At 45.2% G+C, this 72,089-nt stretch overlaps 1 protein-coding gene and 4 pseudogenes across 1 annotated transcript; 3 read left to right on the top strand and 2 right to left on the bottom strand.

Moving 5' to 3' along the window:
* Positions 1–9,539: 9,539 nt before the first annotated feature.
* Positions 9,540–10,550, top strand: LOC123486843 (cocaine- and amphetamine-regulated transcript protein-like). Its single transcript, XM_045218052.1, has 3 exons — positions 9,540–9,785; positions 9,933–10,016; positions 10,303–10,550. Exons 1-3 carry the CDS (start codon positions 9,651–9,653, stop codon positions 10,408–10,410), a joined length of 327 nt encoding a protein of 108 aa, XP_045073987.1. The 5' UTR covers positions 9,540–9,650; the 3' UTR covers positions 10,411–10,550.
* Positions 10,551–12,668: 2,118 nt separating this feature from the next.
* Positions 12,669–20,045, bottom strand: LOC123486839 (annotated as a pseudogene).
* Positions 20,046–20,160: 115 nt separating this feature from the next.
* Positions 20,161–43,468, top strand: LOC123486838 (annotated as a pseudogene).
* A 367-nt stretch (positions 43,469–43,835) lies between these two features.
* LOC123486837 lies at positions 43,836–57,020 on the bottom strand (annotated as a pseudogene).
* Positions 57,021–70,470: 13,450 nt separating this feature from the next.
* Positions 70,471–72,089, top strand: part of LOC123486836 — a 16,168-nt pseudogene continuing 14,549 nt past the window's right edge.

The following is a 72,089-nucleotide window of genomic DNA, read 5'->3' as shown; positions in this document are numbered from 1 at the left end:
TAATTCTTCTTCCGGTGTTCTCTGCAGTGCGACGCATAAAGAGTAAAAACAAAAGTAAAAAATATTTGTAAAAAAATGTATACATAATAGTTAATAAGGTTATCCAAACAGTAATTACAGTTGAAGTCGGAGGTTTACATACACTTAGGTTGGAGTCATTAAAACTCGCTTTTTCAACCACTCCACACATTTCTTGTTAACAAACTATAGTTTTGGCAAGTCGGTTAGGACATCTACTTTGTGCATGACACAAGTACTTTTTTCCAACAATTGTTTACAGACAGATTATTTCACTTATATCACAATTCCAGTGGGTCAGAAGTTTACATACACTAAGTTGACTGTGCCTTTAAAAAACTTGGAAAATTTCAGAAAATGATGTCATGGCTTTAGAAGCTTCTGACAGGCTAATTGCCATCATTTTAGTCAATTGGAGGTGTACCTGTGGATGTATTTCAAGGCCTACCTTCAAACGCAGTGCCTCTTTGCTTGACATCATGGGAAAATCAAAAGAAATCAGCCAAGACCTCAGAGAAAAATGCAGACCTCCACAAGTCTGGTTCATCCTTGGGAGCAATTTCCAAACGCCTGAAGGTACACATTCATATGTACAAACAAGAGTACGAAATTATAAACACCATGGGACCACGCAGAGCCATCATACCGCCAGGAAGGAGACGCTGCTCTGTCTCCTAGAGATTAACGTATTTTGGCGCGAAAAGTGCTAATCAATCCCAGAACTACAGCGAAGGACCTTTTTGAAGATGCTGGAGGAAACAGGCACAAAAGTATCTATATCCACAGTAAAACAAGTCCTATATCGACATAACCTGGAAAGGCCGCTCAGCAAGGGAAGAAACCACTGCTCCAAACCCCATAAAAAGACAGACTACAGTTTGCAACTGCACATGGGGACAAAGGTCTTACTTTTTGGAGAAATGTCTCTGGTCTGATGAAACAAAAATAGAACTGTTTGGCCATAATGACCATCGTATGTTTAGGAAAAAGGGGGTGTTAGCCGAAGAACACCATCCCAACCGTGAAGCCCGTGGCAGCATCATGCTGTGGGGGTGCTTTGCTGCAGGAGGGACTGGTGCACTTCACAAAACAGATGGCATCATGAGGAAGGAAAATTATGTGGAAATATTGAAGCAACATCTCAATACATCAGTCAGGGGAAGTTAAAGCTTGGTCGCAAATGGGTCCAAGCATGCTTCCAAAGTTGTGGCAAAATGGCTTAAGGACAACAAAGTCAAGGTATTGGAGTGACCATGACAAAGCCCTGACCTCAATCCTATAGAAAATTTGGGGGCAGAACTGAAAAAGCGGCCTACAAACCTACAAACCTACAAACCTACAAACCTGACTCAGTTACACCAGCTCTGTCAGGAGGAATGGGCCAAAAATTCACCCAACTTATTGTGGGAAGCTAGGGGAAGGCTACCTGGAACGCTTGACCCAAGTTAAACAATTTAAAGGCAATGCTACCAAATACTAATTGAGTGTATGTAAACTTCTGACCCACTGGGAATGTGATGAAATAAATAAAAGCTGAAATAAATCATTCTCTCTACTATTATTCTGACATTTCACATTCTTAAAATAAAGTGGTGATCCTAACTGACCTAAGACAGGGAATATTTACTAGGATTAAATGTAAAAAACTGAGTTTAAATGTATTTGGCTAAGGTGTATGTAAACTTCCGACTTCAACTGTATGTCTCCCTTATTTTGGTTTTCTTACAGATGTTCAAAGTCAGACTGTTGGAAAAGTCAACATCTTTTGTATGTATAGTGGCCCAATTCTAACCTTTATGCCTACTGTCAAGAATGCTGTAGGTGGGTGTAGTGGTGGAATCAAGCGCAGGACACCGAAGTATAGTCCAAAAGACTTTAGTTCAAATTCCAAAAAGGAAAATACGAACAAAACTTGCCCGAAGGCGAAACTACGCACGAAGGCGACACAAACAAAAGGCGCACTAAACATGTGCGTAAACGCTCCAACAAAGTGGAGTGAAGCTCAACCGAGCGAATAAGCAAATACAAGCACAACACACGACAGAAATAAATCTATCACACACAACACTAGACAAACACAACGAGAAACTTATAGGACACTAATTACGCTAAACGAGAACAGGTGTCACAACAAACAGACCAAAGCAAACGAACATGAAACATACAACGGTGGCAGCTAGTATTCCGAGACAACAAACGCCGAAGCCTGCCCGAACAAGGAAGAGAAGCAGCCTCGGCCGAAACCGTGACAGTACCCCCCTTGACGCGCGGCTCCAGACGTGCGCCGACTCCGGCCTCGGGGACGACCCGGAGGACGCGGAGCAGGGTGCGGCCGGGTGCCCACGATGGAATTCCGCCAGGAGACGGGTCCAAAATGTCTCTCTCGGCACTCCAGCACCGCTCCTCCCGGACCGCACTCCCTCCCACTCCACTAGATATTGGAGACCCCCATCCGACGCCTCGAATCCAAGATGGACCCACGGAGTACGCCGGTGCCCCCGATGTCCAAGGGGGCGGAGGAGTCTCCCTGATCTCACTTTCTTGGAGTGGGCCAGCTACCACCGGCCGAGAAGGGACACATGGAACGAGGGGTTAATACTTTTATATTCAACAGGTAGTTGTAATTTGTAACACACCTCGCTCAACCTTCTCAGACTTTAAATGGCTCTACAAACCGCCGACCCAAGCTTCCGACAGGGCAGGCGGAGGGGCAGGTTTCTGGTAGAGAGCCAGACTCGATCACCAGGTGCGTACACCGGTCCTCACTGCGGTGGAGATCGGCGCCGCCTTATGACGCCGGAGGGCCCGCTGCAGGTGGACGTGTGCAGCGCTCCATGTCTCCTCCGAGCGCCGCGCCCACTCATCCACCGCAGGAGCCTCGATCTGGCTCTGCTGCCAAGGTGCCAGAACCGCTGGTAACCTAACACACATTGGAAAGGGGTTAGGTTAGTGGAGGAATGGCGTAGGGGAATTCTGGGCCAGTCTCGGCCCAGGGAACGTACCTTGCCCACTCCTCCGGCCGGTCCTGGCAGCATGTTCTAAGAAACCTACCCACATCCTGGTTCACGCGCTCCACCTGCCCATTACTTCCGGGTGGTAACCCGAGGTGAGGCTCACCGAGACCCCCAACTGCTCCATAAAGGCTCTCCAGACCCTGGAGGTAAATTGGGGGTCCCCGATCAGACACAATATCCTCGGTACCCCGTAGTGCCGGAACACATGGGTGAATAGTGCTTCGGCAGTTTGCAGGGCGGTAGGAAGGCCCGGCATGGGGAGAAAACGACAGGCCTTTAGAAAACCGGTCCACAACGCACCAGTATAGTGTTATTCCCCTGTGAAGACGAAGGTCAGTAAGAAATCCACCGAGAGGTGAGACCATGGTCGCTAGGAACGGGCAGGGGTAGTAACTTACCCCTAGGCAGATGTCTAGGCGCCTTACACTGGGCGCACACCGAGCAGGAGGAAACATAAACCCTCACATCCCTTGCCAACGTGGGCCACCAGTACTTGGCACTAAGACAGTGCACTGTCCGGCCGATACCAGGGTGTCCAGAGGAGGGTGACGTGTAAGCCCAATAGATCAATCGATCCCGAACCTCGAGCGAACGCACTCCCGACCCTCCGGGCATTGGGCGGTGGATAGGGTCGGGTGCGCAACGCCCGCCGAGCTCAGCATCGACCTCCCACACTACCGGTGCCACCAGACACGACCCGGCAGTATGGGGAGTGGGCTCCACGGACCTCTCCTCCGTGTCATACCGCCGAGACAGCGCATCTGCCTTACTGCTCTGTGACCCAGGGATGTACGTGATCTTAAATGTAAACCGGTCAAAAACATATTCCATCTAGCCTGACGAGGGTTCAGCCTCCTCGCTGCCCGGATGTACCCAGGTTACGGTGGTCCGTCAAAATGAGGAAAGGGTGTTGAGCCCCCTCAAGCCAGTGCCTCCACACCTTTAGGGCCTGTACCACGGCTAACAGCTCCCTGTCCCCACGTCATAGATTCGCTCTGCCGGACTGAGCTTCTTGGAATAAAAAGCACAGGGGCGGAGTTTAGGTGGCGCGCCTGACCGTAGAAAGCACGGCTCCTATACCGGCCTCAGACGCGGCCCACCTCTACCTGAAATGGCAAAGAGGGATCCGGATGCGCCAGCACCGGGGCCGAGGTAAACAGGTCCTTCAGCCTCCCAAACGCCCTGTCCGCCTCGGCAGACCACTGCAGATGCACCAGACCCCCTTCAAAAGAGACGTGATGGGAGCTGCCACCTGTCCAAAACCCCCCGGATAAACCTCCGGTAGTAATTTGCAAACCCCAAAAACTGCTGCACCTCCTTCACAGTGGTTGGTGTTTGCCAATTACGCACGGCTGACACCCGGCCCACCTCCATCTTCACCCCCTGACGGACAACTGATACCCCCAAAAAGGAGACCGACTCTGGAAAAACAGACACTTCTCTGCCTTAACATACAGGTCGCGCTCCACCAGCCTCCGCAACACCTGCGCACCAGGGCCACATGCTCGACACGGGTAGGCGAGTACACGAGAATGTCATCTATGTACACAACCACCCCCTGCCCCTGCATGTCCCTGAAGATCTCATCCACGAATGATTGGAAAACTGACGGAGCGCTCATCAACCCGTATGGCATGACAAGATACTCGTAATGGCCCGAGGTGTTACAAAGGCTGTCTTCCATTCATCGCCCCCCTGATGCGCACTAGTTGTACGCGCTCCTGAGATCTAATTTAGTGAAGAAACGCGCCCATGCAATGACTCAGTCATGGTCGCAATCAAGCGTGGAGTGGATAATCTGTACTTCACCGTGATCTGATTGAGACCACGGTAATCGATGCACGGGCGAAACCACCATCTTTTTTCTTCACAAAAAGAAACTCGAGGACGCAGGGGAAGTGGAAGGCCGTATTATCCTTGTCTCAGAGATTCGCTATGTAAGTCTCCATAGCTTTCTTCTCCTCCTGAGACAGAGGATACACATGGCTCCGTGGGAGCGCAGCTCCTGCCTGGAGGTCTATCGCACAATCTCCTGCCTATGGGGCGGCAACCGCGCCGCCCTCGACTTACTAAACGCAACAGCCAAATCCCCATACTCAGGGGGAACGTGCAAGCGGGCACCTGGTTTGGACTCTCCACCGAGGTAGCCCCCTACGAAACGCCCAAACATCGACTCCACACACTGGGCAGACCACTCCATCAGAGCCCTCTCCTGCCACGAAATAGATGGGTTATGGGTACTCAACCAGGGCATGCCCAGCACCACCGGATACGCAGGCGAGCCAATCAGAAATAGCTGAATCATCTCCCGATGACCCCCCCGCGCACACATCCTAAGTGGCGCAGTGACCTCCCCTGATCAAGCCCGCACCCAACGGACGGCTATCTAGGGCATGAACGGGAAAGGGACATCAACAGGAAGAAGGGGAATCCCTAAGGCTAAACAAAACTTCTTATCAACAAAATTCCCAGCCGCGCCTGAATCTACCAGCGCCTATGCTGGGAATGAGGTGCTACCTGTGGAAAACGCACAGGTATACAGAAATGTGCAACAGAGAGCTCTGGGTGAGTGGGGGCGCCTACTCACCTGGAAGGAATCCCCAGTGCGGGACCTGTCGTCCCTCTCCTAGGAGGCCATCCCCAGCACCCAGCCGCGGTGTGTCCTCCCCGACCACAGTTGGTGCAGGAGATGGACCCCCCGTAAGCTTCGACCCCCCCCTCTAGCCAGCGCCCGAGCTCCATGGGGCACGGCTCGGAGGCGCTGGAGGGTGAAATGGACGACCCCTCGGAACGTCCGGCGGGTAGCTAGCAGGTTATCCAGCCTGATGGACATGTCGACCAACTGGTCGAACGAGAGGCTGGTGTCCCTACAGGCCAGCTCCCGACGGACGCCCCCGCCGAAGACTACATCTGTAGTGACCGACGAGAGCCCGCTCATTCCACCCTGCATCTGCCGCTAGAGTACGGAATTCTAGGGCGAACTCCTGGGCACTCCTCCTCCCCTGCCGGAGGAAGACCAGACGCTCCCCGCCGCGTCCGGGGATGGTCAAACACCGCCCTGAAGCGGCGGGAGAACTCGCCGTAGGTGATGGTATCCGCGCCGATCCCCTCCACTCCGCGCTGGCCCATTCCAACGCCTTCCCGGAAAGGCAGGAGATCAGGGCGGACACGCTCTCATGTCCCGAGGGCGCCGGGTGTCACGGTGGCCAGGTACAGCTCCACCTGGAGAAGGAATCTGACACCCGGCCGCGGTCCCACCGTAGGCCCCTCGGGAGCGAGAGCCGAACTCCTCGGGTTCCCGGAACGGGAATGGGCTGACTGGCCGATGGTGCTGGCAGGGGAGGATGGCGGTGGAGGAGTCCCCAGCCTCGGATGGTGGTGATCACCTCCTGCAGTCGGACCCCATCTGCAGGATCTGGTCACTTTGTTCACGGATCTTGTCCTCCAGCCCGCCTCGGCTGCTGCGGCTCCTGCTGATTCCATTCTTGATGGTGTGTGATTCTGTCAAGAATGCTGTAGGTGGGTGTAGTGGTGGAACAAGCGCAGGGACACCGAAGTATAGTCCAAAAGACTTTAGTTCAAATTCCAACAAGGAAAATAAACAAAACTTGCCCGAGCGAAACTACGCACGAAGGCGACACAAACAAAAGGCGCACTAAACATGTGCGTAAACGCTCCAACAAAGTGGAGTGAAGCTCAACCGAGCGAATAAGCAAATACAAGCACAACACACGACAGAAATAAATCAATCACACACAACACTAGACAAACACAACGAGAAACTTATAGGACACTAATTACGCTAAACGAGAACAGGTGTCACAACAAACAGACCAAAGCAAACGAACATGAAACATACAACGGTGGCAGCTAGTATTCCGAGACAACGAATGCCGAAGCCTGCCCGAACAAGGAAGAGAGGCAGCCTCGGGCCGAAACCGGTGACACCTACTAGTTAAATAGGCTTCTAGATGTTTAATCCAGGCAAAAATGACTAACTGTAAAGAAAAACCACTAGCCTACAGTAACAGAAATGACTAACTGTAAAGAAAAACCACTAGCCTACAGTAACAGAAATGACTAACTGTAAAGAAAAACCACTAGCCTACAGTAACAGAAATGACTAACTGTAAAGAAAACCACTAGCCTACAGTAACGGGAATTGGAAACTGACACACCTGTAAGACTGCAACTGATGTGCTGTGTCTTTACTCCGCCGAGGCAAACAACAACAGTGTCAAGTAAATCATTCACTTCAGGTCATAAACTAATATATTTAATCAATAATTGTCTTCAAAATATTAGGCATGAAGTCCACCAGCAACCAATGAACAGCAACCAATGCTACTTTGATATCAGAACATTCTCAAGCGTCTTTTTTTCGTGAAAGGTAAAATCTTTGTTCAACCACAGGATTTCAAAGTTCAGTAGTGTGGGATTCCATCTAGTTATGGTATAATGTCAGCATTGGCATGGCTTGTCGCCTCTTTGACCAATCAGAATGCTTGGTCTAAACGATACATTTTATTACATTCAACAAAAGATAACAACGAACGGTCCTCCTTAACCGGTTGTCTGCATTGTGCCTCTACATACCTGGTATCTGTCCTGAACTATGGTATGAAAGACACCTGGTAGGAAAGACAAGCATTAAAAGCATACTAAGGCTACATTCTACTGGTTTTCCACATACCTCAGAGAGAGAAACTCCTGCTTTGAAATAGACTAGAGGAAAACTCTGGGCCCTAGTTCTGAGACAGAAAAGACAGAAAGAAATACTCTGGGCCCCCAGCTGGGACAGAAAAAGACAGAAAGAAAAACTCTGGGCCCCAGTTCTGGGACAGAAAAGACTGAAAGCCAAAGCTGGAACATACAGTACCTCAAGCTTGCCATGAGGCCGAAATGGCCCAATTCTAACCTTTGTGCCTAGTACTGTAGTTAAATAGGCTTCTAGATGTGGATTTATAGGCTAAAATGACTAAATGAGTCAAATACTATCCCACAGTAACGGGAATTGGAAACTGAGTCACCTGCAAGGTTGCAACTGATGTGCTGTGTCTTTACACTGGTCGAGGCAAACAACAACACTGTCAGCATAAATTAGGATAGGCTACATGCCAGTGACTGTCAACAAATCTTGGCAGTATGGATTTATGACATCAAGCAAATAAGTCACTTCAGGTCATAAGCTAATATAGTTCACCAATAATTATGTATTCAAAGTATTAGGCATGAAATCCACCAACAACCAACGAACATCAGTAAATATTAGATTAGTTCCAATGATATTAGCAGGTGCTGATATCTGAAAAGCATCCTGTTCAGACAAATAGAACACACACACACACACAAAAGTACACATGCACAAATGCCCACACAACACAGCTGTCTTCATATCTGACTAATCTTTATTTTCTAGTGTTGACTACTTTGGTTCAGCTGGGTTGCACTGGATCAATAGGTTAACTTTAAAGGCCCAGTGCAGTCAACATTCAGTTTTTCCTGTGTTTTATATCATATTGTACCATGGGCGCAACTTTCACAAGGGGGGGGGGGGACATGTCCTGCCCACATTACATTTTTGTCCCCCCCAGTTTTATCATTGGAATGTGATACGAAACGAGGCTGGGTGTGCTTTAGGACCATGTGGACGCCTCCGAGCGGTCGGGTAGGCTGTTTGGAGTGTTTATCAGACTTGATAAAAACACAAATATAAGAATAATAATTATTATGTACCCCCCATTTCTAAAAACCAAAGTTGCGCCCCCGTATTGTACAACAACAGCTGATGAAACGATCAGCGTTATTTCCTGATAGTTGCTGGTTGAAAATATAATCTACACAGGACCTTCTAATCAGCAGGTTTGCATGGGCGGGAGTTTCAGCTTTCCATGGTGACATCACAATGCGGTAAATTGATTAATAGACAAAGAGAGTTCCAAACTTCTCTGCCAATAACAGCTAGTTTTCAGTTTTCCCCTCCCCACTTAAACCACTCCCAAGCAGAATTCTTGCTTGAGAAATAGTCTGGGTGTGTGCGTGTGCGTGCGCGAGAGAGAGAGAGAGAGAGAGAGAGAGAGAGAGAGAGAGAGAGAGAGAGAGAGAGAGAGAGAGAGAGACGATGGTTCTTTAATGGTGGTGAGATTAGCCTGTGATGTAGAGTCTCAGGCCTGCTCACTGTGTACACAGGTATCCTGGACCAAATGACCAAATGAGAGGTTAGGGCATACACACACACCCAAGAGGAAATTGGATGCTGATTAAAGATTGGTCCCAACAGCCAGGGGCTGTGACCTGTGATTATTGGAAAGAGGTGAACAGAGGTGTTCTATCAGACAACGCCTCCCCATCACATCATCCTCTGGCGCGTGTATGTGCGTGTGACGCTCTCCGGTCAGTGGTTACCTCTGTCGCCGGCTCATGTCAGTGGTCATACATATTACAGTGGTCATACATATTACAGCAGCTGCATGATGTCAGCAAACTCTATAAAATCAAGCCCCCGCGTCTATCACCCCGAATTATAGCCCACTTCACCCGCCCAGTGTTCACCAAGCCCCTGCTAACCACCTGCAGAGTCTCCGCTGTATCTCCATCCCTTCTGGTTGTTTCAGCACCATGGCCAGCGTTGTACTGCTCTTCCTCGCCGCCTCCTGCTGCACGTGTCTCTGTCTCGCTGAAGGCGACACCTCATTGGAGTTTGAGACTCGCGCTCTAGAGTTCCCCCACAAATCGCAAGAAGAGAAGGATCTGGTAAGTTTTATTTTTTTTATGTTTGTGAAGTTGTTTGGTTTGTGCGTTTGTCAGTGTGTTAGTTTAGCCTATGCATCCCTCTCTTTTTACTTGTTTTCTAGCTATATCTATATCAGCCCATCGTTTTTGTTGTTCTCTGTCATGTAGATTGAAGCTTTGCAAGAGGTTCTGGAGAAACTGAAGAACAAACAGATGCCGTTATCAGAGAAGAAGCTCGGCTGGCTGCCGTCGGTAAGAATAGACATGGTCAACCATTTTAAAGTGGTTAAAGTCCTATTATCAACCGTTTTTGAAGTAGTTAACCTGTCTGTGTCAGGCATTTTATTTCTTCATTGAGTCTAGCCTTATATTGCCTGTTTTTCTATCTATAGTTTAGGAGTTGCTAGGATTAATCTGGTTCTGGGAAGTCCGGCGTAGATGTGTCAGAATCAAATAGTATGGAGACAGATGCCACACCTCATCATCATCATCATCATCATCATCAAATACAATTTTTTTACTGTTTGTTTGTTTCCAGTGTGACGCGGGCGAGCAGTGCGCTGTTCGCAAGGGTGCGCGTGTCGGAACGCTGTGCGGGTGTCCGCGTGGGACGACCTGCAACTTCTATGTTCTTAAGTGTTTGTAAGAAGAGGAGAGGAGAAAAGGATAAACAGCGAAATAGGAGAGAGAGAACAGAAGCTTTTGCCTCATTCAGCGGAGCACATTCAGATTGTGGAACGTTGTATTGTATGATGAACAAACATGTCTCTATCTGACATGTAGAGTAAATAGAATTGTGTCAGCTTTACTTTCAGTATGTTGCCCCTCCTGTCCTGAACGTGACCCTGGTGTGTGTAATGGGGGGTTTGCTGTCTAACATAAAGGTAGTATCCCAAATAACAATCTATTCCTATAATGCACTATTTTGGCCAGAATCCTATGTGTCAGTCCTATGTTGCTCTGGTCAAAAGTATTGCACTTTATAGGGAATAGAGTGTCACTTAAGACGCAGCTCAACTTGTTCCCTTCATCTGTGCTCCATTCTGTCTCGTCTATTACTAAGTACAAAGAAATTCAATGTGATTAATAAAGTCCTTGTTTATAAGATGATTTACAGTTTTATTTATCGCTTTGGTGCAATTTTCACAAGCAGGCAATGTGGTACATTTTTACTACTTTTGTACAAAACTCAAAACAGATCATCAAAAAGGCAGTTGTTTCAAAACTTTAAGCAGATTTTCAATTGACTAAGTATAACACACAAAAATCATACAGTCTCATTTTCACCAAACTTAATCAGTGTTTCATCTAGAAATATGTTTCACATTGCAATACATGATCGTATAACGTAATTGCCTTTCCAATATAATGCTAACTTTTTATATGATTTTCTTCTCTTTTGTTAACATACATTTTACTATTACTTGATATTATATTTCTTATTATTATTATTATATTATTATTATTTAATCAGACTGATCTAAATTGATGATCAGTTACATGTTTGGTAAACCTATACCTTACACAACTAGCTCTCACAGTCTCACTTCAGATTTAGACGCTCATCCATGTTTCACAAACGCCAAATTTCGAAGTTGTTTCGAACATCAAATTTCAAGGTATTTAAGGTTAAGTTTAGGCATTAACTCCGAAATATAAGGTTAGGCATGAACTCCAAATGGTTAAGGTAAGGGTTAAGGCTTGGGATAGGCTGGAAACAATCTCAAAAACAACTTTCTATTGCTGGATTTGAACTTCCAACCTTTGGAATCAGAGGCAGATGCGTACGAAAACCGAAACCTACTTGAAGGTAATAGTGCTCACTGTTGCCCCTAGTGGCCGGTTTCACGTCATCTCGCAACATCCTCAGACATGGATGGATGTCTAATACTGACTTGTATCACGGGTGACCTGGCTGACTTTACATGTGAACTTTTTGTCTACTACAGATTTCGAGAACTACGTAATGAAAATGTATGTCTGTAAAGTAGAAACATAAAAAGTAAGATATATACTCGAATGTACTACTATGATGATGACTATTATGATTTTACTTCACAGTAAGATTGAAAATATCTGATATTGACAAGATCAGAGACGTACTATTATGTAACAAATCAAATCACAATCAAATCAAAAGATGTATTTACAAGGAAAGGTTTTGAATGTAAGACTGGGTGCATTAAAAGTGTTAATAGTTTGGAGTTTTGTTCTAAGAGTTTAGAAAATTCACCACATTTTTCACATGTTTTGGAGTTGGTGTGTGTGTGTTTGCATTTGCATGTGTGTGCATGCAGAAAGGAGTGTTAGCACTGGAAAGTACAGTTTGATAATTGGATTCAGTTATTCACACGCTTTATGAAAGAGACAACCCAACGCAGCCAAAGTAATACATAAAACACACATAATACTCCTGTACAAGAAAAAGATTGAAAGTAAAAAATGACACAAACAAATAAAACCAAAATAGGGACTAGAATGCAGAAACAAACAGTCACCAAGAGAATATATAATCATTCCAATACATATATGTATACCCTTGTAATGATGTCATGTCATAGTATTGTGGAGGACAGAGGTAGAGTTACGAGATAAGTGGTTTGGGGTCATGAAGTCTACATTCCTTATGTCAAGGTAGATTAGTGATGTTTAGGATAGCATGAGTGATGAGCAGGATAGTGACTTGGGGGTAAAGAGTAATGAACATCAAAGACAGGGAGTCCCATGGAGACTTACCAGATGGATGCCAGGAAGAGGGTAATGGAAGGTATATAAGGTAGAGTGTTTCCTTTGTTCAAGTTAGTTCAACTGGACGAAGGGCAAAGCCATGTCCGTTTGTTAGATGAACCCACGAGCTCATGATCCAATAAATACTTGGTATAAAATCTCCACAGAATGTCTAAGCTAAATTCTGCATCTTGAATTCAACATCATAATAACCCTCATCTGTCCTCTCTGTTTCCCCCTTCCATCTCTTGTCAGACGCCTCCCCGGGCCTCCCTGGGGGCCCATGACAGTCTCCTGGAACTCCAGGCTGAGAAAGGCCATGGAGAAACGCCCATCGCCGAGGCTCTCCCCCTGGGTAGGCTGCTGCTCTGCAGGCCCCCTCCGCTGACCGTTGGCCCACAGTCTTCTGAGCCAGCTGTTCCTAGCTGTCTGGAGATCACGTTGCAGCACCCCCTTCTGGTGCTCTAGCTCCTACACAGGGGACAACACAACACATCATATATCACTATGGAGTGTGTACTGTGCACATAAAAGTGTGTACTGTGCATTAAGGAGTATGTACTATGAAGTACAGTGGGGAGAACAAGTATTTGATACACTGCCGATTTTGCAGGTTCTCCTACTTACAAAGCATGTAGAGGTCTGTAATTTTTATCATAGGTACACTTCAACTGTGAGAGATGGAATCAAAAATCCAGAAAATCACATTGTATGATTTTTAAGTAATTCATTTGCATTTTATTGCATGAAGTATTTGATACATCAGAAAAGCATAACTTAATATTTGGTACAGAAACCTTTGTTTGCAATTACAGAGATCATACGTTTCCTGTAGGTCTTGACCAGGTTTGCACACACTGCAGCAGGGATTTTGGCCCACTCCTCCATACATACCTTCTCCAGATCCTTCAGGTTTCGGGGCTGTCGCTGGGCAATACAGACCTTCAGCTCCCTCCAAAGATTTTCTATTGGGTTCAGGTCTGGAGACTGGCTAGGCCACTCCAGGACCTTGAGATGCTTCTTACTCCTTTGTTGCCCTGACTGTGTGTTTCGGGTCGTTGTCATGCTGGAAGACCCAGCCACGACCCATCTTCAATGCTGCTTACTGAGGGAAGAAGGTTGTTGGCCAAGATCTCGCGATACATGGCCCCTATCCATCCTCCCCTCAATACGGTGCAGTCGCCCTGTCCCCTTTGCAGAAAAGCATCCCCAAAGAATGATGTTTCCACCTCCATGCTTCACGGTTGGGATGGTGTTCTTGGGGTTGTACTCATCCTTCTTCTTCCTCCAAACACAGCGAGTGGAGTTTAGGACCAAAAAGCTATATTTTTGTCTCATCAGACCACATGACCTTCTCCCCATTCCTCCTCTGGATCATCCAGATGGTCATTGGCAAACTTCAGACGGGCCTGGACATGCGCTGGCTTGAGCAGGGGGGACCTTGCGTGCGCTGCAGGATTTTAACCCACGACGGCGTAGTGTGTTACTAATGGTTTTCTTTGAGACTGTGGTCCCAGCTCTCTTCAGGTCATTGACCAGGTCCTGCCGTGTAGCTCTGGGCTGATCCCTCACCTTCCTCATGATCATGGTGATGCCCCACGAGGTGAGATTTGCATGGAGCCCCAGACCGAGGTTGATTAACCGTCATCTTGAACTTCTTCCATTTTCTAATTATTGCGCCAACAGTTGTTACCTTCTCACCAAGCTGCTTGCCTATTGTCCTGTAGCCCATCCCAGCCTTGTGCAGGTCAACAATTTTATCTCTGATGTCCTTACACAGCTCTCTGGTCTTGGCCATTGTGGAGAGGTTGGAGTCTGTTTGATTGAGTGTGTGGACAGGTGTCTTTTATACAGGTAACAAGTTCAAACAGGTGCAGTTAATACAGGTAATGAGTGGAGAACAGGAGGGCTTCTTAAAGAAAAACTAACAGGTCTGTGAGTGCCGGAATTCTTGCTGGTTGGTAGGTGATCAAATACTTACGTATGCAATAAAATGCAATTGAATTACTTAAAAATCATACAATGTGATTTTCTGGATTTTTTTTCTAGATTCCGCCCTCACAGTTGAAGTGTACCTATGATAACAATTACAGACCTCTACATGCTTTGTAAGTAGGAAAACCTGCAAAATCGGCAGTGTATCAAATACTTGTTCTCCCCACTGTATGTACTGTGAACATGTGCAATATGAAGTGTGTAGTGTACCCTCTGAAGTGTGTAGTGTGCACTCTGAAGTGTGTAGTGTACACTCTGAAGTGTGTAGTGTGCACTATGAAGTGTGTAATGTACACTCTGAAGTGTGTAGTGTGCACTATGAAGTGTGTTGTGTGCACTTTGAAGTGTGTAATGTACACTCTGAAGTGTGTAGTGTACACTATGAAGTGTGTAGTGTACACTATGAAGTGTGTAGTGTACACTCTGAAGTGTGTAGTGTACGCTATAAACTGACCTGGATCTTGCACTTGGCCTCCACCATCTGTAGTTTAGTCTGGGCCAGCTCCTTCTCCAGCTCTGTGACCTGGCCACTCAGACACACCTTCTCCTGGTCTTGTTCCCTGCTACCAGTAGTCTGCTGGTCTTGTTCTGTTTCCTGGTCTCTCTGCTGGTCTGGTTCTCTGGTGCTGATACTTCTCTGGTCCGGGGCTGTGGAACCGGAGCCTTCCATGATAGGAGAATCTAGAGCCTGTCGGCAGCGAGAACACGCCAGCACAGCATTCTGAGAGAGGAAGGAGAGGGGTGGGAGGGGTGTGACAAGAGAGAGTTCAAAAGTGTTTTATTATGAACATGCAGAGTGAGGGGTGATATCCATTCGGAACAAATTACATCATTAAACTGTGTGATTGTCAAACTGTGACATCATCAGATGGTGCCATACAGTATTCATCCTCACCCTGAGTTTGTCCAGGTCCTCTTGATGTGCTGCCTGCTGTCTCTCCACCTGACTGGTCAGCTGGGAACAGATCTGACAGACAGAGGGAACAACATAGTATTAGGATTGTGTGTGTTTGTGTGTGTGTGTGTGTGTGTGTGTGCGTGCGTGTTGTACCTGTTTGTAGTCTGAGATGATGCCTGAGCTCCTCTTCACCTCTGGATCGGCTTTGTCCAGCTCTTTCCTTAACACCTCCTTCAACTGTGAAACGGTAAATAGATTAAATTAAATTAAATATTTCATTATTACCCATAAATAGAATACAATATTACATTATTACCATAAATAGAATACAATATTACATTATTACCCATAAATAGAATACAATATTACATTATTACCATAAATAGAATACAATATTACATTATTACCATAAATAGAATACAATATTACATTATTACCATAAATAGAATACAATATTACATATTTATGGCATTTTTATAGAAGTATGTAAAACATACAGGGAGGATGGATAGAATAGAAGAGATTACCTGAGCAGCCTCCTCCTCCTTCCCTCTTCTCTACCTCCGTCCTTCAATCTCTTTCTGGTCTTCAGCAGCTCTTTGGTCAGCCCATCCACTCTGTCCTCCGCCTGTGGGTACACCAACACACTCAGATGTCTGTCTGTCTGTCTTTGTCTGTCTGTCTGTCTGTCTGTCTGTCTGTTGTCTGTCTGTCTGTCTGTCTGTCTGTCTGTCTGTCTGTTGTCTGTTTTTTTTTTTTGTCTGTCTGTCTACACAAGTGCCTATGGAGATAGGGGCCAGGGGAGTATCTAGGAGGTAGGCGCTAGATTAGATTACATTCTTAGAAAAAAGGTGCTATCTAGAACATTAAACAGGAGAAGCCTTTGAATAACTATTTTTGGTCCAGGTAGAACCCTTTGCGCTCCATGTAAAACCCTTTTTCACCTGGAACCAAAAAGGGCTCTCCTGTGGGGACAGCCGAAGAACGCTTTTTGGAACTCTTTTTTCTAAGAGTGTAGAAAATGTTATTGTCCATAGGGAAAGTGCAAATGAGGTAGGAGGCTAGGGGGAAGTGCCTACAGTTAGAGGGCTGGGGGAGTGCCGAGGAGGTAGGGGGGCTAGGGGGAGTGACTAGGACGTATGGGGCTAGGGGGAGTGACTAGGAAGTAGGGGGCTAAGGGTTAACGTGGGGCTGATGTGGGTAGTTGAGTGGGTGTACCTGGTCCAGTTCGGTCCTCAGGGAGATCTTGCTGGTGATCAGTCTGTGGGCCAGAACATCATTCTCCTGCTCCAGACGGACACCGGCCAGCTGCAGCTGACAAGTTCTCCCTCTGCAGGAACACACAGAACAGAGAACACAAAGTTAGGTTCTACCTCCAGAGAACGCACAGAACATGGAACACAGTTAGGTTCTCCCTATAGATTGCCTAGAATGTGGAACAAACAGTCCGGTGGATTTGAGGGTAAAGAGAGAGAGGTGCTGGTTTTGGGTGTAAGGGGGGGGGGTGGCATGTGCTACCTGTTTAGGTGGGGAGGGGAGTAGTGATAGTGGGTGGGGTTCTGCTGTACCTGGTATCTGTGGTATTGTTGGGTGGTGGGGTAGAGGTGGGAGGGAGGGGTTAGGTTTAAACGTATAGTGCTAACGGTTTGGTCCTACCTGGTATCTGTCTATGGTCATTCTGTTGTTGCGCTGGTTCTCTTCTCAGCTTGGCCTTCTTACTGGGAACCTGTAGAACAGCAACAGTCAAGTTTGAGTGAGAGAAAGGTCCACAGGCTCATCATACATAAACAGCAACCAAGTTTGATTGAGAGAAAGTTATATCACACAAACAGAGATGGAGTGATATGAAGTCTGAGTGACAGGAATCTAACTGATCCAGACAGAGAGAGAGAGAGAGAGAGAGAGAGAGAGAGAGAGAGAGAGAGAGAGAGAGAGAGAGAGAGAGAGAGAGAGAGAGAGAGAAAACAAATATACACTACCAGTCAAAAGTTTGGACACACCTACTCATTCAAGGATTTTTCTTTATTTTTTACTATTTTTTACATTGTAGAATAATAGTGAAGACATCAAAACTATGAAATAACACATATGGAATTGCTTTTTGGGAACCCAAAAAGTGTTAAACAAATCAAAATATATTTAGTAGCCACCCTTTGCCTTGATGACAGCTTTGCACACTCTTGGCATTCTCTCAACCAGCTTCATGAGGTAGTCACCTGGAATGCATTTCAATTAACAGGTGTGCCTTTTAAAAGTTAATTTGTGGAATTTCTTTACTTCTTAATGCGTTTGAGCCAATCAGTTGTGTTGTGACAAGGTGGGGGGAAGATAGCCCTATTTGGTAAAAGACCTAGTCCATATTATGGCAAGAACAGCTCAAATAAGCAAAGAGAAATGACAGTCCATCATTACTTTAAGACATGAAGGTCAGTCAATATGGAAACTTTCAAGAACTTTGAAAGATTCTTCAAGTGCAGTCGCAAAACCATCAAGCACTATGATGAAACTGGCTCTCATGAGGACCGCCACAGGAATGGAAGACCCAGAATTACCTCTGCTGCAGAGGATAAGTTCATTAGAGTTACCAGCCTCAGAAATTGCAGCCCAAATAAATGCTTCACAGAGTTCAAGTAACAGACACATCTCAACATCAACTGTTCAGAGGGGGACTGTGTGAATCAGGCCTTCATGGTCAAATTGCTGCAAAGAAACCACTACTAAAGGACACCAATAAAAGAAGAGACCTGCATGGGACAAGAAAAACGAGCAATGGACATTAGACCGGTGGAAATGTGTCCTTTGATCTGTAGTCCAAATTTGAGATTTTTGGTTCCAACCGGCCGTGTCTTTGTGAGACGCTTTGGGGTGAACGGATGATCTCTGCATGTGTATTTCCCACTGTAAATCATGGAGGAGGAGGTGTTATGGTGTGGGGGTGCTTTGCTGGCGACACTGTCTTTGATTTATTTAGAATTACGGCACACTTAACCAGCATGGGCTACCACAGCATTTCAGCGATACGCCATCCCATCTGGTTTGGGGTTAGTAGGACAATCATTTGTTTTTCAACAGGGACACACCCAACACACCTCCAGGCTGTGTAAGGGCTATTTTACCAAGAAGGAGAGTGATGGAGTGCTGCATCAGATGACCTGGCCTCCACAATCCCCCGACCTCAACCCAATTGAGATGGTTTGGGATGAGTCGGACCGCAGAGTGAAGGGAAATGCAGACAACAAAGTGCTCAGCATATGTGGGAACTCCTCAAGACTGTTGGAAAAGCATTCCAGGTGAAGCTGGTTGAGAGAATGCCAAGAGTGTGAAAAGCTATCATCAAGGCAAAGGGTGGCTATTTAAAGAATCTCAATTATAAAGTATATTTTGATTTGTTTAACCTTTTTGTTTACTACATGATTCCATATGTGTTATTTCATAGTTTTGATGTCTTCACTATTATTCTACAATGTAAAAATAAAGAAAAACCCTTGAATGAGTAGGTGTGTCCAAACTTTTGACTGGTAGTGTAATTACTTGACACATTGGAAATCATTTACAAAAAACAGAGCAAACTAGAATTATATTTGGCCCATAAACAGAGAGTACAGAGTGGCAGAATACCTGACCCAAAATTAAGGAAATCTTTGACTGTGTACAGACCAGTGAGCATTGCCTTGCTATTGAGAGAAGAGAAGACACTTCCCAAGCTCCTTCCAAATATATGACCAAATTAGAGACACGTATTTCCTCAGATTACACAGACACACAAAGAATTCGGAAAACAAATCCAATTTTGATAAACTCCGATATCTATTTGGTGAAAAAACACAGTGTGCAATCACAGAGCAAGATTTGCAGACTGTTCGGAAAAGGGCAACCAGTGAAGAACAAAGTCCATCGTAAATACAACCCATATTTATGTTGATTTATTTTCCTTTTGTATTTAACTATTTGCACTTTGTTCCAACACTGTATATAGACATAATATGACATTTAAAATGTCTCTGTATTTTGGAACTTGTGTGAGTGTAATTTTATTTTTATTGTTTATTTCACTTTTGTTCATCCGTTTAGACTTGCTTTGGCAATGTAAACATATGTTTCCCATGCCAAGAAAGGCCCTTGAATTGAATTAAGAGAGAGAGAGAGAGGGCGAGAAGAAGAGCGGAGAGAGAACGATGGAAGAAAATCATTTTCATATGTAACAGTCAAGCACCAAAAAAGATAACAACAGGTTCTATCTTACACCTGGTGCAAATGCTTAGTAACCCTGGTCCTTGCTGTGAATGTCATCCTTTAGAGCAGGGGGAGATGGCACAAGAGTTTAGTCTGCATGGCCAATAGAGGGCTGTCCTATAGATACTGCAGTAGAGGATTGTTGTTCTTATTGTTGTTGTTGTTGTGATGACCACATGCCCTACCACACAGCAGCAATTGTGTTATGGTTGTATAATGGTGTGGTCTTACCGTGTGTTTTGGGTAGGTGTTGGTTGTGGTCTTACCATGTGTTTGGCTATGGTTGTGTTATGGTTGTGGGTCTTACCATGTGGTTGGGCGAATATGGTGTGGTATGGTTGTGGTCTTACCGTGTGTTTGGCTAGGTTGGTGTTATGGTGTAGATAGTGTTGTGGTCTTACCGTGTGGTTGGGCATAGACTCGGCCATCAGGCAGGCGAAGTATCTCCTCCTCGGCCATCTGGTCTACGATGAGAGGCGTCAAACGCCACTGATAGACACTTCCATCATCCTGACACACACACACACACACACAAGCTGGAGGATGCAGGCCCCCACTCTCAGGTAAGTGAACCCGGCGGTAGGAGAGAGAAGTTCCACCTAATTAGCTGGTCAGAATTCCAACAGGTGTTCCAGTCAGACAGGTAAACTCCTTCACACAGGTAAACTCCAGTAGCAGAGAGGAGCGCTTGTTGATACACAGCTGAGCTCCTCTAACAGGTACTGAGCTCCCTCTAACAGGTACTGGAGCTCCCCTAACAGGTACTGAGCTCCCCTAACAGGTACTGAGCCCCTAACAGGTGCTGAGCTCCCTCTAACAGGTACTGAGCTCCCTCTAACAGGCACTGGAGCTCCCTCTAACAGGTGCTGAGCTCCCTCTAACAGGTAATGAGCTCCCTCTAATGGGTATCTGAGCTCCCTCTAACAGGTACTGAGCTCCCTCTAACAGGTACTGAGCCCCCCTAACAGGAATGCCGAGCTCCTCTAACAGGTACACTAAGCTCCCTCTAACAGGTACTGAGCTCCCTCTAACAGGTGCTGAGCTCCCTCTAACAGGTGCTGAGCTCCCTCTAACAGGTGAAAGATTTCCAACAGATGAGAGGAGGTAGTAACTCCCAGTCAGCCAGATATACACAGGCCAACACCCGAGACAGCTTAACTCCAGCAGGTATGAGACGGCACTTTGAAAAACCTGGTGACATCGCAACAGGTGAAAGCCAGGTAAATTACCTCGGGTGTAAGAAACAGGGAAAGTCTGCTATAAAGCTAAAACCCAGGTAGTCCAAAAGGTAAAGTCCAAGGTCATAGTCCAACATGGGCATGAAACACACATAGACACAAACACACTCCAAGCCAGCAGGCAGGCACAGTAGTGAGGGACTCACACACACAGAAACACATACATATGAAGAGTGACAGGTTTGACAGGGTTTATAATATGAGGTGTGTGGTGACAGAGTGCACACCTACTTCTGTCCTCCCCGCCTCATTTCTCACCCTCCTCTCAGTCCTTTTCTATTGCCCCCCTAAAGAGATTCACACTTCACGAAACCCCCCAACCCAGCCAACACAACACATATCAGCGATGCCTGGTGTTGTAACTGAGAGAGGTTCATGCTGTTTATGCGCTGGTATTTAGGATATTTACCCTGGAGTGTTTAGTGTGTGTGTTGAAAATTGTGTGTGTTGTGTGTGTGTGTGTGGGTGTGTGTGTGTGTGTGTGTGTGTGTGTGTGTGTGTGTGTGTGTGTGTGTGTGTGTGTGTGTGTGTGTGTGTGTGTGTGTGTGTGTGTGTGTGTGTGTGTGTGCCTCTCCTCACAAGTGTGCTATTGTTCAGAAGGCTAGGGGCTGAAAGGGGTTTGTCAGGAGTCTAAACTGTCCTGCCAGTACAGTAATACTTATGGCCATATTTTCAACACAACACAGAAGATGCAAACCAAAACTCTCTATCTCTCTTTCTTCTTCTCTCTCTTTCTCTCTCTCTTTCTTTTTTTCTTTTTTTTTTTTTTTTCTTTCCTCTCAATTTCACCCACATTAAGGGTTTATTGGGGGAAACGTATGTAACATTGCTAAAGCAAGTGAAGTAGATAGTAAACAAAAGTGAAATAAAACAATAAATATTAACAGTAAACATTACACTCAGAAGTTTTGGAAAGAATAAAGACATTTCAAATGTTATATTATGTATATATACAGTGTTGAAACAATGTGCAAATAGTTAAAGCACAAAATGGGAAAAAATAAACATAAATATGGGTTGTATTTACAATGGTGTTTGTTCTTCACTGGTTGCCCTTTTCTGGTGGCAACAGGTCACACATTTTGCAGCTGTGATGGCACACTGTGGTTTTTCACCCAGTAGATAAGGGAGTTTATCAAATTGGGTTTGTTTTCAATTCTTTGTGGATCGCCGTAATCTGAGGGAAATATGTGTCTTAATATGGCCATACATTTGGCAGGGGAGGTTGGAAGTGCAGTTCAGTTTCCACCCCATTTTGTGGGGCAGTGTGCACATAGCCTGCCGAGAGCTAGGTCTGCCTCACCGGCGGCCTTTCTCACTAGCAAGGCCATGCTACTGAGTCTGTACATAGTCAAAGCTTTCCTTAAGTTTAAGTCAGGGTCACAGTGGTCAGGTATTCTGCCACTGTGTATCTCTGTTTAGGCCAAATAGCATTTTTAGTTTGCTCTGTTTTTTTGTTTGTTCTTTCCAATGTGCCAAGTAATTTTTTATGTTTTCTCATGATTTGGTTGGCCTAATTGTGTTGTTGTTGTTGTTGTTGTTGTTGTCCTGGGGCTGTGTGGGGTCTGTTTGTGTTTGGGAACAGAGGCCCAGGACAAGCTTACTTAGGGGACTCTTCTCCAAGTTCATCTCTCTGTAGGTGATGGCTTTGTTATGGGAAGGTTTGGGAATCGCTTCGTTAAGTGGTTATAGAATTTAATCGGCTCTTTTCTGGATTTTGATAATTAGCGGGTATTACCTAATTTGCTCTGCATGCATTATTTGGTGTTTTACTGTTGCAGGCCACAGAGGATGCTTTTGCAGTAATTCTCTCTCTTTCTATCTCACTCTCTCTCTCTCCTTTTTGTCAGTGGGTAGGGTAGAGAACCAGTCCAACAGGTAGTGAACTAGTCCAACAGGCAGTGAACTAGTCCAACAGGTGGTGAACTAGTCCAACAGGTAGTGAACTAGTCCAACAGGTAGTGAACTAGTCCAACAGGTGCAGTAACACAACAACACAGAGGATGCAGCCTGAATGTTACGACTCCCACAACCCCAGCCCTTCTGCCTCTTTCTAATCATTCTCTCCCTCCTCTCCTCAATTCCCTCCTTCCCCCAATATTCCATTGTCTCATTCTCTTTCTCCAGCTCTTACACACCTGTCACTCGCCGATATCCAACCCAGCAACCATTGTGTCCCACAGAGCGCCGAATAGATTGGATCACATCTCTAAACTACAACACAGGGACGGCTCTCCAGACTAACCAGGAGCCTCTAATTAACAGAAGGCAAAAACAAAGACAAACATATGAAATTGTCTTTACTTATTTTTTGACCATTTATGATCCTTTTGTTTTACTATTTGTTCTACTATTACCGCTTTAAAACTGCCTAGTCTGACTCCAGGTTGCAGTGCTGTCTTTGTTATTCCATCTGCCAACAACAGAGGGAGACAGGTGATCATGAACAAGTCTTGTTCACACAACTCGTGGACACTACACCATACAACTACTTTTAAAGAAAACCCACAGGATATCCAGGTTTTGTCAACGCACAAACACTGGCATCTAGATTAGCATTGTGTTGTTGTTTATTTCTATGAGTAGGAAGTAGGAAGACCCGCCATGCGCCAGGAAGACCCGCCATGTGTTAGTCATATTACACTGCTGTTACTCGCTGTTTATTATCTATGCATGGTCACTTTACAAATTACCTCGACTAACCGAACCCCCACATTGACTCGGTACCGCCACCTTCTGTATATGGTCTCGTTATTGTTATGTACAGTTATTGAGTTACTTTTAGATGTTTTTTTTTTTTTACTTTAGTTTATTTACAAATATTTTCTTAACTCTATTCTTGAACTGCATTGTTGGTTAAGGGCTCAGTAAACATTTCACGGTAAGGTCTACACCTGTTGTATTCGCAGTGTTATAGAATTTGATTTGATTTGGATTTATTTTGGAGTCTTGCTTTTAATTTGTGGTGCTCAGTTGGTAGAGCATGGTGCTTTCAACGGCAGAGTAGTTGGTTCGATTCCGGGGATAATAAATGTATGCACACAGCTGTATCGCTTTGGATAAAAGTGTCTGCTAAAATGGCGAATATTTAAGCATAGGCCAGAGGGGGTGTGGTATATGGCCATTATACCACGGCTAGCTTTGAACACACCGACTCAAGCGGCCAATGCACAAAAATAGTATGCAGCATCATCTAGATATGTGTGCAAAAAAAGTTCAAAGCATTCACCTTCTCGGCTACCATTTCTGTCAACCCGCTGACGCATACAGTTTGACCCATCCGCTCGATAAATCCAACGTATGCACCACAGCAGAACGCACTGCACCTGCCTCTGCAACGCAATGCTGCATGTGGCAAATGCAGCGCTCCATTGGAAATTAATGTACTTCTGGTGTACCAAAATGCAATGACGCTTGTCGTTGTGATCAAAGCGTAAGAACTGTTCTTTAGCACGACGCAACGCCGGAGTGCCTGGAGACATCCCCTTTAGCCGCGGTGATATTGGCCATATACCACAAACCCCCGAGAGGAATGTATTGTTATTATAATCTGCTTACAAAAACAATTAGAGCAGCAAAAAATACATGTTTTAGTCATCGCGACCCGTGGTATACGGTCTGATATACCACGGGGCTGTCAGCCAATCAGCATTCAGGGCTCAAACCACCCAGCGTATATTAATTGTTAGCGAAGAGAGACAGACGTGTCCAGGCTGATATAAATATTTATTTATTTTCCAAAAGCGAAACATTGTGAAAGTTAAACGTGGAATTTTTCTTTCAGAGAGTTCATTTTAAAGCTGCAGACTCAGCTACATGACGCCATCACACACTGCGGGTCAACTTCCTGTTTATGGAGACATCATCAACAGCAAAAATGCTAATCTGTCACTGGCTCTTCCCAATATGGGCATGTCCCAACGAACAGTGCAAATTGTCTGTAAGCAGGAAGCTGCCCTGCTGTTATGATGATGTCATTTTTCAGAGTTCACTTTTAAAAGTAAAAAAATATACACAGTACCAGTCAAAAGGTTGGACACACTCTACTCATCTGTATGGGTTTTTCTTTACTTTAGCTATTTTCCACTGTAGAATAATAGTGAAGATTATCAAAACTATGAAATAACACTTATGGAATCATGTGAAATCCAAAAAGTGTTTAAAACAAATCCAAATATATTTTATATTTGAGATTCTTCAAAGTAGCCACCCTTTGTCTTGATGACAGCTTTGCACACTCTTGACATTCTCTCAACCAGCTTCACCTGGGAATGCTTTTCCAACAGTCTTGAAGGAGTTCCTGCACATTGCTGAGCACTTGCTGGCTGCTTTTCCTTCACTCTGCGGTCCAACTCATCCCAAACCATCTCACTTGGGCTGAGATCAGGGATTGTGGAGGCCAGGTCATCTGATGCAGCACTCCATCACTCTCCTTCTTGGTCAAATATCCCTTACAAAGCCTTGAGGTGTGTTGCCTGATTGTTTGTTGAAAAACAACATGATTGTCCCACTAAGCCCAAACTAGATGGGATGGGTGAATTTGCCAGAATGCTGTGGTAGCCATGCTGGTTAAGTGTGCTCTTGAATTCTAAATAAATCACAGACAATGTCACCACAGCAAAGCACCCCCCACACCACATCACACCTCCTTCTCCATGCTTCACGGTGGGAACTACACATGCGGAGATCATCCGTTCACTTACACTGCGCCTCACAAAGACACAGTGAGTTGGAACCCGTAAATCTCCAATTTGGGACTCCAGACCAAAGGACAGATTTCCACCGGTCTAATGTCCATTGCCTGTGTTTCTTGGCCCAAGCAAGTCTCTTCTTTTTATTGGTGTCCTTTAGTAGTGGTTTCCTTTGCAGCAATTCGACCATGAAGGCCTGATTCACGCAGCCTCCTCTGAACAGATGATGTTGAGATGTGTCTGTTACTTGAACTCTGTGAAGCACTTATTTTGGCTGCAATTTCTGGAGGCTGGTAACTCTAATGAACTTATCTCTGCAGCAGAGTGTAACTCTGGGTCCTCCTTTCCTGTGGCGGTCCTCATGTGAGACAGTTCCATCATAGTGCTTTTGATGGTTTTTACGACAGCACTTGAAGAAATGTTCAAAGTTCTTGACTGACCATGTCTTTAAAGTAATAATGGGCTGTCGCTTTCTCTTTGCTTATTTGAGCTGTTCTTGCTATAATATGGACTCTGGTCTTTTACCAAATAGGACCATTCCTCTGTATACCCCCCTACCTTGTCACAACACAAACTGATTGGCTCAAACGCATTAAGAAGGAAAAGAAATTCTACAAATTAACTTTGAACAAGGCACACCTGTTAATTGAAATGCATTCCAGGTGACTACCTCATGAAGCTGGTTGAGAGAATGCCAAGTGTGCAAAGCTGTCATCAAGGCAAAGGGTGGTTATTTTGAAGAATCTCAAATAGAAAATATATTTTGATTTGTTTAATACTTTTTTTTGGTTAACTACACGATCTCCATATGTGTTATTTCATAGTTTTGATGTCCTCACTATTATTTTACAAATGTAAAAATAAAGAAAAACCGTGTGGAATGAGTAGGGTATGTCCAAACTTCCGACTGGGACTGTATATTATAGAATTAGTGAATTTAATATGAAAGTTATCTTCATTGCAGACACGCAGGGTCTTTTTGTGTGAATATCTGACTACATAGCAGTGAACACAAACTTTGAGTTTTACAGTAAATCAGCACATGAACAGATAGATGTCCATTTCCCCATAAACTCTCTAACAAAGAATCACAAAAAGGACGAGGAAGAAGTGAGGAAGACTAAGATGTGAAGACTACGTAGCTTGATATTCGAAATGTAGCACTTATTCTCTAGATAGTGCGACTATTTTGACCAGACCCATTGGGCCCTGGTTTCAGTAAGTAGTGCACTATATAGGGAATACAGTGCCATTTGGGACAAAACCTAAGTAGAAAAGGGAAAGTGCATTGTGTGAAAACAGTAAAACATCTCTTTTATCAATACTAGTCTATATTATCAACAGTGTCACAATTAACAACTTTTAGTAAGTGTACAGTAACTCTGTTTTTTTGTTTTGAAGACTGAAGGGTAAGCCTAAGTGAAACATGATTGAATTGGACAAGCAGATGCCCTCGTTGACGAAAATGTTATGTGTTTTTGTATTGTTGTAGCCAGGATGATACATAATGCATCTCTTTACAAAAAAAGAAATGAAAAATCAAATGTGAAACTTCACATTTGATATGTTTTTTTTCCCTAAAGGGTCAAAGGGGGCAAAAAGGGAAATACTGCTCCTTTTAAACTCATACTGCTCCTTTAAGAAATACATATTTGCGCTTTTTAGTCGTTGAATGTACTGTAATTAGACATTCCAGACGTAAACCTAAACCTGCACTGAAAACACATATAGCCCCTTATGTCAGTCACCTCTTTCACATTATCAGGTTTCTCCAGGCAGAGGAGAGAGATGGAGAGAACAATATGGAAAAGGAGGGAGAGAAAGACATTGAGAAAGAGAAAGAGAGAGAGAAAACAACAGTGTTGCTGTTCCAGCTCACCTTCTCACATCATCTGTAGTAATCTCCCATAGTTAAAAACCAACATCTCCTCCAATTGTAGGGCTACCAGATGGTCTACAGATCCACACCGCGCACAAACAGACAAGGGTCCGCTCTGTGGTTCTGTCCCGACCAGGAGGCTCTGTCTGTGGGTTCAGTGGTGGCTCTCTCCTGGATGTGTGGTACTCTTTTCCCTGGGAGAAGGAGTGTGTTTGTATGAGTGTGTGTGTGATGTCAGTGTGTGTGTGTCAAACCGGTAAAAAAGTGCTGTAGGGGCGCTCTGTTAGTGCAGGGTGTGTTAGGGTAGTAAGCCAACAGGGCTATAGTAGCTAAGGGGCAAGATTGGCCGGTCAAAAGATACCCTGCGGCGTGGTCTGACAGGGGCAGTGATTGACACACTCGGGGCTGTCAGGAGTGATACGTATGGAATCCCAGCCGCTCTGTTCCGTTGCAGCAGCTCGCCACTAAGTCCCGGGCGTAGCTTGTGTAGCAGGTGGGGCAGTAGCTGGGGAAGGGCCCACCTGGAACACACAAATCACTATGAAATAGAATGATTGAAACAGAATGAGTCATTCCACCTCGATGTGTTACCAACTTACTACTGTAGCTCTGAAGGTTTAGGTCTAGGGGTTTTGTGTTAGTGCTGTACTCCAACTCCAGGGGCTCCAGGCAGAGAGGGGTGACAGCCAGGGGGTGTCCATCCTGTGGGTGCTGCACGCATTGCAGGCAAAAGTGGAGCCTGAACTCCCCTTGAGTCTCCCTTCCTCCATCTCCTCCAGCCACGGAGGCCAAGTCCACTTCCGACTCTATTTTTCTTACAGCAGTAGTACTGAAATTAGTGAAGTGAGGTTTTGTTCCGATCATTTATTGTTCTATGAAAGAATGCAATAAAACACGCGCACACAAACAGGCATTAACAGCACACACAGTCACATGGACAGACACACACACACACAAGTTACCTGAGCCTGCAGTAGCACAGCACTGCTACAATACAGAGCAGGATGACTGTGGCGAGAAGTCCTCCGCTTATTACTACTGTTCCTAAGGGACATTAAACTGGTTATAACTCCATCAAACCCTGGAGCAGAGAGAGGGAAGAGAGAGAGAGAGAGAGAGAGAGAGAGAGAGAGAGAGAGAGAGAGAGAGAGAGAGAGAGAGAGAGAGAGAGAGAGAGAGAGAGAGAGAGAGAGAGAGGGTTGGTAGAGAGAGAGAGAGAGAAAGAGAGAGAGAGAGAGAGAGAGAGAGAGAGAGCGAGAGAGAGAGAGAGAGAGAGAGAGAGAGAGAGAGAGAGAGAGAGAGAGAGAGAGAGAAGGGGTGGGGGGAAACTACAGAAGTTAGTTATAGTACTGTATGTTCTTAGCTACAACTTGACAGCGCATTAAAGGAGTGTAATACTTACGCTCAGCAATGGGTTCTCATACCTGCAAGTGGACAAAGAGCAATCAAGGACCCAAATTAGTTTGGGTTGGGAAAGAACAATGATCTAATGAACTCAGGCCAGCCCCATATCTACCATGTGCCTAAGGGTAGGAGTGCTGAACTAGGATCTGTCCATACAATCTTATTCATCAGAACTAAAAGGCTAAACTGACTCTAGATCAGCACTTCTCCGAGACTCTTTTTGTGGATACAGGCCCAGAACCTACATCAGGAGACAGGTAGAGGTGGAGAGGGGGAGGGGCCAGAGAAGGGGTGGGTGGTCCTGTGAGGCTTGGGCAGCCTCAAAACCTTCCTTCTGCTTGGATCTCCTGCAGGAAGAAGAGTTAGAAGATAAACATGGATCTCTTCATCAATTCCATCTACATCAGTCTCCTATCTGAGAGAGAAAGAGAGAGAGATTGTACATAATATGACATTTGGAAATGTCTTTATTATTTTGGAACTTTTTTGAGTGTAATGTTTACTGTACATTTTTTGATTGTTTATTTCACTTTTGTTTATTATCTATTTCATTTGCTTTTGGCAATGTAAACATATGTTTCCCATGCCAATAAAGCCCTTAAATTGAAATTGAAATTGAATTATCGAGAGAGAGAGAAAGAGAGAGAGAGACAGAGAGAGAGAGAGAGAGAGAGAGAGAGAGAGAGAGAGAGAGAGAGAGAGAGAGAGAGAGAGAGAGAGAGAGAGAGAGAGAGCGAGAGAGAGAAAAGAGAGAGAGAAAGAGAGAGAGAGAGAGAGAGAGAGAGATAGAAGGGGCATTCCTACAAATCAGTTTGCGTATGCAAGTTATCTGTGTCCATCAGACAGTTCCTCCTCTATGTCAAACACTGCTCTAAATTATATACAAAATGGGCAGTTTAATGCCCTTAAAAGCAATGTGAAGTTTCCATTTCTCTTTCTCTCTCTTTCTATCTTTCTCTCTCCTTCTCCTAACTTTCTACCTCTTTCTACCACTCTCTCACCTCCTTCTTTCTCATGGGACCATGTCCAAGCAGTTCATCACACAACAGGGGCTCATTACAATGGAGAGAGATAGGGAGGAAAGGAAGAGGCAGAGAGTTAAGCCTGGAATAAAATATAGGGTTTAAGATTCACACCCTCTAACCTTTCTGACCATCACAGCACACAGTGTCAGAAAGTGCTGTGGGATTTGACTGTAAGACACACACACACACACACACACACACACTCCCTGTACCTGTAGACCCGAAAAAGGAACCTGTGGTCCCAGGAGGGATCTGCCAAAAACTCATTAACTATTAACCAGAGGAAAAAGAGAGAGACTGGAGGAAAGAGAGTGGAGAAAATGGGTCACTACTGCAGAGGAGGAGAGGAGAGGGAGAAGAGAGGAGGAGATAGCAGAGCATGAGAGGAGAGAGAAGGAGGATGAGGTAGATGAGAGAAGAGAGGAAGAGTAAGTAGAAGAGAAGAGAGGAAGAGAAGAGAAGAGAAGAGAAGGAAGAGAAGAGAAGAGGAAGAGAAGAGAAGAGGTAGAAGAGGTAGGAAGAGAAGAGAAGAGGAAGAGAAGAGAAGAGAAGAGAAGCAGAAGTAGGCAGAGAAGAGGGAGAGGAAGAAGAGAAGGAGGAGAGAGGGGAGAAGAGACTTCCACATCATTGTAGATCCTCGATATATTTTCTTTGAAATATAATGAGACTAACATTTCTGGGTTGTGTGTGTGTGTGTGTGTGTGTGTGTGTGTGTGTGTGTGTGCGGTTTTAACTTTTCACAGGAATAAATCTCGTGAGCCTGCAATTTAAAAGCCCTGGGCGTTCGATTATCCAAAAATCATTCCTGCAACAATATTTTTTCCATCAGGGGATAATTTAGCCAGGTAGTCAAGGCAGACTCTCCCTCTCCTCTCTCCTCTCCTCTTCTCCCTCTTCGCACTCTCCTGTAAGTAGAGATACACACTGTTCCTAATCTCTCTCTCTCTCTCTCTCTCTCTCTCTCTCTCTCTCTCTCTCTGTGTGTGTGTGCTGTGTGTGTGTGTTGGTTGCCGCACCACCTGCAGAAATGAACAATGTAGAAGAGGAGGAGGAGAGAGAGAGAAAAGTAGTCAATCTATACCAATCTGTATGGCTGCCAACAGAACTCTAACTATATGTCCCAGTGTTTGGAGTTGGACTTTTTTGCGTTAAAGTTGCTATATTGCAACAATTTAGTGATATGAACAACGCACACACAAACCTCTCTCACCTGTGTAAATCAGCACTAGGGGGATGGCATCCACCTTAGGTCAGGAGTGGATGACACTGCACAGCCCCCTGGGAAGAGGAACATGAACATCTTCAGCACAACACAGGTCAATGTAAACATTGTCAGAACGGTTGAGACATGAGCACACTCGCTATACTGGACCACTACTGTCTGAACAGTCTTGAAACATTGCCTTTTGAATTAAGATCATCAAAACAGTGTTTCTGTTCGTTTCCCCTTCCTATAACATTAATTTGACCCACACACACAATGCCATTATGTACATGTAGTAGTTTCCTGGATAGACCTACACTACCCAAACATGTGCCTGTCACTCATCTAAGGACAAAACTGAGACAGTTGGAGTCAGTGATCCAGATTCCTGAACATAATATCAGCTACAGTGAAATACTGAAGGTGTTACGAATAAAACAACTAATAATAGTAATAATTAATGTAATCACACACATACACACACACACCGTGGGGACACAGGACCAATTATTGTATTACGTGCACCTGCGTCAGATAAGCCCGTATCTGGTATTTCCCAAACCTGTGGTTGGGTTATTCCCCGGGACACTGTCGGTGTGATGGGTGAGATGGTCAATCGTGCACTATCCAGCCTACTGTATTACACCGTACGATAGCACAAATCGTCACCGTTCGCTCCAGCAGCTTGTAGTCAATTCGCGCTTAACCGTAACTCTCATGTTATCCTTCTTTTCCGTTATCCCTTGTTTCCACACTCTCACCTGTACTGAGACGGCGAAGGCGTGAGAAATAACCCACCTGATAGCTCATGGCATCTCCCAGATGGTGTCTGCAGGGACACAGAGACATTGATCCGGGCAGAGATTGTCTGTGGTCGGGGAGGCTTTATCCATCACACCGCTGAGACGTGGGGTTAGGGGAGAATGGCTACTGTTACGGGTAGTGCTACTCCCTTGGGGAAAACGCAACAGACTGCGATATGCTACTGTATGGATGTCTAACGACGCTCTGGGTGGATTCTGCTGATCTAAATCAAATCAAATCAAATGTTATTTGTCACACACACGTGTTTAGCAGATGTTATTGTGGGGTGAATCGAAATGCTTCTGCTTCTAGCTCCGACAGTGCAGTAATACCTAACAAGTAATATCTAACAATTTCACACAACATATACCCAATATCCCACACAGATCCAAGTAAGGAATGAATTAAGAATATATCTAGAATCAGATTACCTAACCTCTCATTCTAACTAAACCTCTCATTTTAACTCAAACTGGCCCTAAGATCAGCTTCCAGGAACAACCATATCTATCCTACACCGAGGATGGTAGGTTAAACGCCGCTATGAAAGCGTTAAATCATAAACTAGGCACGTCACTGACCTTGCACTTAAGGGCAGAACCGGCAGGGCTCAATTGTATGGTGCCAAGAAAAGTAAATATTAAGAAAACTTCTGTTGGCCTACATCACTGGGGCACCCACGACCCAAACATAATAGGCTTAGTAACTAGTGCGTATTTTATTACAGTGTCAGAAAGACATCAACGAAATAACTCTCTAATTCGAAATGTCGAACTGCGTGCACTAGTTATCTAATCATTACTCGGAAATGGGGCTAACGCCTCGAGAACGTCGGGTGAAAACTCGTCTAAGTGCTCGCCTGGGTTGGGCAGGTAGACCACCAGTAGTATGCCTACGTGATGCCTCTATTGTACGTGATTTAAGGCGATTCAGAAACGTGAAATTACCAATTGCTTCATTGTATTGTTTTAGCTTTATTAGGCAGCAGAGGACAAAAGCGAACACGTGCACACCAGCAGAGAGATGAGTTCTAGTTATGAGGTGAGGTTCAAACGGACAACAGTAGGCCAACCAGTATGGTAGCACCAATGTCAATTTGTTTTCTAACATCTATTAAGTCTCGGATGTCTTGAAGCTAATTAAATCAACTAGGCCGATGCTATGTGTGTCTGTGGGCACGTCTGTATTATGCTAACCAGTGGCGTACCCTGGAAAATTCCCCAGGAGGGGCAATGTTCTGATGGATTTAGGTGACTCCAACGCACATTTTAAAAAAAGATATGTCCAGCAAACAACATGAAGAGGGCAGGCATATAGTCAATACCAGGAAGTATTTATTGACATGATTCTTAAAAGTGTTGGCTTACCAGGGGTTGGTGGAGCTCTAGTTTCATCTTTGCCTCGAAAAGCTAACTTCCAAACACTCCGCAAAACTTCACACACTGGATTACCTAGTATGTGCTTCACTGCTAATGTCAGTAAATATATTTGTTATAGTGAATATGGAATATGATATGTTGAGTAAAATGTTGAAGCAGATCTATTGAATAGGTCAGTATTGTTCCTATCCAATAACAATGACAAAAGTGGCCTGTCTTGTCAGCCTTGTCAGGGTGGCCAAGGACAACACTCCACGCCAATAGGCCTCTCAGCTCCTCCAACTCACGAAGTTCTTGCTCTGAGGACACACACACGCAGCAAACACACACACACACACATCATCACTAAGGAAACACACACACACACAGCACACACACACACAATCATCACTGCTAAAAACACATACACACACACACAGACACACACACAAAAATCCCCTTTCTTAGGCTGAATATTTGAAGACAGAGAACCCAGACTTCAGGCCAATGCAACAGTGGACAGTAGTGGAGGGGACCGCCCAACTCATCAGACCACAATCAGAAGATCAGAACTACTAGATTCAACCTACTTCATTTATTGCACTGTCTGCACACACAATGGCCGCGCCTCAGACAATAATAATAATAATAATATGCTACTTAGCAGACGCTTTATCCAAAGCGCGCACTATGTCATGCGTGTACACATTTTTGTGTATGGGTGTCCCGGGATCGAACTCCACCACCTGCACAAGCACCATGCTCTACCAGCTGAGCTACAGAAAGTGGATTCATGGGATGCGCATCGCAACTGTAAAATGTCAACACAACTGGAGACACCTACGTCATTTTTGGAGACATTATTGACAGTAAAACTATTGTAGATGCGATCATCCCACCAAATAAAATGACATAGCTAATCATCTTAGTAAATGTGGGGCAAAAACACTTCAGTTATTTACCGTTAATTTGAGGGATTGGGTGAAAGAATCGAGATACATAGTGATACTTTACGTACATACTGTATTGACACAATATCGCAATATTTTAGCGACTAGTTATTGTACCTGCACCAAAAACACCATTATTGTTCCTCCTTCATAGTGTTTGTTCTCAATCTTTTCACATTGGGAGCCAATTTCTAGCACTTTTATTTCCATGACTGACCAAAACTCGTTCTGTCTGATTGGACATGAGCATAAGGGTGCGTAATAAAACCGCTAGTATCAATCGCAATACGTATAGTAGAATCATGAGACTGCAATGCTGATGCATATATCTTATCGTGGAGGTTCCTGGCAATTCCTACCCAAGTTCATTTACCACAACAAATCTCTTCGCTTAGCAACGCGATGTCTTCTCAAAACGGCAATGTGTCCCAGCAATGTTTACTTTTTTGAATGCTTCTATGGCATCTCCACTTCCAGCGTATACAACTGTTACATGTACTATTTTGGTAAGGATGCAAATAGTGAACTATGAAGGGCCAGGATGTAAAAATATATGTAGCTGCAGCAATTTCTTATCTGATAAGGGTGGGCAATGGGGCTTTCTAATTTATAGCTCCCCTAAGAGTTGACCAACGGGTCCGTGAACGCGATTCCAGATATCTTTACCTCTGAATAAACTGCCTTTATTATACCACATCCAATTCTGTCCAAAGTCTCTACATTGGTCTCAGTCCCCAGTAAACTTCTGTGATTATCAAATACCTCACTGTGGCACAAAAGGCAAGGACAGCTTAGCCTGTATCCTCTATCCAGTTGAGTGAGTGGCAATGTCTTTTTCGTTCTGCGCTACTTTTTGGAAAACTCGGGTGTAGGACTTTCCCCTTTAGTAGAAAACCTGTTGAATTATTAAATTTGGTCTAGGATTGTCCTAATTGTTTCGCTGCCAATTTATCTTCATTTGTTCGCCGACAAAAGGAACTTCTTTCAAACAACCGCTTCTTTTCTCAAGTTACGCCCATGGTTACGTAACGTATGACGAAAGCGTAAGTGCAAGCCTTACAGACACCCATTGAGATTGTATTGAAGGCTCTGAAATTTGAAAAAATAGATTTTACATGGGAGTCTATGACAGACTTCTGGGCGATTTTCAACCTGACTGAAATCAAGCCCCAAAAGGGGGGTGCCATTTGAAGCACGACTTTAGCCTGATTCGACATTTAGTGGCAGTGTGAGCACCGTGGCAGATCAGACGCAGATTACAACACTGATAACTATTTCGTGATATAAATTGATTAGAAAAAAATCCCTTCCTTTTCCCTATTTGGCAGGACCGGCTGATGTCGCCCTATTGAACAGGCCGCCTGGTGCTAACTCTTCCAGGATGACTGTAAGGACACAGAAGGTGTGTATTTCTCCTAGAGTGAATGGGGCCAGTTTGGCTAAATGGGAGAGAAAAGCGCTACAGAAACAAGGAAGAGGGAAACCACTTGGCCTGCTGGCTACAGTAGGTACTATATATCCCTAGTGAGGCCATGACTATTGTGATGAAGAAATGATGCTTTCTGTTGTTTCTTAGGGGGCCTGTTTCAGGACATTAGCCTCTGGATAGAAATGTTGTAGAACAGAGATAACTGTCTAGTAAGGTAGATCAGGGAATCGTGGACCGCTCTATTAATTATATTTCTATGTGCAAACTCCTGATTTTCCACCTCTTGAATACACCCCAGGTCCGCAGCCGCCGGTCCCTGTCTGAGGGCAAGCGCCGGGAGTGGAGAGAGGGAGAGAGCAGATAGACCACCCCTCAACAGGATTCCCAGTGACACAGTGGAGGAAGAGGAGGAGGAAGAATGGACCCCTCACCCATGAGACAACAGCAGTGGATAAAACCCAAAGGAGAAGGGAGAAGTCCAGAACACCTCTACAGCCTCCACTTCAAACCCCCTCAGTCCAGAACACCTTCTACACCTCCACTTCTAACCCCTCAGTCCAGAACACCTTCTACAGCCTCCACTTCTAAACCCCCTCAGTCCAGAACACCTTCCACAGCCTCCACTTCTAAACCCCCCCAGTCCAGAACACCTTCAACAGCCTCCTCACTTCTAAACCCTCAGTCCAGAACACCTTCTACAGCCTCCACATTCTAAACCCCCTGGGTCCAGAACACCTTCTACAGCCTCCACTTCTAAACCCCTCAGCCCAGAACACCTTCTACAGCCTCCACTTCTAAACCCCTCAGTCCAGAACACCTTCTAACAGCCTCCACTTCTAAACCCCTCAGTCCAGAACACCTTCTACAGCCTCCACTTCAAACCCCTCAACCAGAACACCTTCTACAGCTCCACTTCCGAACCCCTCAGTCCAGAACACCTTCTACAGCAAACCACTTCTAAACCCCCTCAGTTCAAACACCCTACAGCCTCCACTTCTAAACCCCTGCAGTCCAGAACACCTCTACAGCCTCCACTTCTAAACCCCTCAGTCCAGAACACCTTCTAGCAGCCCTCTAAATCAAAACTCCCTCAGTCCAGAACACCTAAAACATCTGGACACAGAGGTCCTGTATCTCCTCTATCTCTAGCCTAACCCCAAAACCCTCAACACAGAGACCTAACCCCTACTGTGACACAGACCTTAACCTCCTATCCCCCAACCAAAACCAAACGCTCTGACACCTCACAGCCACACCCAAAACCTCGACTAGCTCAGAAATGACCAGAACATCTAACAAACAGGTGACCCCAAACCTTACCCACGCCCCTGTACACAGCGACCAAAGGTGGTCCTCTGTAGCTCAGCTGGTAGAGCACGCGCTTGTAACGCCAAGGTAGTGGGTTCGATCCGGGACCACCCATACACCAAAATGTATGCACGCATGACTGTAAGTCGCTTTGGATAAAAGCATTGCTACATGGGCATTATATATTATAAGTGATATATTATAGGGTCTGACCTCGACCCGGCCAAGACCACAGCTGAGAGCAGAGAGGGCCAGTGGTGACACGTATTAACACCTGGATGTGGACTGATTGGGATAAAGCTACAAAATGGGAAGAGAGAACTTCAATACAACCTCACCTGGATGAGCTGACTGGAGAGAGAGAAGGAGAGGGAGTAGAGAGAGAGTAGGGACGCCAGACGAGCGGAAGACAAAGAAAGGAGGAGGAAAGAGAGGGAGAGGAGGAGAACGGAGCGAAGAGAGAGAAGGAGGAAAAGGGGGGAGAGAGAGGAGAGCGGGAAGGAGAGATGGGAGCCAGAGTGGGAGAGAGGGGGAGAGGAGGGAGCGGAGAGGGAGAGATGGAGTGAACAGTGGGGGAGAGGAGGAGAGCGAGAGGCGAAGGAGATGGAGTGGAACAGTGGGGAGAGGCAGGGAGGGAGATGGGAGCGAAAGAGAGATGGAGGGAACAGTGGGGGAGAGGAGGAGGCGGAGCGAAGGAGAGGATGGAGGGAACAGTGTGGGGGAGAGGAGGAGAGCGGGAGCGAAGGAGAGATGGAGGGAACAGTGGGGGAGAGGAGGAGAGCGGGAGAAAGAGAGATGGAGTGGATATAGCAGTGGGGGAGAGGAGGGAGAGCGGGGAAGCGATAAGGAGAGACGAGGGAAATACAGTGGGGGGAGAGGAGGAGAGCGGGAGCGGAGGAGAGAGGATATTTTATAATGTTGGCTAATTTCCATGAACATATCCTAATTAGTAATCCGTAGTAACATATGGATCTTGAGTAAAACACCTCCACTCAGGTGTGAGACCACACCAACTGTTGTTACCTGTACCGCATTTCCTCCTCTCTCGTCAACTTCGCAGGTGACCCAGGTGTGTGTGTCAGAGCAGATGAAGAGGGCATGGCTAAGGCAGCAGATGTCAGAGGTAAGAACTTGAGGTATGAATCCGCAGCAGAGCCAGAGCCAGCTATACTGAGGAAGAGGAGCTGAGAGACGAAGATCACCTCTGTGAGTCTCAATCTAAATACAGTGATTCTATGTGTAAAAACCCTTCTTGCTAATCCCATTTTAAGGTCTTTTATAGATGCAGTATTTTTTGAGATCTTTGGTTAAATTCCCCGTTTAATGTCTTGTTTTATCTACTGGTTAGCATACACCTGATAACAATCTGTACCAATGGTTAGTGTGTTATATTGTGTAGAGAATCTGTTTTCTCATTCTATCACAGTCTGTGAGGGTTTTCTTCATCGAGGAGTGTGAGCTCCACGGTCCCCTCTTCACATCCCAGACACTCAGCCTCCCTCTTCTGGGGGCCCCAGTGACAGGGCCTGACTCCACCCTGGATGCCCGGCCTGGAGGTCAGAGACATCAGCCATCCCTGGAGCTGGTCTGGGGGTCTTCAACCACGTGACACCGTGCCCCAAGGACCCACTCACGGACCTTTATGAAGGAGATCCACACAGACAAGGAGCTGGCCATGGAGAGGGATTCTCCTGTGGTGAGAGGGTGTCTTGCCTGTCTGACTATCTGTCTGATTAAAGCGCAACACCAAGCTCCTGATTGGCTGGGGGAAATAATGCAGATGAAGAGAATTGGTCCTCGGGGATTGCAAAAACAAGCAGAGTGGACTGAGATGATTGAGCCAAGAGCAGACACTACCCCCAACCGGATGAGGTGTGTCTTTCTCCAGCCATCCATCCTTTCTCCATCTCTCCATCCATCCTTCTCTCTCCATCTCTCCCCATCTGTCCCCATCTCTCCATCCACCATCTCTCTCCATCTTCTCCCATCTGCCCCTCTCTCCATCTCTCCATCTGTCCCTTTCTACATCATCTCCATCCATCCCTCTCTCCTATCTCCTCCATCCGTCTCTCTTCATCTCATTGTCTCCATCCATCCCCTCTCCATCTCTCCATCCATCCCCCCCTTCATCTCTCGTCCCTTCCATCTCTGGTCCTCATCCCACAATCGCTTGCTCAACCCCTCCATCCGTCCTTCTCTCTCCATCTCTCCATCCGTCCCTCTCCCTTCCACCATCTCTCCATCTTCGTCCCTCTCTCCATCTCTCCATCAATCACTCCCTTTCCATCCATCCTCTCTCCATCTTCTCCATCCGTCCCTCTCCTCTCCATCTCTCCATCCATCCTCTCTCCATCTCATCTGTCCCTCTCTCATCTCTCCATCAGTCACCTCTTCACCCATCCCTTCTCCATCCCCATCTCTTCATCCATCCTCTCTCCATCCATCTCTCTCCATCTCTCCATCTGTCCCTCTCTCATCTCTCCATCCATCCTTCCATCTCTCCATCCACATCCCTCTCTCCATCTCCTCCATCCATCCCTCTTTCTTCCATCTCCATCCATCCCTCTCTCTCCATTTCTCCATCTCATCCCCTCTCCATCTCTCCATCTCTCCCATCCATCCCTCTCTCCATCCATCATATCCCTCTCTCCATCCATCCCTCTCTCCATCTCTCCATCCATCCCTTTCCATCTCTTCACCCCTCTCTCCATCTTCTCCATCCATCCTTTTCTCCATCTCTCCATCTATCCTCTCTCCATCTCTCCATCTCTCCGCTGTCCCTTTCTCCATCTTCTCTCTCCATTCTCTCCATCTGTCCCTCTCTCCATCTCCATCCATCCCTCTTCATTTCCATCTCTCTCCATCTCTCCATCCGTCCCTCTCTCCATCTCTCCATCTGTCCCTTTCTCCATCTCTCCATCTTCTCTCTCCATCTCTCCATCCATATCCCTTTCTCCATCTGTCCTCTCTCACTCTACCGTCTCTTCCCTCTCTCCATCTTTCCATCATCCTCTCTCCATCTCTCCATCTGTCCTTTTCTCCATCTTTCCATCTGCATCCCTCCTCTCCATCTCTCCATCCATCTCTTCCTTTCTCCATCTCTCCATCCATCCCTCTCTCCATCTCTCCATCCATCCTCTTCTCACACTCTCCATCCATATCCCTCTCTCCATCTCTCCATATCCAACCCCTTCCATCTCTCCATCCATCCCTCTTCCATCTGTCCTCTCTCCATCTCTCCATCTGTCCCTTTCTCCATCTCTCCTTCTCTCCATCTGTCCCTCTCTCCATCTTCTCCATCCATCCTCCTCTCTCCATCTCTCCACCTTGTCCATCTCTCCATCCATCTCTCTCCATCTCTCCATCCACCCCTCCACCTCCTCCATCTGTCCCTCTCATTCTCCATCAATCACTCTCTCCATCCCTCTCCCCATCCATGTCCTCCTTTCTCCATCTCTCCATCCATCCCTCTCCACATCCCCTCTCTCCTATCTCTCCATTCCTCTCTTCATCTCTCCATCCATCCCTTTCTCCATCTCTCTATCCATCCCTTCTCCATCTCTCCATCTATCCTCTCTCCATCTCTCCATCCATCCCTCTCATCTATCCATCTCCTCTCTCCCGCTCCATCTCTCTCCATCCGTCCCTCTCTCCATCCATCCCTCTCTCTATCCATCCCTCTCTCTCACTTTTCTCCATCCCATCCCTCTCTCTCTCCATCTCTCTATCCACCCCTCTCTCCATCTCTCCATCTCTCCATCTCATCCTTCCTCTATCTCTCCATCTCATCCCTCTCTCCCATCTCTCTCCATCTGTCCCGCTCCCCTTCTCTCATCTGCCCTCCATCTGTCCCTCTCCATCTCTCCATCCATCCTCTCTCCATTTCTCCATCTGTCCTCCTCCATCTTCTCTCTCATCCGAACCCTCTCTCCATCTCCTCCACCTGGTCCCTCTCCTCCTCTCCATCTCTCCATCCATCCCTCCATCTCCATCTGTCCTCCTTCTCTCTTCATCTCTCTCCATCTGTCCCTCTCTTCCATCTCTCCATCCATCCTCTCTCCATCTCTCCATCTGCCCTCTCTCCATCTCTCATCTGTCCTCTCTCATCTCTCACTGTCCATCCTCTCCATCTCTCCATCCATCCCTCTACCATTTCTCATCCATCCCTCTCCATCCCTCTCCCTTCCATCCCTTCTCCATCTCTCCCATCCATCCCTCTCTCCATCTGTCCTTCTTCTCCATCTCTCCATCTCCCCTCTATCTCCTCTCTCCATCTGTCCCTTCCTCCATCTCTCCATCATCCCTCTCTCCATCTCTCCATCCATTCCTTTCTCCATCTCTCCATATCCATCTCTCTCTCCATCTCTCCATCTGTCCCTCTCTCCATCTTCCATCCCCTCTCCACTCTACATCTGTCTTTTTCCATTCCCCATCCCTTCTCTCCATCTCTCCCATCTTATTTTCTCCCAACCTGTAATCTTTCTATCCTTCTGTGCTTACATCTTGTTCAGAGGATGTTGAGTTGGCTCTTCTGAAATTGATTTAATTTTATTGTCTTCTCCTACTTAAAAAAAAATGTATGTAGTTCTGTCCTTGAGCTGTTCTTGTTTACTAATGTTCTTGTATTAGTGTCATGCTTTCATGTTTTGTGTGGACCCCAGAAGAGTAGCTGCTGCTTTTGCAACAGCTATGGGGATCCTAATAAAATACCTTCCCCTCTCTTACCACTCCTCCTCTCTCTGTCAGGTATGTGAACTGTGCCCGTAGTGAAGAAGAGCAGAGTCTGGTGGCCTTCCAGTGCACAGAGGGAGGGATTCCTTGTGCCGCTGCTGTAAGCATATAGCTGTTGGAAGAGGGAGATGTTGGTGTGGTAATGGAGAGGAGCACGCCAGAGACCGGGGCATCATCTTCTACTTCCTCTGGGACAGAAAGAGCTCAGCTAGAGGTATTTCTCACCTCTCTGCTTATTCCCTCTTCTCCCCAACCTTCTAGAACATCTACATTGTGCAATAATCTTGAGAGCTGAATGTGTTTTCTCAGTCAGCTGAATGCACCACTCTACTTCATGGAATCTTACGCATGAGTAATTCCGATATCCGCTATAGCGGCCGGGGAAAACGGAGAGAGGCAACAGCTTTTCTAGCGCGATCTTGAAATAGCTTTCTCCCGACAAATGTGGCTCTAGCCTTTGAACGCTGGCGCCAGATAGTTACAACTGCGACCCGGCTGAAACTAAGACACTAGGAACACGATCGTCTGTTTCCATCTACGACGCACAAGGCTGTGTTGTTAGGAAGGCAGCAGGAGTGGATGTGAATGTATCTGCACTGGAATGACTAGTGGAATGTAAAATGGATTATCCACGGCAGTCATACACACAGATTGCTTCTGATGAGCATCCCTATGTTTCCTGAACTTTCCAATACCTTTGTGATGTATTTCAATCACTCCCCAAAATATACTTCCTTCTCAGACTGAAATTTGGGTGATTATCTGATTTTGATATATTTGTGTGCTATTATTGAGATAACATTACCCCCAAGTGTACAGAAATTGTGAATCAAATAGCTTCATGGTCCATGTTAATAGTATTCTTAAATAGCATGTAATATATAAGGAATCAATTTGACTTTTGTGACCCCCAACTCCATTCTCCGACATGAGCTGGCTGTATGAGGCTTACCCAGTGAGTTTGTTTCAGAAAGTCCCCAGGAATATCTAGAAGACTTACCACTGCTCTAGAATCCACTGCTCAATTTTTGCCATCTCTATTCAAGTGAAGTGAATAGTCATGATATCATCAGTCTTTTTTTTCTTTCAGTATTTGCTTCAGTCTCTCTCAACTGCTTTCTGCTATTCTCTTTGAACTCTTCTCAACACTCCCCTTCAGTTCTCTGTCAAGCTTGCTATTCTCTCTTTGACCTCTCTGAACACTCCCTTCCGCTTCTCCTTCCCTCCCTCCCTCTTCCTTTCAGGTGTGAATGAGTCTGCTCCAGTCTCAGATCTTTTCCTGCTCTAAGGTGTCTGTTCTCCTTCACGGCTCTGATCTCCTCTACAAGCACATAGGAAGAGATGCTACAGGGAAGAGTACGCCAGGCTGCTGGAGGAGTGGAGGGATTGATCACAGACACTAGCACCACTCCAGTGGCTCTCAGCTGTGTTCAACAACTTCAGATCGCACCCCCACCACACTTCCCACCCAGGAACAGAGACACAGGCTAAGACTTCTGTACCACTGCTCTCAGTGTGGGAAGAGTTTCCGCCGATCAGGGACTTTAAAGGTACACCAACATACTCACACAGGAGAGAGGCCATATCACTGCACCCAGTGTGGGAAGAGTTTCACACAGATATGTAATTTGAAGACACACGTTACTCACAGGAGAGAGGCCATATCACTGTTAGTGTGGGAAGAGTTTCTGGTCAGTCAGACACGTAAAGATACACCAGCGTGACTCCACACAGGAGAGAGGCTATATCACTGTTCCCCAGTGTGGGAAGTTCCCAGTCGGTCAGGGCACTTTAAAGGAACACCAGCGTGATTTACACCTGACTCTATGAGTCAGTAATAGGCACCAACTGATTTACCAGTGGCATTCCCAAACAAAAAATAGTTTGTTTGGCTGGAATACAAATCTAATGTAACTGTGTGTAGACCATCTTTGATTCCAGAGTTTGTGTGGAGAGGAGGGTGACTGCAGTGAGAGACATGTTGAATATGATAAGACATCGCCCATGTTTGACCCTTTACCTGAATGTTGCAGGGAGCCGGTTGTGATTCACACAAGCTGTTATGTGAATGCTTATAACAAGTCTACATAAGCTATAAGCATTATGCAGAGATAGGACATCCTATTAAAGCATTCTCCATTAGAGGTATACTACATACTGTATCCATAGATACCTATACAATGCACTTGTGTAAGTGCTACATTGCCTGATAAACATGCATAGCACCTTATAGAGGTGCAGTTTTAAATGCCTTATGAGTATATTAGTAGTAATGAACAAGAAGTTGGGATATATTGCAATTTCAGAATGTTGGGACATGTGAAAGATGGCGTGTGTGTGATAAAGAGAGTCAGCCCAAAGACAGTGATAGTGTATCTCATTGAGTTTATTAGATGATGTTATGGTCAGGCAATCAAGGAGAGAGAGTTTGAAAGAAATATTGAGAAATATAGATTGGTAGTCTATTGGATGATCTTGGTGGTATGGGAAGAGGGGTAAGGCTTGGGTAAATAGATGAATGTCCATGATGGATGTAGCGGCCATCTTGGGCGCAGGCGGGGAGCAGGTGCCGTTGGACACTTTCGTAGGACGAACTGCCACACTCTTTTTTCCTCATCCCTCTCTCCGCTGCGCATGACGACTCTGCTTGCCGTCTCCAGGGGCCCCCCCGGCCCAAAACCCACCCTTAGGCCGATGTTAGAGTACACACACACACAGCTCTTAAACATGGATTACATTGCTCACACACACACACACACACACACACACACACACACACACACACACACACACACACACACACACACACACACACACACACACACACACACACACACACACACAAACACTTACATGTACACTGAGTTTTCTGTAGTTGTGTCCGCGGTGCCCCAGATACCAGGATACCAGCTCTGCTCTGGGTCATCTGCTTCAGGGCCCCAATCTACTCACACACACGCACATAAGCACACAAAAACACACACAGTCACACATGAAAATACAAGAAACGCCTGCAGCAACTCACAGAAAATGTTTCAAATTCTGTACACACCAGAAAAACTGAAAACGGAATTGTCCGTGTGTGTGTGTGCATTCCACCTCTTTGAAGTCTGTTGAAAAATACTGCTGTAGTAGCCACGCCCAGTTCCTGTCCACCTCCTTCCCAGGTGTGTGTCCTCACACCCTTTTTAGCTTGGGACCAGCGCAGTCACCTGTACACACACACACACCTTCAGCTTCCATCAAGTAAAACTTCATCTGTAACATATATATCAGGACACACACACACACACACACACACCTGTGTGTTGAAGGCTTCCTCAGTCAGAGCACTCCAACTCTCTCCAAAGGAAGACAGAAACTCCTCTATCTTCAACTCTACCAGCTCAGTACTGAAAGAGAGATGGAGAAAAAGAGATGAAAGAGAGAGACACAGAGAGAGACAGAGGGAGACAGAGGAGACAGAGAGAGAGAGACAGAGAGAGAGAGAAAAAAAAAGAGAGAAAAAAGAGACAGAGAGGAAGAGAGGGAGGCAGAGAGAGAGAGAGACAGAAGGCTGTCTATTCTATCAGGCAAGTGTAATTACAGGCCCTAAGTAGTAGGTACTTCCAGCCTCAGGAAGGCCACATCAAAATCACTGCAGTGCACTATTCATTGGTTCACAGTAAGTATGAGGATCTCACTTGAACTTGGTGGCCTGTGTTTCCACTGGTGACGAGGAGAGGCCCAGACTAGACGGTTTCTGCAGGTTGGATGTAACATGATACCTGGGAGGAGAGAGAAGGAGGGAGGTTGGGTTGACAGAGCCAATTGGAAGCTGGAGAGGGTTGAGACACTGGGGACGGGAGGTTGGGAAACTGAGAAGCTGCTGGGGGACACTGATGGGACAAGGTTGGGACACTGAGGAAGGGGGGTTAACACTCCTACTCTTTCCATAGGTCATGGGTTACGTATCACCAGAGAGAGAGAGAGGAGTGAAAAGACAGACACCGACCCTAGAGCCCTTTTGGTCCTGAGGAAGTCAAAGTGCAGGGCTCCTCCATGTGCATCTGGAACGATACAACAATATCAACAAACATAGAGAGGTCAGAGGAAGAAGGGATGAGGGGTTAGGGGATGAAAGGATGAATGGCTGCTGGTGTACTTCACCACCAATAACGCCATCAGTGTGTTCTCTGAGGTTCTTAGCACCATGACTGGAGAAAGAGAGGGGGATAGAGTGAATGAATGACAGGCGAGTCATGAACAGACTTACCAGCCTCCAGGTGTGACTGTGTGTACCTGGTAGTAGGACTGTGACTCGGAGGCTGGCGTCTCCCTTGTTCAGTGCTTTGATCTTACAGAGGTGCCGCTTCAGAGGCAGCCCTACTCCACTCTGAAACAACACAGGTTTGCTGGCAGCTTGAGAACTGCAGCTTACCGACAGAGGACAGGGAGAGATTACACAAAGAGATAGCTGTAGTGTGTGTGTGTGTGTGTGTGTGTGTGTGTGTGTGTGTGTGTGTGTGGGGGGCCTGCACGTGCGTGTATGTGTGTATAAACTTACTCAGTGACGTACTGCAGGAACTGGATTGACTCTGTGAGAGAAAGCCACTGCCAAACATCAGAAATTATACAAGAGGGTTTGGTGGAAAGGGTGTGTACTGTGTGTGTGTTCATGGTCCAGTCACCTGGCTAGTGAAGTTCCCCTGCACCAGTCCTCTGCATAGAGCTGGGTCTTGAAGGGTTCTTGAACTCCATCAGTTCTTTACAGTCAGACCACCGTCTGCTCACGCCTTGGTACTTCTCTATTGCGTGACCAGCGACCATGCTCCAGGACCAACAACCATGAGAGTGTTTGGGTGTGAGAGAGAAGAGAGAGAGAGAAAGGAGAGAGAGAGGGAGGAGGGAGGGAGGGAGGGAGGGAGGGAGGGAGGGAGAGAGACTTGGAGATAGGAGAGGGGGAAGAGAGAGAGAGGGAGAGAGAGGAGAGAGAGAGAGGAGGAGAGGGAGGGGGAGAGAGAGAGAGAGAGAGAGAGAGAGAGAGGAGGGGTGTGGGGGTGGTTAGAGAAGAAAATGATGAGTTGGGACACACACATACAAACAGACCCCCCCACCCCGCTGCACACACACGTGACGTACGTGCCCAGTTTCTCAGGTTGATGAGGATGTTGAAGTGCATAGGTCTTTTTGAGCTGCTCAGAGAATATACTGGAAGACATCTTGACAGGCAGAGAAGTCAGCTAGATGGTCCAGGATCAGATGGAACAGGAGCTACAGAGGAGGAAGATAATGCCAACACCACCATCATCATCATCGTGTGAGTGTGTGTGTGGTGTGTGGTGTGGCGTGCGGTGCAGTGTGTTCTGTGTCTAACCCACGGTAGTTTGTGGTTGAAGTTTGACCTTCATAACCAGTCCGTGTTCTCCTACTGACAGCTTGTACTCCAGCTGGGCCACCGCCAGCTCGCGAGAGGCTCTCTGCTAGTGTGTATGACCTAGGTATGTTCACTTGGGGCAGGTCAAATAACACCAGGCTAGGGAGGGGAGAGAGAGAGAGAGAGGGGGAGGGGGTAAAAGAGAGAGAGAGGGTTGGGTGGGAGCAGGGTGGAGGAAGGGTAGAGAGGGGAAGGGGGGTTGGGGATGAGAGAGAGGGAGCAGCAGAGAGAGATAAGCAGAGAGGAAACAGGATTTAAAATACTGTGAAAAACTGTTCCTAGCTATGGCTCAGTATTCTCAAGAAGCTAACGACTTTAGCACAATCTCTACTGTCAAACAATTGTTGGCTAAACCAATCAACTAAACCCTGGACTTACTTCTGGCTGACTGCTGGATGACCGGAGAGATGAGATGGAAGCGGATGTACGCTGAAGTAGAGAGAGACACGCCAGATCAACGAGAGAGAGAGGAGACGCTATCAACGGAGGGAGAGTGAAACGGCAGATCAATGGAGGAGAGAGAGAATAAACGAGAGATCAATGTTAATAGTATAAAGCTATTGACTAAATTGTTCACCGTTAAAGCAAAAACTCAAATCCCAAAAACTATTTGGTATTTGTTTCATTTCCTTTGTCGAAGGTCCCAAACTTGCACATGTCAGCACTCATGTTTTCAAGATATAAATCAAAAATACAGAAATAGGTATGGATGTATTTTGTCATGCTGTGTTTTATTTTGGAAAGCTATAAACCAAGCTGATATGGAAAACATTTTGAACTATACAATGCAACTAATGAAATTTGGTGGGGTGGAATTTTCTTTTAAAAGAACATGTGGACATTGAGGCAAGATTGTTTAAAAAACTAACTACTTTATAACACACACACACACAACACACATATACACACACACACTAGGGCGGGCACAATTACTATATGGATGAAAACCATCACGAAAATAAAATAACCGTGCATACATTTTGTTTTGGGGGAACGAACAGCTGACTGAAGAAGGGACGTGCCTGGAACTTGTGCTGTTAAGTCCATCGGTAACATGTACTAAAACAACATGCATGAAACTTTTGTTGCTCTTAGCTGAACATAAGGTGTTGGTTGTAGCAAAATGAGTCCTCTGGTTGCCTAGGCAGCAGCAGGACACAAGGAATAGAACGGGCTTGGAACCATAGAATTACATGGAATTAGGAATAATAATTTTATAGGATCTCTATACTTGGAACCTCTAACTCTGGCAATTTGACTGGTAAATCCATGGGCACATTCACTAATGGCTGTATTGTGATGTAATAATGTCCTATGGTAACAGAATGTTGATTCAGTCAAAGATAACTGATGGGGCTCTTGTAATGACATTTATTTTTTTGTAATGTCAGCTGAGCTGAACCAAAGATTTTTGATTATATTGACAAGATAGTGGGAGTGACCGGGGTTTAACAATAGAAATACATGTCCTCAAAGATGGCAGTCTTCAGGTGGGACCATTCTAGCCAATGAGAGGGCAGGCACGCGGCAGGGTGAACAACAGGCACAACTCTGATATAAAGTTGTTCCTGCTTTTAATTCTGCTTTGCTCTGTGGGTACTTCGCAATGGCTGCCAGTCCACCCATTATGCATATCAGTGACTTGGAATGGGGACCCCATTCTATTCAATACTATTCAACGATTATTACGGAGACTGCGGCTATTTGACTGCCAATTACCGTCATCCAAAATTCCAGACCGTCACAGCCCTAACACACACACCTTTGGGTATGTTGAACTTGTTGTCCTTCTTGTACCAGAGACATCCTCGGTCACTGGCAGCTACTCTGACTGGCAACTCAGTATCAGGACAGTCAGACTGCTTCAGGCTGAAATCTCTGTCGCTGGAAGCAAGACACAAAAAAAATAAAACAGGTTTAGGAAGGTTCACAACACACACACACACACACACACACACACACACACACACACACCTCACCGATGAACTTGCTCTCAACAGGAGGTGCAGGTCAGAGTTGTGCTCAAAGTCTCGCTCCAGCGCCTCCACTCCTGCTGGATTTCTGGACAGCAGGAGAGTAGACACCTACCAGTACACTCTCTTTCTCTACATGTTGGGACCATGTTGATAAGGATCTTGTCCAAATCCGCAAACACAAACAGTGCCTTCAGAAAGTATAGAAACAGCAGAGGGAGTACCCCCTATCCACATCGACGGGGCAGCAGTGGAGAAGGTGGAACGCTTTAAGTTCCTCATCATATCACTGACAAACTTAAATGGTCCACCCCAACTCAGACAGTGTGGTGAAGAAGGCGCAACAGCGTCTCTTCAACCTCAGGAGGCTGAAGAAATTTGGCCTGTCACCTAAAACCCTCACAAACTTTTACAGATTCACAATTGAGAGCATCCTGTCGGGTTGTATCACCGCCTGAATCACGGCAACTGCACTGCCCACAACCGCAGGGCTCCAGAGCGTGGTGCGGTCTGCTACAACGCATCACTGGGGGCAAACTCCCTGCCCTCCAGGACACCTACAGCACCCGATGTCACAGGAAGGCCAAAAAGTTAATCAAGGACAACTACCACCCGAGCCACGACCTGTTCACCCCACTATCATCCAGAAGGGCCAGTACAGGTGCATCAAAGCTGGGACCGAGAGACTGAAAAACAGCTTATATCTCAAGGCCATCAGACTTGTTAAACAGCCATCACTAGCACAGAGAGGATGCTGACTACATACAGACTTCAAAATCACTGGCCACTTTCATAAATGGAACAATAGTCACTTTAATAATGTTTGATGATTTATTTGATTTCCTCTCCCATGATGCTTCTACCAAAGAGGCACTGGGAGTTTGAAGGTAGGCCTTGGAAATACATCCACAGGTACACTTCTCCAATTGACTCAAATTATGACAATTAGCCTATCAGGAAGCTTCTAAAGCCAAGGACATCATTTTCTGAAGACCAAGCTGTTTAAAGGCACAGTCAACTTAGTGTAAGAAACTTCTGACCACTGGAATTGTGATATAGTGAATTTAAGTAAAAAAAAAATTACTTGAATGCATGCAATAAGTAGATGTTCTAACCGACTTGCCAAAACTATAGTTTTTAAACAAGACATTTTCTGGAGTGGTTGAAACACAAGTTTTAATGACTCCAACCTAAGTGTATGTAAACTTCCAACTTCAACTGTATCTGTAAGGTCCTCAGTCGAGCAGTACATTTCAAGCACAGATTCAACCACAAAGCCCAGGAAGGTTTTCCAATGCCTCGCAAAGAAGGGCACCATTGGTTAAAAATATAAATAAACAGAGTTTAATGGCTGTGATAGGAGAAAACTGAGGATGGATCAACAACATTGTAGTTACTCCACAATACTAACCTAAATGACAGAGTGAAAAGAAGGAAGCCTGTACAGAATACAGAATATTCTAAAACATGCATCCTGTTTCCAGTAAGGCATTAAAGTAAAACTGCAATGTGGCAAATGAAATAAACGTTATGTCCTGAATACAAAGTGTTATGTTTGGGCCGAATCCAACACATCACTGAGTACCACTCTTCATATTTTCAAGCATGGTGGTGGCTGCAACATGCTATTGGTATGCTTGTCATCGGCATGACTAGGATAAAAAGTAACGGAATAGAGAGCTAAGCACAGGCAAATTCACCTTTCAGCAGGACAAAACCTAAAACACAAGGCCAAATATACACTGGAGTTGCTTACCAAGACGACATTGAATGTTCCTGAGTGGCCTAGTTACAGTTTTGACTTAAATCGGCTTGAAAATCTGTGGCAAGACTTGAAAATGGCTGTCTAGCAATGATCAACAAACAACTTGACAGAGCTTGAAGAATTTAAAAAGAATAATGCAAATATTGTACAATCCACGTGTACAAAGCTCTTAGAGACTTACCCAGAAAGACTCACAGCTGTAATCGCTGCTAGAGTTGATTCTAACATGTATTGACTCAGGGGTGTGAATACTTCTGTAAATTAGATATTTCTGTACTTCATTTTCAATACATTTCTAAAATTTCTAAAAACATGTTTTCAGTTTGTCATTATGGGGTATTGTGTGTAGATGGGTGAGAGATGTTTTATGTATTTAATCCATTTTGAATTCAGGCTGTAACACAACAAAATGTGGAATAAGTCAAGGGGTATGAATACTTTCTGAAGCCACTGTAGTAGGCCCGTGTAGTGTGTGTGTGTGTGTGTGTGTGTGTGTGTGTGTGTGTGTGTGTGTGTGTGTCACCCTCTACGCTGTAGTGTGTCCCAAACCATTTCTCCCTGAGGGGACAGTGGCCTTCATGGTCTGGAGAGAGCAGCAACAGGTTGGATCTGTCTGGAGTCAGCAAGGACAGGGCCGCACTGATCACCTACACACACACACACACTATAAATACTTTATTTGAATCAACAAATCACATTACATTCAAGAAGGATTCAAACATTTCAAAGGTTTTTTTATGCATGGACACTTAAGGACACAGAAAGCACCTTCTCTAAACAGCACACACACACACACCAGGTTAGCTTAGTAAGCAGGGTTAAGGGCCGCAACGATCACCTAAACACACACACACCGTACCTCAGGTGAATACTGGAACATGAGCTGGTCTCCGGTGAGGAAGTCTTCTTTAGGAAACAGCTGCATGTTCTCACAGATATCCTCCACGTACTCTATAGGGTCAGTCTGAAACACACAGGAGTGCATCGGTTGGTTGGGTGCATTCATTCCTGTACTTGTAGATAGGAGGGAGAATGCATTAAAAACAGAGGACTCTATAGAACCAGTATTTACCTGTTCCCTGTAGTGAAACTCATTCCGGCTTCAATCTTTTGAATCTCCTCGTAGATCCTACAAACATAGAGGAGAGAGAGTGATAGGCATAGAGGCAGAGAGAGGGAGGGAGAGCGAGAGAGAAAATACTCATACTGTATAAATAGACAACATATTCTGCATTTCACATGCCTATAGTGAAGCCCCTAAACACACAGACCCGTGTAGCTCAGTTGGTAGAGCATGGCGCTGCAACGCCAGGGTTGTGGGTTTGATTCCTACGGGGGCCAGTATGAAAAAAATTGATGCAAGTCGCTCTGGATGAGAGCGTCTGCTAAATGACTAAAATGTAAAATGTACCTTTGTTGGGGCCCAGGCTCTGCAGCATCTTGAGGTACTGGAAGACCAGGTGAGCCACCTGTAGAGAAACACAGATAATGTGTGTACCAATTGTGTGTGTGTACGTTTTACTATATATTGTGAGTACCAGAAGTGCCTCACAAGAATAGTAAGCCAACTAAAATTCAGAGAAGTGAGGAGCATTTTGCCAGTACTCACTTGTAAAATACTATTTTAGGCTTAGGGTTAGGTTTATAATTAGGGGTTAGGGTTATAATTAGGGTAAGGGTTAGGTTTAGGAAAAATAAGATTTTGAATGGGGAATCAATTGTTGCTCCCCAAAAGATATACTCACAAGTATAGTAAGACATAGCTGTGTGTGTGTGTGTGTGTGTGTGTGTGTGTGTGTGTGTGTGTGTGTGTGTGTGTGTGTGGGGGGGGGGTGTGTGTTTGCGTGTACCAACCTGGTAGAAGTTTTGGAATCTTCGTCAGTGAGTGTGATGGAGATGGAGAAGATGGAGTAGGTAGAGTTCTGGTCAAAGCCTGTTTCACTGTTTCCTCCAAACAGAGCCATGGCCCAGCACCTACACACCACGCACCACGCACACAGCTCAGCACCTAAGTACAGTTACCACATTAACATAGCTGTAAAGCGGTGCATTATGGGTATGTAGTCCTGTCTATGTGTTCTGACTCACTTCCTCCTGAGAATTGATAGGATGCTGCCTGTGCCCTCGTGACCAATCAGCCAAGAGGATGTAGTGGAGAGGCTTCACCCTGAGAGAGACAGAGACAGAGAGACAGAGAGCAGAGAAAGAGAGGCTGAGAGAGAGGTGCATCATCAACTGTAGTATCTCTCAACTGTAGTTCCTGTGGATGTAGCAGCTGAGGGTCAACCACCTGTAGCAGTGTATCTGTCGTACCTAGAGTATTATTGTAGTAGCTGTTATCTGTAAGTAGCTGTATTATCCTGTAGTAGCTGTATTATGTGTAGTAGCTATATTATCTGTAGTAGCTGTATTATCTGTAGTAGCTGTATTATCTGTAGTAGCTGTATTATATGTAGCAGCTGTATTATCTGTAGTAGCTGTATATCTGAGTAGCTGTATTATCTATAGTAGCTGTATTATCTGTAGTAGCTGTATATATAGCTGTATTATCTGTAGTAGCTGTATTATCTGTAGAGCTGTATTATCTGTAGTAGCTGTATTATAGTAGCTGTATTATCGTAGTAGCTGTATTATCAGTAGCTGTATTATCTGTAGTAGTGTATTATCTGTAGTAGTGTATTATCTGTAGTAGCTGTATTATCTGTAGTAGTGTATTATCTGTAGTAGCTGTATTATATGTAGCAGCTGTATTATATGTAGTAGCTGTATTATCTGTAGTAGCTATATTATATGTAGTAGCTGTATTATCTGTAGTAGCTGTATTATCTGTAGCTGTATTATCTGTAGTAGCTGTATTATCTGTAGCTGTATTATCTGTAATAGCTGTATTATATGTAGTAGCTGTATTATACGTAGTAGCTGTATTATCTGTAGTAGCTGTATTATCTGTAGTAGTGTATTATCTGTAGTAGTGTATTATCTGTAGTAGCTGTATTATCTGTAGTAGTGTATTATCTGTAGTAGCTGTATTATCTGTAGCTATATTATCTGTAGTAGCTGTATTATCTGTAGTAGCTGTATTATCTGTAGTAGCTGTGTTATATGTAGTAGCTGTATTATCTGTAGTAGCTGTGATTATCTGTAGCTGTGTTTCTTACCTGTAGTGTTTCTCCTGAGGAGGCAGGGACCAGGTGATGGTCAGAGCATGGACCTTCCTCACAGGAACCACTGAAACACACACACACACACACCCCCCCCCCCCCCCCGGCATTGAGATGAATTGAACTGAAGCTGTACGGTGCTAATGGAGATCAGGAGAGAATTCTGTAGCCAAGTCAGCTCAATGGAGCAGGTGTTCCTACCTCTGTAGAGCTTGTTGAAGGGCTGGAGTATCAAAGGGATCCAGCAATTCAGAGAAGTCCGGCTTGGGCTGAGCACTGAGGAACAGGGTTCAGTAAGTGTTTGCTAAATGGCCATATTATAATATGAATGGTGAGGGATTTATGTACAGCTGAGACTCACTTGTTGGGCACTCCACTGAAGATCTCCCTCACCCACTCCTCCAGAGTGTCAAGCTTCTCTACACCCCCCCCACACACACACACACACCCAACCGACAGAGGACAACAGAGTTACATGTGTGACTGCACGGCTGGGTCGTGTGTGTGTGTGTGTGTGTGTGTGTGTGTGTGTGTGTGCGTCACCTTCTAGACTGCACAGCCAGGGTCATGTAGTGGGCAGAGTAATGTCTCTTCCAGAAGGAGCGGAGCCTCTTGTAAACGTTGATCTTCTTTTTCCTGGGCTCTGTCTTCAGAGTCTGGGCGTTACCTGGGGAAACCATGACAACAGCCCAGTCACATACCACACATAACACAACATCTGTCTCGTTTACATACATGGCAACACAGTAGACAGAGTAGTTAGTGTGTGTGTGTATTTGTGTGGTGTGTGTGTGCCTCCTCACAGTGCTATTGTCTCCTGAAGGCCAGGGCTGAAAGGGGGTTTGTCAGGGAGTTTAAACTGGTCCCGCCAGTACAGCAATACTTACAATATATTTCAACACAACACAGAAGATGCAACCCAAAAGCTCTCTATCTCTCTTCTCTCTCTCTCTCTCTCTCTCTCTCTGGGTAGTGAACTAGTCCAACAGGTAGTGAACTAGTCCAACAGGTAGTGAACTAGTCCAACAGGTAGTGAACTAGTCCAACAGGTAGTGAACTAGTCCTGTCAACAGGTGCAGTAACACAACAACACAGAGGATGCAGCCTGAATGTTACGGCTCTACAGCCCCCCTTCTCTGTCCCTCCCTAGCCCTTCTGCCTCTTTCTAATCATTCTCTCTCCTCCCTCTCCTCAATCCTCTCCCCTCAATATTCCATTGTCTCATTCTCTCTCTCTCAGTTCTACACACCCTGTCCACTGCCGATATCTCAACCACAGTAAACGACTTGTAGTCCTACAGAGCGTTGTATAGATTGATCACATCGCTAAACTACAACACAGGGACGGCTCTCCAGACTAACCAGGAGCCTCTAATTAACAGAAGGTAAACAAAGACAAACATATGAAATTGTGTGTATGTGTCTGTCCTCACCCCAGCAGAACTTCCCCATGGGGTGACCTGGTTTCGCTTAGACTCCCAAACAACATCTCTTTCCTGTGAGAGTCAGACGGCTTGGCCAGTTGGTACTCTGAGAAAGTGAGAAGGGGAACAGGATACTACATAACCAGTGCATAAGGTCTGAATAAGGTCAACAACAACAGCAACAATTTCCCAGAATGCTTCTCACCGGAGTCGACAGCTTCCACCTCCCTTCGATGGCGTCTCGGATCATCAGAGGACAGATGAAGAACTGGGCCCATCTGGAGAGAGCCAATCACAGACAGGTACAGAGACAGAGGGACCAATCAGAGACATGGATAGAATAACCCAGATAGACCAATCCGAATCAAGAGACAAGACACAGAGACTATAATGATGGTGTGTTGCTGACCTGTCCAGAGCCTCTCTGAATTTCTTTCTCTGGACGTCGAACTGAAGACGGTTCTCTCCACAGTCCGTGGAGCGTTGTCGCTGCCCCCATGTTTCTTCAGGAAGGCACTCGAAACCATTCTCCTGATGGGTACTTCTCACTGCCCATGAACACCACTAGGGAGGAGGAGAGAGAGAGGGAGGAGAGGAAAGTATTTTGATATCCCCTCGTGTCACAAACACAGCATTGCATCAGATTTATCACAACAAAACAAACAATCTCATCCTTAAGGGTCAGGGGTCATCATACTCACTGTGTTCCAGGAAGTGGGCAAGGCCTGGGAGGTCATTGGGGTCACTGAAGCTGCCAACACCCACACACAGCGCTGCTGCAGACTGACACACACACACACACACACACACAACACACACACACACATAAACAAACACACATAAACAAACAATAATCAATATCCTTATTACTATTGCTGCTAATGCGCTATTATTTCCTGTTCAGGTCACTCTGGGCCCTAATCTCCAGCTCTCCACCTGTTTCTCTGAGTGTCCCTTCTTCCTCTTCCCTCCATCCTCGTCATCCTCAAAGTCACTGTCCTTGTCATCCTCCTCTTCATCAGACTCTTCCTCTGTTCCCTCTCCTGAGTTCTTCCTCCTCTTCCTCCTCCCCCAGTTCCTCCTCCTCCTCTTCCTCGATCTCGTCATCTCCAGAGGAGGCGGGACCAGTGAAATCTGAAATGAGCAGAACTCGAAGCCCATTGGTCAGCTCGATGTACCTGTGGGAGGGGTTAGACAGAGGTAAACACTATTCTCTTATTCTAAGATGCTGACACAACCACACACACACAGTTTGGCCCTCCAGCTGTTTACTGTTTACTGTGTGCTTCAGTTGGTTTTACATGACAGCAGGATGTCCTGTTTACACCGCTCCTTGGCCTACATGTGACCTGTTACGCCCCGAGACACCTCACAGAGTCTCACAGACAGACAGAAATTCAGATGGAAAGAGAGCCAGAAAGACAAACACAGTCTCACACACACACACAGTCTCTCTCACACACACACGTTGGTGTGTAAGGTAAACTTTGATGTTACCTGTACTGTTTGGGGTCACTAGGGGACTTGATGATCTCTGGGTCTCCAGTGTTCTCCTCTCCTCCTCCCATCCCCTGCTTCCTGTACTTGGACCTTGGCTCTTGCTCAGCCTCTCTTTCTCCTCCTCTTTCCTCCCCTCGGCCCGGTCCGGTATTAGAGCCACTGGCCGAGGCACTTCTTGGACTTGTTGGTCTGTGGCATTCTGAACAGCGATGACACTCTGGTACTGTGGGGCGACAACAGCGAGCCACGGTGAATGGGACACTGGGAAACCAATAGGCCTACTCTATAGACAGGTTATTCAACTCCAGGTCTAGAGGGACTCTTCTCTGCTTGGAAGTTAATTGACTGATTCATGTGACTGATTGGGCAGCGTCCACTCACCTTGTGTGCCAGGTCTGACTCAGTCCCTGATTGGCTCAGGGAAGGATGACAACCAAAGGGCTTTGGGCCCTGCAGGTCTGGAGCTGAATAGCCCTGCTCTACTGGCACAACACTGTGACACAGCGCGTCACTCTAAGGACAGCAATGGTGATGGGCTGGATTTAAATTAATTTAAAAAGGATTGCTTAAGCCAGGCTACCCTGCGAATATTTTATTTTAATGACATGTCTGTCAAGAAGTGCAATAAATGACAGTGATTGAAAGTAAGACTCTGTGAAGCAAACATCTATTTATTAGTTTGATCAGCTGTCAAAATCTTATGATCATGCCAGACACAGTCAACAGATGCAATGACAGCTCACGCCCAAGTAGAGGGAGATAGAGAGGGAGGGATGAGAGAGGGAGGGATGAGGCGACAATACATCTATTCACCCAACGCCTGCCTTGTTTGTTCGCCCGTATTCAGCTGTGTGTCAGCAAAAAAAAAAAAACTGTCCCCCCAGTGCCTTACACTACACCTTCCCCGGCTCGACTCACTGCGGGCTTTATAGGCTCAGTCAGCACTGTAAGTCAGACAACTTATACCGCTAGTAGCAAACTGTAGCAAGCGAGACATCGGTTACAAAATGGCAATAAAATGTAAGATACAGTAACACACAGCTGGCAGGCTACAGGCTACTTCACCCATGATCGACCGACAACAGTCTATCAAAAAGCCTTAGACTTTTCTAGGCTAGGGCGACTCACAAAATACGTGTCAAACCCCGCCCAACTTTTCTACTGCAGGAACGTATACTTCAAATTGGCTCTATGTCCTAGAAATGACACGTATGCTTGGTCAAATTTGACAGCTAAAGAAATACCGTTGGCCCCGGCGATGTTTCCATACCTTGCTTCTTGTAATCAGGAGGGCACCTAAATGTTTCCCGTAGGGTGATCCTTTGCAATAAGGAGCGCCTTGATTCGTCGAAAACTAAGAGCGTTTCAACATTACAATATTTGATTGCTCCGAAAAAAAGGCAGACACACCCAGGGGCGTGATTACGGGAACTTTGAACCATCGTGATTGGGCAGAAATACGCGACACGTGGGAACTTCTACTTCTTCACATTGTGGTTACATTGTAGCAGCAACACGCGACTGTTTGTTACATTGTAACTAACAAGTACCTAGCACTACCAGCAACAACCAAATGGAAAATGTCGCCAAGTTGTCTGGAAGGACCGACACTTACCACAGTCCTGCGCTACAGCAATCCATAATGAGTTTATATTTTTCAGCACTCATTCATTGCACCGTAATAAAAACATCGAGGTAGTTACAGTCGCTTGTTGGCTTGTCCATGGATAGGCTTGAGATAGGCTACTGTACATTTGTGATGCAGATACAGTAGAATACAAGTGATACGTTCTATTGAATTGCTTCCTAAATTCCAAACCTTCCAGAGGTAGTGTTTAGCCGCTAGGGGGTAGGCGACTACAGGGCAGATATTGATAGAGCTTGTCTGTTGATGGTCTGTAGGCCTACAGTTGAATGAGTGACTGCTTAAGACATGACCTTGCTTTGGGGCCGTTTTCAGAGACACAGATTACACTCTCATTCTCCTGAACAGACTGAAGACTAATGATAATGTGCTGAATATCCTGATAATGACTAATGAAACCACAGACTTCAGTCTGTTTAATGCAGGACCAGGCCAGAGAGGATTCAACAATACTTTAAAAAATACAGCCTACTCTATTCTACTCTATGTAATTCTATGCTATTTATTTATATTATATTTGTCTCTCTGCTCGGTGTGCTTGTGTGTGCGTGCGTACGTGTGACATGGGTAGTCTGACTTTAGATTCTAAAGGGCCAAGGTTCCCATGGCAACTGATTAAAACCCTAATTAAAGCAGGAGGTTTAATTAATTAGCTGGTGTGTGTGTGTGTGTGTGGTGTGTGTGTGTGTGTGTGTGTGTGTGTGTTCCAGAACCAAATGCAAGAGACTAGAGGTGAGTACAAGCCAGAGCAGGGTGTGTTGTCTCTGGCTGGGTAACAGTCCACAGAAGAGGAGAGTATGGTAAGAAAGAAAGAAGAGGTATTTGTCAGGGTTAACAGTGCAGAGGGAAAGGACAAAAAAGAGGAAGAGAAGAGAGGGACGGAATGCACTCCATTTCAGTGCTGGACAGCTCTTAACATAGATAGCAGCTGAGTATAAATAGACTACCTATTTTAGATGCTCCTCCAACAGTCTAAAAAGTACACTCACACACACAGGTGCACAGCTCTACCCCAGAGAATAGACGGAGGTATCTGATTAGCATCTCTGTTGGCTTCCCTTTATGATTTATGATTTTTATTAGGATCCCCATTAGGCGACGCCAATGGCGACAGCTAGTCTTCCTGGGGTCTGACACATAACAAAAAAGACATTACAGACAAAAATACTTTACAATTTACATATATTTAAAACATGAACATAGACATTACAGACTTATAAATAAATAAATATTTAAAAACGACAACTAAAGTGTGCGTTTGTCTATCAGTTATACATACATGTCAGTACATACACATAAACATTTGGTCACATGGGGGAGTGGTGTTGTGATGTGAGGAGTTGCTTTATTTGTTTTTGAAATCAGGTTTGCTGTTCAGTCGCGCTATATGAGAAAAAAGAATCTCTCCTCTGCTTTGAGCCAAGAGAGACCCGACATGCATAGTTGACATTGACATCTGGGTACATTGAAGGGCATGACGTGTTGCTCTGTTCTGGGCCAGCTGCAGCTTTCTAGGTCCTTCTTTGCAGCATTTGACCATCTCACTGGGCAATAGTCAAGATTAAATCAAACTAGAGCCTGCAGAACTTCTGTTTTGGGGTCGACTGTGGTGTTGAAAATGTGATCATCTCTTTATCACAGACATACCTCTCCACATCTTTACAACAATTGAATCAATATGCCTTGACATTGACAATTTACAGTCTAACTCTTTGTTTAGGTTGCAGTGATTTCACTAGCTGTGGTTGCTGACAATATAATGTTGAATCATCAGCATACATAGACCCACAGGTTTTTTGTTTAATGCCATTAGTAAATATAGAGAACAGTAAAGGAACAAGACAGCTGCCTTGCGGAATACCACACTACATGTTTTACATTAGAGAAGCTTCCATTAAAGAAGCCTCTGTGTTCTATTGGATAGATAGCTCTCAACCCATGATATGGTAGATGTAAAAGCCAGACAATTTCTTTCAGCCGATCATCAGTCATTTGTGTCAGTGCAGTACACGTTGAGGTTGAGTGCCCTGTATTGTAATAGAGTAGTGGCGGGAGGGCACACAGTTAATGTATTGTGAAATCCGTTGTAAAATGTATTTTAATGTTTAAAAAAATTGTATTGAGCAATGTACAGTTGAAGTCGGAGGTTTACATACACTTAGGTTGGAGTAATTAAAACTCGTTTTTCAACCACTCCACAAATGTCTTGTTAACAAACTATAGTTTTGGCAAGTCGGTTAGGACATCTACTTTGTGCATGACACAAGTCATTTTTCCAACAATTGTTTACAGACAGATTATTTCACTTATAACTCACTGTATCACAATTCCAGTGCATCAGAAGTTTACATACACTAAGTTGACTGTGCCTTTAAACAGCTTGGAAAAATTCCACAAAATGATGTCATGGCATTAGAAGCTTCTGATAGGCTAATTGACATACTTTGAGTCAATTGGAGGTGTACCTGTGGATGTATTTCAAGGCCTACCTTCAAACTCAGTGCCTATTTGCTTGACATCATGGGAAAATCAAAATAAATCAGCCAAGACCTCAGATAAAAAATTGTAGACCTCCACAAGTCTAGTTCAATCCTTGGGAGCAATTTCCAAACGCCTGAAGGTACCACGTAATCTCATCTGTACAAAACAATAGTACGCAAGTATAAACACCATGGGACCACGCTGCCGTCATACCCCGCCAGAAAAGGAGAAGCGTTCTGTCTCCTAGAGATTAACATACTTTGGTGCAAAAGTGCAAATCAATCCCAGAACAACAGCAAAGGACCGTGTAGAAGATGCTGGAGGAAACAGGTACACAAGTATCTATATTCACAGTAAAACAAGTCCTTCGACATAACCTGAAAGACCGCTCAGCAAGGAAGAAGCCACTGCTCCAAAACCACAATGAAAAAGCCAGACTACGGTTTTCAACTGCACATGGGGACAAAGATCAAACTTTTTGGGAGAAATGTCCTCTGGTCTGATGAAACAAAAATAGAACTGTTTGGCCATAATGACCATCGTTATGTTTGGGAGGAAAAAAGGTGGTTGCTTGCAAGCCGAAGAACACCATCCCCAACCGTGAAGCACGGGGTGGCAGCATCATGCTTTGGGGTGCTTTGCTGCAGGAGGGACTGGTGCACTTCTACAAAATAGATGGCATCACGAGGGAAGGAAAATTATGTGGATATATTGAAGCAACATCTCAAGACATCAGTCAGGAAGTTAAAAAGCTTGGTTCTTCAAATGGGTCTTCCAAATGGACAATGACCCCAAGCATACTTCCAAAGTTGTGGCAAAATGGCTTAAGGACAACAAAAGCAAGGAATTGGAGGGCCATCACAAAGCCCTGACCTCAATCCTAGTAGAATCCTATTTGGGCAGAAATGAAAAGCGTAAAGTCGAGGAAGGAGGCCTACAAATCTGACCCAGTTACACCAGCTCTGTCAGGCTGGGAATGGGACAAAATTCACCTAACTTATTGTGGGAAGCTTGTGGAAGGCTACCCAAAATGTTTGACCCAAGTTAAACAATTTAAAGGCAAACGCTACCAAATACTAATTGAGTGTATGTAAACTTCTGACCCACTGGGAATGTGGATGAAAGAAATACAAGCTGAAATAAATCATTATCTCTACTATTATTCTGACATTTCACATTCTTAAAATAAAGTGGTGATCATAACTGACCTAAGACAGGGAAATTTTACTAGGATTAAATGCTCAGGAATTGTGAAAAACTGAGTTTAAATGTATTTGGCTAAAGTGAATGTAAACTTCGATTTCAACTGTATACTACTGCCTTCATTTTTGCTGGACTCCAGGAAGAGTAGTTGCTGCCTTGGCAGCAGATAATGGGGATCCATAATAAATACAAATACATATAAGCATGCTGAAAGTCTGTTGTTCAATTGGTCACATTGAAGTAGCATTTTATCTGGTCAAACACAATTTTTTCCAAAGGTTTGTTAAGAGCCAGCAGCAAGCTGATTGGTCGGCTTTTAGAACCAGTAAATGGCACTTTGTCCTTAATTTGGGGACACTGAGTGTTTAAAAAAAAAGGATTCTGTCTTACAATTTGCCCCCTAACCACAGATCTAGGATCAGATTACTGTGTACTCCAATCGTAACCTGAACCACCTGGGGATCAATGCATACAGTTCATTTGGAAAGTATTCAGACCCCTTGACTTTTTCCCACATTTTGTTATGTTACAGCCTTATTCTAAAATGTATTAAATTGTTTTTCTCCCCCCTCATCAATCTACACACAATACCCCATAATGACAATTCAAAAACTGTTTTGGAATTGTTTGCAAATGTTCTGTAAATAAAATAAAACAACTGAAATATAACATTTACAAGTATTCAGACCCTTTACTCAGTACTTTGTTGAAGGCACCTTTGGCAGCGATTACAGCCTCGAGTCTTCTTGGGTATGACACTACAAGCTTGGCACACCTGCATTTGGGAGTTTCTCCCATTCTTCTCTGCAGATCCTCTCAAGCTTTGTCAGGTTGGATGGGGAGCGTTAGTGCTCAGCTATTGTCAGGTCTCTCTAGAGATGTCCAATCGGGTTCAAGTCCGGTTCTGGCTGGGCCACTCAAGGACATTCAGAGACTTGTCCCGAAGCCACTCCTGCGTTTTCTTGTCTGTGTGCTTAGGGTTCGTTGTCCTGTTGGAAGGTGAACCTTCACCCCCAGTCTGTAGGTCCTGGTGCAGGTTTTCATCAAGGATCTCTCTGTACATTTCTCAGTTCATCTTCCCTCAATCCTGACTAGTCTCCCAGTCCCTGCCGCTGAAAAACATCCCACAGCATGATGCTGCCACCGTCATGTTTCACCAAAGGAATGGGTGCCAGGTTTCCTCCCAGACGTGACGCTTGGCATGCAGGCCAAAGAGTTCAATCTTGGTTTCATCGGTCTGAGTGTCCCTAGGTGCCTTTTGGCAAACTCCAGGCGGGCTGTCATGTGCCTTTACTGAGGAGTGGCTCGTCCAGCCACTCTACCATAAAGGCCTGATTGGTGGAGTGCTGCAGGGATAGTTATCCTCCTGGGAAGATTCTCCCATCTTTTTTTTATTTAACCTTTATTTAACTAGGCAAGTCAGGGTTAAGAACAAATTCTTATTTACAATGACGGCCTACCCCCGCCAAACCTAACCCGGACGACGCTGGGCCAGCGCCGCCACGTACTCCCAATCACGGGCCGGTTGTGATAGAGCCTGGAAACAAACCAGGGTCTGTAGTGACGCCTACTGAGATGCAGTGCCTTAGACCACTCAAGGCGCCACTGGGAGCCATCTCCACAGAGGAACCTGGAGCTCACTCAGAGGGACCATCGCCCCCTGGGTCACCTCCCTGACAAAGGACTTTTCCCCCGAACTCAGCTTGGCCAGGCGGCCAACTCTAGGAAGAGTCTTGGTGGTTCCAAACTTCTTCCATTTAAGAATGATGGAGGCCACTGTGTTTTTTGGGGACCTTCAATGCTGCAGAAATGTTTTGGTACTCCTTCCCCAGATCTGTGCCTCGACACAACTCTGTCTTGGAGCTCTACGTGACAATTCCTTTTCGACCTCGTGGCTTGGTTTTGCTCTGACATGCACTGTCATCCGTGGGACCTTATACAAGGACAGATGTGTGCCTTTCCAAATCATGTCCAATCAATTGAATTTACCAACAGTGGACTTAATCAAGTTGTAGAAATGTCTCAAGGATGATCACTGGAAACAGGATCCACTTCGAGTCTCATAGTATTGGGTCTGAATACTTTGTAAAATAAGATATCTGTTTTTTATTATTTTTATAAATTCGCAATCGCTTTGTCATTTTGGGGTATTGTGTGTAGATTGATGAGGAAAAAAATTAATTTAATCCATTTTAGAGGTTAATGTAACAAAAATGTGGAACAATTCTGGAGTGGTCTGAATACTTTCCGAATGCACTGTATCTGGCTCCATATTCGTGTGTGCGTACACGCATGGTAAAAGCAGCGCTGCGTATAATGTGCGTGTGTGTGTTTCATTGTTTGTGCATTATAGCTTTGTGGGAAAACTGCATTATCATACTCTCTAATGCACCTGAGAGCTCTGAAATCTATAACCATAATCTAACACGCACACACACACAAACACACACACACACACACACATTGACATTACTGGAAGTGCCTCAGTCTCTCCTCTCTTTTTCTCTGATAAACATCTACGAGGAAAGAGTCCCCTTTTTTTAAATCTCTACTAGGAGATTGAGAGAGAGACATAGAGAAAGACTAGAGAGAGAGAAAGAGAGAGAGAAAGAGAGATGTGAGTACTACTCCATTACCCGTAGGTAATTCACATTAATGTAAGCTGAGATCAATGTGGAATTGAACTGGAAATGGTTTAATGGTATGTGGTAGGCCAGGTCTGTATGTACATGTTGTGATGTGCTGCTAGACCCACATGTAAAAGAAAACTGTAATTTATACAGTAATTTTGGATACTAAACAGTAAAATACTTTTACTGCAGCATACTGTAAATTATGGTTCAGTGCAGTGGGTTGAAAATGGGCTGTGGCTAGGGAAAGAATTGCTGTATTTCAAAATGGTTGTGTAATTCCATCCCACAGAATACAGCAACGGTACCATATTTTCCGGAGCGCAAATTTTTGGGACCACTAGTGGGTGCATGGTATTTTTGTTCTGCCTATTAACATATTTTGAGGCGGTGGCCTTGTCAGAGGCTATGTTTGTTGCACCGCCATACCTATATGTAGTAGTGCTTCATCAATTTAAATGTATAGGGAGCACCTGGAGTGGCAGCAGCTCTGTATTAAACTATTAATGGTTGAGCATTCTGCCAAGCTCTGTTGGTCTGTTTGGCCTTTATCACTGCCACTTTGGAAGCCTTTGCTAATAAGGCCTCCAGAAGCGCTGTATAAAAAAACAGCATATATTCATTGACTTACTAAACCTGCTTGCACCAATTATATGTATCACTACAATAGAATACTGTGAATTAGAAACCCCATCTCCCCCTCAATGAATTTCATTAATCCACTTATTCATTACGAGATTACAGTAGCATTTACTTTATTACTGTATACTGCAGTAAATTCTACAGTATTGTACTGTGTCATTACACAGTTCTTGCTTTGATTCTGTATTTAGATTACAGTAGGTGTACTGCTATATGAAATAAGTGTAACTTACTTGCCAATGAGCTGCTTTGAAGTTACTGTTAAATTAATGGCAACCCCTTTACAGTGCAGGGGTGGTGGCTCTCCTCCTGGGGATAGCTCATCAAAGCATCTGGGAGGGAAGAGTGCACTCAGGCTCTTTCTTCTACCATGGGGGTAGCATTGATCTATGTGTTGGCTACATTATGGCCAAGGTCTTTCTCCATGCATTCTTGTACATTACTGTTCTAGCCTAGATTCCACTTTTTTATTATTAACTAGTGTGTGTGTGTTTGTGTGTACAACCGGGTCTTATCAGGTAGATTGGTGTGTGCTACAGTACAGTAGAACAGCAGAAGATAAGCCGGTCTACCGAGGTGTGCAAGTGATGCTGCAGCGATACTGGCTGGCGCGCTCTGCGCTACACTAAACACCGGTTCTCTTCAGAAATCTGTTGTTGGTGCGTTTAAGGGCATGAGCAGAGTGAATAAAGTAAATGAGATGATGAATTATTGCTTGGTAAAGCTGATGTTGGGTAGGGGGTGCTTTTTTTCATCTGTGCATGTGAAGATACACATGGCCTAGCAGGTTAGGTAGTAGCCCAATTGTATGCGTGTAGCGTCATCTGTCAACAGCCGTCGATTGAGGAATAATTCAAAACGAATAATATTTTGTTACTTCTGAGACCTACCCTATTTGACGCTTAAAACCCTTTATTGCGCAACTAGCCAAATGGATACCGATTACATGTACATTGCATGCAGGATCCACCGCTCTAGTACTGAACTATTTTTAGCGGAGTAACCTAACCTATTGCCCAGCTTCTTCTTCTTAGCTGTTCCCCAGCTACCCACTCCACTCATTCCTCCTTTATTTTCTTTGTCTTTTTAGGCTACTTATTTTCTTTTTTAATTAGGCTACCTGGTTATCAAAGATGGAGAGACAAGTCATCCTCCCCTTAATATAATCCGCGCAGCATCAAGCGTGCGTAAATAGGTGGCAGTCCCGCGCCGCAGCTGAGTTCCTGCGGGCAGCACCGGAACGCTGGAGAGGGGACAGACCTGCATTCTAAAGCCGTTAAAGCCGTGCGTTCTCTTTCTCTCTCTCTCTCTCTCTCTCTCTTTTTCTCTCTCTCTCTTTCTTCTCTCTCTCTCTCTCTCTTCTCTCTCTCTCTCTCTCTCTCTCTCTCTCTCTCTCTCTCATCCACATTGCAGTCCTGTCACTGTTCCTCTGCTCCCCCCATCCGCCTCAACCGCTCCTGGAGAGGAAAAAGGAGAGAGGGAAGGAAGAGTGCAGCTGGAAAAGCAAACAGGCATGTCGACTAGCCAACGCACAAAGTCTCCCATCGGCTGTTCAAGCTGATTTCTTCGCGGGACCTTTGGAGCGAGTAAAGACCGTGTTCTCTGCAGTTCCACTTGCTAGCTGTATGGTTCTTAGCAGCTAGTGGGAGGGGAAGTGGGGAGGAAGACAAAGGCGAATAGTAAATGGTTTGGTTTTAGTGCCAAGGATTTCAGTGCCTTAATAGGTTATATTAATGACTTATTGGACACGCACTAATATATAATTTTAACATGTGCTTAGTAATGTTACTTAATTGATATTATTGGATGGATGTAGCGGTTATTTATAGTTTGGCTTTGAATGGCATGTTGTGTTTTAGGGAAGAGGGGCCGGGTAGCGCCAGGCAGGGAAAGCTCTGTATCGGCCCTGGTTGGACAGTGGGCTCGTGAGCGAAGGTGACGCTGGGATATGTGATGAATTGTGTAGTCAGCTGCCGCGATCATTGCTGGTTGGTTTGCGCCAGGTCCAGGGCCTGGGGATGGCAGAACAGGGCAAGGAAGGAAACAAGTGAAGCGAAGAAGAGTCACGAACGAAATTGCGAAAGGTCTAACCACTACCTGTCTGGATGGCAAGATGAATGGATAGATGAGTGGATGGATGGATGAATAGATTTCGTGAGAGAGAGAGATGAAAAATGAGAGCAGGAGACAGGAGAGAGAGGGGGGGCTGAGTTATTAGCCAATCAAGTGGCTAGAGCAGGTAAACAGTGTTGTCTTGTAGGTCAGACAGTCATTCCCCAACGAGGACCAAATTGCAATACTTCAATAGTGGCTATTTAATTATCGATCCAGCACAATATGTTTAATGTCAGAATTATAGTGTGAAAAGGATACTAGAGTCCACAAACCTGCAGGTATTTATCCACCCAATACAAACTTGCATGTATCTATCCACTGAATCTACAAACCCCCCCCTCTCTCTTTTTTTTTTTCTCTCTCTCTCTCTCTCTCTCTCTTTTCTCCAGCCAGGGAACACTGTGTGCAGGGAGAAGGAAGGCTTTTGATACAATCAATATCAATAGATTTGAGCCTCTACTTGGAGCTATCCTGTGTGTGTGTGTGTGTGTGTGTGTGTGTGTGTGTGTAAGGCAAGGGGGGTATGAGAGAGAGAGGGAGTGAGATATAGCGAGAGAGAGAAAAAGAGGGAGACACTGCAGTAGCCTTGACTGACTGACTCACGGTTTCTCATGGTTACGTAAATCAATCCTCTCTACCCGAGCATAACATTCTGCTCCTCCCTCTCTTCTCCTCCCTCTTCTCAGAAGACCTAGTCCTCTCTCTTGTTCTCTTCTTTCTCTCTCTTCTGCTCCTCTCTTCTTCTGCTCATTTCCCCCTTCCTCCAATCTTCCCTCTTTTTCCCTGCTCTCCACTCTTCTTCTCATATCTACTCATCCTCTCCTCGCCCCTCTCTTTTCCACTCCCCTTCTCCCTCTTCTCTCCTCATCCCTCTTCCTTCCTCATCCCTCTGTCATAATCACCTCTCTGACATCTCATCTCAGGTTGCCCGTTTATCGTACTGCAGCATGTTCCGCAGCCACCGATTCACGCTATTACCTTATCATCACCTTTTATGACATTTATCCTTATTGTTACATTATCATTACCCTTTATGATATGATCATGGCTATTGTTACATTATCACTGCCCTTTATTACATTATCCTTATTGTTACTCTATCATTGTTGTAATTGCTGTTATTGTTATTACATTTTACATTTTAGCCATTTAGCAAACGCCTTATCCATCACTGCATTATCACACATTATACCTTTTATTGGCTCTTTTTTTTAAACCTTCATTATCATGGCCTTCTTAAGTGTGTGCTATAAGTTAAACTAATCTCGCCCACTCAGCCAGCCGGCTTTCTTTGCCTGTCTATATGTAGCAGGAGCAATTAGAGCCTGGGGCCGCTGCTCTGTCTGTCTATATGCAGGAGCAATTGAGCTCTGGGGACGAGGTTACGAAATTAGGCTAGTAGCTTCTGATTGTTATTGATTTTTTAATTAGCAGCCCATTACCTTCTGCATGGTGGCCTCTAAGTTACATGAGGCAGGCAAAGAGAGACTCCTGATTTAGATGTTATTTTCCTGGTGAAAGACAAAGCGTGAGAATTAAATTGCAGCTCTTGTTTTCTCAGTGCAGTCTTCTCCCTCTCATCCATCCGTCAGCTTTGTTTCTAATATATTATTTGATTATCTTCATCAGCACGCTCTGACTGTCATTATGATTTGTTAAGACTTTATGTCCCAAGAGGTCTTTCTGATCCTCTCATGCTATTTAAGCTGTATTATCATGGTAATCAAATCCAATTTATTATAATGTGGATTTGGATTGCTGTTGAAGGTTTTGTTGACGAATGTAATGGGTGTTCTGGGTGTTGCTATGAACCTGGAGCGTTAGGTACCCTGAACCGTGGCTATAACGCCTTATATATAACTATATATACTATGCAAACTATAACTATATCATACTCTATGGGTGTGGTATATGGCCACTATACCACGTGCTAAGGGCTGTTCTTAAGCATGATGCAACGCGACGGTGTTATAGACATATTATAAACTGGGTACAACTATAATTGAAAGAGTAAAAATAAATGTTTTGTCATACCCGTGGTATACATGGGTTGGCTATACCAATGCCAATCAGCATTCAGGGGCTCGAACCACCCAGTTTATAAGACTATATATAGCACTCATAACTCATATATCTATATAATAAAACTATATAAAACTATATTTTCACTATGTGAAGACTGGTTAATTCTGGTAACTGTCCAAGTGGTGGTTCCAGGATGTGTGAAACCAGAGTCCTAGGCACAGCAACGCAACGCTGGATGGTGCCAGGTTCTTAAACAAAGGGACATGCATTAACATCACTCTGGTGGGTTTGGTAGAATTTCGTTTAACAGTAGCCATGTGTGTGTGTGTGTTTCTGTAAGTGCAGGGCGGTGAGGGGGTGGGGTCAGCTGCCCTGGGCTGGGCATGAAGGCAGGCAGATGCTGTGGCTCTCCCTGCTGTCTGTGGTGGTCTGGGTGTGTGACCATCGACACACACACACACTCACACCCTGACGCCCACCTCCACACACAACCCCAATGGTGGACAGCTCGAAGGAGGAGGTGGGACGAAACGTAGCTTGAAACCGGCAGGCTAATGCGAGGTCAAAGAGTGGCGTGTTGCACGTGCACTGTGATGGGCGGGGCTTCACTAACGCCAGCCAGGTGATTACCTTAATCTAATGTACTTCATATTATAATATACATACTGCAGTAGTATAATAATAAAAACAGCCCTGTTCTGTACTGTACTGCATTTGTATATGATAAAAATAATGTCCACCAACCAATCAATCAATCAGGTGTCCCAGGTCCTGGCTCCGCCCCTCAATCCTCAACCTGCAGAGGAACTCCTTGAGGCTCTCTCATAGCAAATCGGCTTCCTGCACCAAAGCAATGCCGTGGCGAGTAAACCTAGCCAACAACGCTGCAGGACATCCGCGGGCCGAGCTGCTTTCATGGTCTAGGGACACTGAGACGCCTCTACCTCCACGAGAACAAACTGGAGGTGTTCCGCAACGCACACCTTCTTGGCCTGGGAGGCACTGGAGTACCTGCAGGCAGGCCTGCCATCATTACTACCCATCAGAACCATCAATAAACACTGTGATCAATCCTCATCAATAATCACTGTGATCAGTCATCATCCATACTTACTGTGACAACGATAAGTTATGTGTGATCTCCTGGAGCCGGATGAGTTCCTGTTTGGCGTTACAATCATCGGACTTTACTCTATCCCCTCTACCTACAGGGGCTGACTACAATGCTGAACAAACGCACGACAGCGGGGCTGCGCCACGCTACCTGCATAAACCACGCCTGCTCATCCTCAACGACAACCTGATCCCTGCTCTACTCCTCCTCACTCTTCAGGTATCTACCTGCTTATTAACTCCTTCACTGTGTTACACGTGTCTTTACCACATGTCCACATGATGGGTCTGTTTCTCACTCTGACCAAGGTACATGGGGAGAATAAGTATTTGATACACTGCCGATTTTGTGGCAGGTTTTCCTACTTACAAAGCATGTAGAGGTCTGTAATTTTTATCATAGGTACACTTCAACTGTGAGATGGAATCTGAACAAAACTCAGAACATCACATTGTATGATTTTTACGTAATTAATTTGCATTTTTATTGCATGAGCATAAGTATTTGAAACATCAGGGAAAAGCAGAACTTAATATTTGGTAACAGAAATCTTTGTTTGCAATTACAGAGACTACAAGTGCTTCCTGTAGGTCTTGACCAGGTTTGCACACACTGCAGCAGGGATTTTGGCCCACTCCATACAGACCTTCCCAGATCCTTCAGGCTTTGGGGCTGTCGCTGGGCAATACTGTGACTTTCAGCTCCCTCCAAAGATTTTCTATTGATTCAGGTTCGAGACTTGGCACAGGCCACTCCAGGACCTTGAGATAAGCTTCAGGAGCCACTCCTTAGTTGCCCTGGCTGTGTGTTTCTGGTCGCTGTCGGTGCTGGAAGGACTCCAGCCACGACCCATCTTCAATGAAGCTCTTACTGAGGGAAGGAGTTGCTGGCCAAGATCTCGCGATACATGGCCCCATCCATCCCCCTCACGGTGCAGTCGTCCTGTCCCTTTGCAGAAAAGCATCCCTAAAGAATGATGTTTCCACCTCCATGCTTCACAATTGGGATGGTGTTCTTGGGGTTGTATTTCATCCTCTCTTCTTCCTCCAAACACGGCGAGTGGAGTTTAGACCAAAAGCTATATTTTTTGTCTCATCAGACCACATGATCTTCTCCCATTCCTCCTCTGGATCATCCAGATGGTCATATTGGCAAACTTCAGACGGGCCTGGAGCATACGCTGGCTTGAGCAGGGGGACCTTGCGTGCACTGCAGGATTTTAATCTATGGCGGCGTAGTGTGTTACTACATGGTTTTTTTGAGACTGTGGTTCCAGCTCCCTTCAGGTCATTGACCAGGGTCCTGCCGTGTAGTTCTGGGGGCTGATCCCACCTTCCTCTGCGGATCATGATGCCCTC

Source organism: Coregonus clupeaformis, unplaced genomic scaffold (genome assembly GCF_020615455.1).
Source record: "Coregonus clupeaformis isolate EN_2021a unplaced genomic scaffold, ASM2061545v1 scaf1330, whole genome shotgun sequence".
Lineage (NCBI taxonomy): Eukaryota > Metazoa > Chordata > Actinopteri > Salmoniformes > Salmonidae > Coregonus > Coregonus clupeaformis.
The sequence above is the reverse complement of the archived record's forward strand: the minus strand, read 5'-3'. Positions and strand labels throughout refer to the sequence as shown.

Bases quoted from the DNA above. Each gene is read 5' to 3' on its own strand.
- LOC123486843 (XM_045218052.1), top strand. From the start codon at position 9,651: ATGGCCAGCGTTGTACTGCTCTTCCTCGCCGCCTCCTGCTGCACGTGT. The intron at 9,786-9,932 runs GTAAGTTTTATT...TCTGTCATGTAG, and splicing joins CGCAAGAAGAGAAGGATCTG to ATTGAAGCTTTGCAAGAGGT. The intron at 10,017-10,302 runs GTAAGAATAGAC...GTTTGTTTCCAG, and splicing joins AGCTCGGCTGGCTGCCGTCG to TGTGACGCGGGCGAGCAGTG.